Source organism: Bombus pyrosoma, linkage group LG6, assembly GCF_014825855.1.
Source record: "Bombus pyrosoma isolate SC7728 linkage group LG6, ASM1482585v1, whole genome shotgun sequence".
In the NCBI taxonomy this organism is placed as follows: Eukaryota; Metazoa; Arthropoda; class Insecta; order Hymenoptera; family Apidae; genus Bombus; species Bombus pyrosoma.
The window spans coordinates 4,140,807-4,212,895 of NC_057775.1; the positions used below are offsets into that span (position 1 = coordinate 4,140,807).

Genomic DNA, 72,089 nt, shown 5'->3' on the forward strand with positions numbered 1-72,089 from the left:
AATCCGAGAACGGATGGTCCATAAAATACACGCTTGAAACTATAAAAATGGTCGTCTACGGACGTCGTTTCCCCCTGGAATGCGAATTTTTTAAGCGTTCACGTGTTCAGCGTACACAAGCGTTGCATCGCGAAGGAACAAGGTTGCAAACAGCTTGAGAAACAGTAATTCAACGTATTGCAGACACTTTATGCTCCTTCGCGAAGATGAACGAAACACGGGTTCGCCGATGTTAAAGAGAAAGCGTGGATTTCTGATAGTCGCTCGAGAATATTACGTCCCGTTAAACTGGACGATTCATCGGCGCGCAAAGCTCCCAAAAGAGAACGTAAATACGTTTCAGATCGGAAATCGAGTTTGAAGGTAAATGTAAGATCAGATAAATCGAACAACTCCCAGACTAATATCTCCTTTGGTTCGAAAACGCGATTTTCAAAAGTAAATTTTTAGATTTCCGAGGAGTAACCTCCATTTAGGTTCGCTATAGAATCGTTTTTACTTTTACAGATACGAAAAAATAATCGAAAAATAATTGTTATTGGTTCGTTTATCCCTTCCTTTTGTTGCTCGCGTTTTTGTTTCGCGTTCGTATATGTACATAATCGTTTATATTGGACAACATGCGTCGCCAATAACGTTATAACGTTGTCTGGCGTAAAATTACGCGATTTTCTTTCGTTTCGGGTATCCGCGTATATTATTCCCTCATCGGTTTTGAAAAATGTTCCATGCCCTAAATGGACCGTGTCGACCGTTTTCGACCCTCGTTGTTATCTTATACCATTGTGAAATACAACTGGGATCGTAATTCACAAAGATTTAGCGTTGTCCAGGAAGCGTCATACGAGAGAATATCTTAACCCGAAACTGAAACTTCCGATGTAACGTATACAAGTGCAACGCTCGCGTACTAACCACCGTTTCTCTTTGAGAACTTCATCCCTTGATCCTGTTTCGTGGTCAACTCTACTAAGTTTCAACTACGCTCTCATTTAAATATCTACATATATACAGTATGGCCGCGCGTAACAACAGACCACATTGGAATTCCACGATTGAGTAATTACGTCATTTGGTTGGCTGCGTATTAGCTGCGGTTCCGCTGCGCACGTTCCAACGCAATCTCGTTTCTGCTTGTAATTTTGCGAAGAAGATTCAATTCGCGCGGACCCTGCGCTCGTTTTACGCGTTCGTTTCGCCATTAAATATCACGTTAGATTCGCTTGGAAAATATTCTAAAAAGGCGTACCATTGCGTGAAATCAAAAAGCTACGAAAGTGCAGCGAAAGTAATCTGTTATTACGAATGGTGATATCGCGGTGAACGAGACGTTAAAAGATCAAGTTCGAAAACGGAGAGGGAGAGTGTCTGCGCAAAAGTACGACGAAGAAGAAGAGAAAAGCGCGTGGGTGGCTATCCAATTGAATTAAATTCATCGCAATGAAGACATATCTTTCCTTTATAGAAATTGTAGATGAAGGGAGATGAACGAACGAAGGAAGGTGATAAAATCAGGATGGAATAGGGTGTCGATGGTGTGCGATATAATCGTAAATTGGGTTGAACGAAAGGTTAATTGGTAGACCGAAAGACAAGAAAATAGATGTAGCGCGGCGGAAGGACGGATTCGATGAAACTCGGTGTAATTACGTGCGTATGTAGAGCATAATGTTGGTCGGTTTCTAGGCCGACATTAGAGTTTACTTGGTGTCCATAGTAGCGTCGTGTTACCTGTCTAGAGTTAATTAACTTAATTAATGGATCGGCCACACCGTCGGAGTTTACTTAGCGTCGCGTCGACCGGCTACGTAGCGAAACCGGTAACAAACATCAAAGATAAATCGTCCAAGTTCTGAGAGGACCTATTGAGAAACGCTCCTTACGGATAAACAGCAGCCCGCGTCGCTGAAGGAAGTTTCAATTACTGCCTCGCCGATATTCATCCTGAAACGAATGCTATTGTTCGAAAAGAAGGACACGATAACCCCTGGCAGCTGCCTGTAGACCGGCTCGGGCAATTTCCACTTTCTTTTTACTCGAACATTAATACACCAAGAATAATTAACTCTGCCACTGCTGTTTGCATTCCCTCAACTTTTCCGTCAATCTTGAAATTTTAATTATCTTCCGCGAATAATTCTACATAGAATCTTTTCGACCTTATTGCTTGGAAATCCTTTCCAAACTCTCCTCGACTTAATCCCCCTCCCCCCTCCGTCGTTAACCCGTTTCTTGTACCGAATCATATCGCGAACATCGATAGAAATATCCAAGATACAAAAACTTCTATCCCTTTGCGACGTTATTTCTGAAAGCTCGTTCGTACTCTGAAAGTGATTACTTGGAACCGGATAATAGCCAAAGTGCCGGATGTACGTATAAATTTCGTGGCAACAACGCGTTTGCCATTTCGAAACTTTCTGTGCTTATGCACCGAGGAAAAGCTCTGGTTGGCTTCGCTAAACGGGCTAACCTCCGGGTTAGATCTAACACGTAGCGAACCATCTGCCTCTGCTTACGTTAATGCTGTAATTCGCTGAAACGCGCGAGCGTGTTGCCATTGCCGCGGTAAACATTTCTTTTGATTTCTGCCCAACTAATTGGCAACGAACTCATCTCTGCGAGAACCTGTCCGTTCGATCCAACTATTCGAATATATTTTTCATTATCTTCTGCAGCTATGATCGAATGGCAAATATTTATGAAAACATGTACTATAAGAGCAAAGAGATGATTTTATTGTTAATTATCTTTGCTTAAATCGTAGAAGGAAAGGACGAAGAGTAACTGTATCCCGCGAGCATTTTCTTCCGGAGAAAATTGCATTGCTCCTTATGATACCGCGAAGGCACAGGATCCTGAGCATTCTGTCTCAAGCACGCTATAAATCGAAAGTTTTCTGCTTGCCGCAATCGTACGGCAAATCGGATTATGAAATTGAATAGTCTCGAAGCTAGATCATCTCCCCTTCTCTCTCTCTCTCTCTCTATCTCTCTCTCTCTCTTTCTCGAAAGAAGGAAAACGGAGAGACTTATATTCAGGTTCTCTGACTGGAATTATCCACAATTTATTGGTCTCTGAATCTGTGTGTTTTGCCCGATCGGTGGATACACGATATTGCGTTAAACAAACACCGCAACAAATACGAAATGAAATTAAGTCGAATCGGAACGACGCGTCCCTTCGCTTTAATTTCGCTCATAAATGAACTGGAATTGCCAAAGCCTTTACCACGAAAACGTAATGCGTTTAAACTCGACTTCCAGGCGAATCGCGAATCGACGAATTTCTGACAAATATCTCCGGGCGATCGTTAGTCTAGAACGTTCGTCTGTCTCTCTTCTTCGTGCAGATCGGACGATACACGTTTGTTCGTTTATAGTTTATAAGTGAAATAGTATCGTCCACTTTTTACGTCCGACAGATTTCGAACAAACGTCGCGATAAAATTACATTCTTCTTTACTTTCTATTTAGCGAGATTATTCGAAGATCGATCTTTTCTACGTATATCTACGTACAGAATCTCTTACGCAAGAACCATAATTTCAACGTTTTTAACAAAAAAAAAAAAAAAAATTTCTTCAATCACCGATGCTTTCGAACTTTATTACGATAACTTGTCCGCTAAAAATGATCTAAAGTTGCACAGATTTTACAAACGTAGTTCCGTCGATTCAACTAAAATTGAAAGGATTGAAAGGATAGGATGGGAGGTGCTAAGCGATGCTCCTGGTGCTGTTTCATAAGCGTTATAACCATTGTCAGTGGAAATTAGTACTCGTTCAAGGCGCGCTTCGATTCGGGAAGCCTATTACAGTATCCAAGTAAAGTGATGAATGTTCGAATCAGAAGGGAAATCGGAGCGGGTCGATACGGGTCTTGTTTCGGTATTGATTTCCATTTCAAATCGGATGCAGTTGCACTGCTTATCGGATACTGGTGTCTCGGGTCAGGTCAGGTTGTATGGCGATGTATTTGCATAGATACGATCTGATTAAAATAAGGTGAACGCTTGATTCGATATTGCCAAGTAAGTATTTCCTCCTTAAACTCGAGCCAGAGTTTAATCCGACCTACGTTGAAGAGAAACTAACTAGATATCCATATTTTGATCTTGGACGAGCGTAGAGCACCTTCCGCTCCGTAACCGCTGAACGGCTGGCTCATCGTGATAGAAAACGCGGTTCACGAATGCAACACAGTTTATAACGAAACTATGGATCAGATCGATGATGGACGCTTATTCGTGGAAAGTGTAACTTAGATTCTCATCGCGAGATCTTTGTTCGAGAAAATGCGTTCACGCTTTGACGGAGGTATCAAAGTTGGTAGCGAAATTGTACGCGTCGAACGAAAGGCTAGGAAATTCTCCAATCCGTATACCGAGTACGGGGTAATTAGATTTTCCGTCTTTCGACCTTACCGTCTTACGAAGATGCTTTTTACTAATGAAAAACCCGTTCCATGTTTTTACTCGAAGCATACTGCGAAGTAAATTGAACAGGTTTTTCGATATTCGTCAAGAGAGAACAGATATACGCTAAATAAAATTGTACCTTGACGTCTGGATTTGGCTTAACGAGCAAAATTGCGAGAATTTTAACCGATGTGGATTTTTGTCTCGTTGTATCATATCCTTTGCTATTTGCTGTATCGCGCGAAAAAATATCCGGCACCGCGAAAGCAATATTTCTTCGCTGGCAAACTCATAAACAAAGCATAAACCAGTTCGATAATTAGCAGCACCCCCACCAGCCCATGCGCAAAATGTGTTTCACAGCTCTATGTTTCGCGAGAGAAAGTTCCACTGGACGCAACGATATAAAGGCCTCATATAGACGCAGGAAATAATGAAGTTGCGCCGTATGTTTTCGATCGTATGTGCGGCCAAAATGATAAAAAGTGGGCAACGTGTGCGGCGGAGTTGCATTCGATAGTTTATAGCCGGTTTATGTGCCGGCGGAATCATTTAAAACAAGAAGGAGATTGCTGCAAATGAAAACATCCTCGTGGTTACACGCGCGCAAAAAAAAAGGCGATTTATTAACGAGCAAAGTTTCTCATCTAGCATCCCACTAAGCAGATATATGGATGTTAGCTTTAAAATTTCGGATGAAATGTGGCCGTGAGTTTTATCGGCCTCCGAGAGCCATTTCATCCCAGCCTGCTACTCTCGAAACGCTTTTTTTCTCGATACCATTGAAAAGTATGCTTACAGAGTCGGCGATTCACCATTGAAATATAACGAGCGACCAACTTTCTTCGCTACTTTCTCGTTTCACGTAGAAGCGAAGCAATAATTTTCCCTAACGGCGAATCAACATCTGACAAACCTTCCGAATCTGTAACTAACGTCGATCGCAGGTCCGACGATAAAACGAAAACGCTGAATACCAGAGTCACGAATCCAAATTGCAGTCGATTTTTCTTCAAAGTATCTTGTTCGAGCCGAGTATTGGCGTTGGATCGAGCAACGTATCGCGTTTAAATTGCGTGATATCGTGTCGAGGATAAAAGGGAGAAGGAATCGCGTTACGGTGAATTTAAATGTATTTCTAATCGTGGGAAGATAGCGACGCAAAGAAGAATAACCGATCGACTTTGCCGCTGCGTAGCCCAAAATCCCAAGTAATGGATGGTTTCGAGAGTACAAAGGCAAGAACATCGTCGTTTAGTTTAGGCGAAGCCACTGTCTCCCCTTCCAGTGGTTCTGGCGATCCTTATGCGGCCATTACTACGTGCCAGGCATTCCATATTACCCGCGATCGCTTAATTGATCGTTAACTCGAGACTGCTCCAATAATGAATGCGAATACGCGATAAAGTGGTCGAGAAATGTCCACGCTCCAACAACCCTAGTCATCCCTAAACTGAAATATTTCCTAGAAATTATCGATTTGCTCTCGAAGAACTGGCCGAGTATAATATCGAGAGTCTGGTCCAAGAGATCGCCATTCGTTTCTTAGTAGGCGACGGGGCGGTTGCTGGTTTACCGTAATCGCTTAGGTCGAGAATTACGCCCCCCCCCCCCCTAGGATGGCCAACGTGGAGTTCTAGTCGGTAGGAGTCCGACACTACTCTGCTGCTACGGTTAGCGGCAGCGGAGTGTCCATGAGGATTTCTCCACGTGCAAAAAAAAAAAAAAGAAAAGGTCGAGAATTACGCGGTGACATTCACGTGACCAACACGTTCCGTTACAACCTGTTAAGTGCAAAATAAATAAATGGATCGATTCCTTTTCAAGAAATGAAATGAACTATCGTTCGTTCGTATCACTTCAAAGTTAATGGAATTGTTCATCTTCTCGTATCTGATGAAACTACTTTATGCAAAATTTGAGGAAACTACAATTTTTAATATTCGATTAGAGTAATGTTCGAATCGTGGATATACCACGATCGTATCATCTAAGATACATGGCGTTTTACGCTCCTGAAAAGTTGAAGCATCTCTTCGATTCTTGGAAAATCTTTGAATTTTACAGACAAACTCTAAAATTCTGTTCCACGTGATGCGAAAGCATACAGCGTAGAGGTATTGCGCGTACCTCGGGGGAACGATACAGCTGAAACGTATCCGGAAGAGACAGAGAGAGTTGCGTCGAATTCCTTCTTTGATTTTGGAACGCGTAGTGGAGACGTGTGCCCTTGGTCTTGACTATATCCTCGCTGCGTCACGATCTAACTTCGATCAATTTTATTTGCAGAGATGGTAAGCGAACAAAAATCGGGCTTAAGATATGATAAAGTACATACACGTGTATGTACATATTCGAAGAACGTTACACAACAGCGCCGTTGCCAACGATCGCCGCGACGATCGCCCGCGACGTATTAAAAGTGTATATGTATATGTATAATTTTCTGTACTGGACTAGGTTAAACGCGCAGTAAGAATACTTGTATGCGAGTATCAGTGTGTGGGAGTATGCGTGTGCGCGGCGTCTCAAAAACAGATGGATGTTAACTGTTCAGTAGAAGCATCTGGAAGAGTCGGGTATGGAAGAAAGTGCTGAAACGCGTGCAGATATGTATCGATAAATATAACAGAGATCGTCCATTAAATAAATGTATAACTATTTAAACATTAATTAAAAGTGTAAATTTTGTGTTCCCGTAACATTATTTCGACTTCAAAGATCCAAAATTCTCAACAAAAAGAAAGGAAAAAAAGAGAAAAATGGATATAAGCAGAAGCTAGGAAAATCGATAGAACATGACTACATGTAGAACTAAAGCATAAAGTTTAGAAAGAGAGCAATTTTTCGAATAACTCGAGCAATTTCGAGATTCCGGGCAGGGAGTAACGACGCGACGCGAGGTAGCAGGATGAGCGTGCGACCGGTTGCAAGTGACGGGCCGACGTACTTACCGTGCTCCTATCGGATTTCGATCTTTTATTCGCATTACGCACGACTTTTTACGCTCTTATCGATGAACGGCGTGTCCCATTTTTCACGACAGTCGGTTAAATCCAAAGACTTGTAATTTCCATTTCAAGCTAAGATCCTCGATCGTTTCAAAGCCGGTAATCGCGGTCTCCGAAACTTCGGATGATCCATTTGGTCAGTTGAACGGAGAACGATGGCCGGTTCCAACGACGCGTCTTCGACTTTGTTTGCCGCTTTTGGGGAATTTTGATACGGCAATTTTATGAAAACTCTAGTCTGGCGGCATTTATTTTCTTTCTTTTTCGGCAATCATAAACTAAAAGATGAATCGTATTTCACGAACAAACGAGTTACAGAAATTCTGAAAAAAACTGAGCTGTCAACGAAGGGAACACGACATTTCCTTAAGCGCACGCTCGAAAGCGCACAAGCTGGTATGCAGCGACGTGCGAAATATCGCGGACAAACGGACTTTGACTTTCCATTCTGTGCCTTCTTCTTCCCGTTCCTATCCGTTCGATTTCAATATTCAAAACGCGATGCTCCAAGTGGAGAAGCATCTTGCATAGTGCATACGATGTAAATGCTTTTTCAACGGAGTCCGTTATTTTTTGATCGAACTTTCTCGAGAAGCTTGCGTTCGTATTTGACATTGTCTTTGCCCGTAGCATATATCCGGAGAAATCAATAATGTAAAGGAACAAAAATGAATACCGATTTCGATCAAATTAATTATTCGCAATTAAAACCATCGTATCGCAGAAAAACGGGTTGGCCGATAAATTATCTCGCAACAATCGTGTGTAGTATTTGAAATCTCATTTCATTGTTAGCCGACGAACCCGATTCGAGAGACTAACGGATACAATTGAACGTTTGATGGGCATTGAAGTGAACATGCAACGAAACGAGTATTAGTTGTTCCTCGGGGAATCTGTAAACAGCTAACGCGAAACGATCGGTGTAATATTTCCCATCGGAGATATCTGTTGCATTGGCAGTCGCTCGATATAATCATAATCTTTATATTTCCGCCCTTATTTTTTACGTCAATTGTAATTTCCTTGCTTTGTTTCGAAATCAAAGGAAATGTGGCGAAGAGAAACTCATTGAAAAAATCGTTGTCTTTCGTTCGGGTATATAGCGACGCGTAGATAACTGCTAATGCGATAACATTTCCCCGTCAATGTATTTCCGTCCCAAAGGATCGGACGTTTTTAGTTAAACTTCCCTATCGATAGTTGGAATACGAATTTCGAAGAACGCAGAAACAACAATCCTGTAAAGCAGCCGATTTAACAACGACGTAATCAACATTAAGCGCATCCGCAATGAAATTATATATCTGGAACGATTTCACGATACGTATAATCCGTATTTGGGTTTGTCCGCAAGACGAAGTAATTGAGCAAAACTGACGTGTACATATAGTTAAAGATAGCGGCGCGAATAAAAATGCTTGCACAAATGGTTCGATAACTAAACAAGTTTTATATAACGATGTAACGTAGTAATAGATAGCGAGACAGTTAAACATTTGCCGATGGTAAAGTAACATCGCTCGTAAGTACCGCACACGAATACGTTTCTACGTATTTTTAATCTTGTTAACGTTGCACGCACATTGCTTCGTAACGAAACCTGACCATTTATCGTTCGCAAATATACGGAATGTTTAACGTGGTAAACATCGTAACGGAATGGTAATTTGTAAAAGGAGTGTTCGAATTAAAAACGTTTCTGAACTACGAAGAAAGAAATACGAACTTGCAACTTTTCGTTGCGCGAACGTATATTCTGCGAATGTAGGTAGGTCAGAAAGAGGTTTTAGACGCTCCTGCGGGATCGTGTAACAAGACCGGCTCCATAAAACGATCGATGTAATCGGTCCCAGGGGATGGGAAAGCCGAGCTAAGGCGGCTAAGGGCGCGATGCACCCTGCCAAAGACCGAGCTAAGCCAAAAGATTCGCTGCAATGGAGAATAGGCACCATAGCTTTTCATGACTGCACCCACCACTCCCCGGATGCCACTTTCCTTGAAATATCGCCGTGACTAGACGCAAATTCGTCTACCATAAATAACAAGCCTGAAATCTCTACGACGCGACGTCATAGTCCGTTGCGCTAGTTGTCCCCCCGCCCCCGCTCTCCCCTGTCTTTTAACCAAGAGATACGTTCGATGACAGCTTTTGTTGGTAGACGTTCGAGAAAATTTTTAATATCGCGAAATACCTTTAAACGCTATTAACTATGTTCGATACGAAAAAACCTCGCGCTTTTTGGAAATACACGATACGCGATATGGGATAATCGCATAACCGTGTTCCACCAACATCTCCTATTATTTACTGATAGCAATATAGCTACTTTATAAATACAACTCGAGTTCTATGACTTGACTTATACGTTAACGACGAGTCATTCTGCAGGGCTATACGTTTCTGTTCGCTATGTTGCCCCTTCTTTCGGTTCGAGACGAGGAAACTAGCGTTGACGAGCCTCGGAAAATTACCTGAAATCGATTAGCAACGTGAGATGGTACATCAATCATAGAGGCAAGGCAGTTCCCGTGGAATACGCATCACGAAAATGAGAGAATACAGCTTGATGAGAGTAGCATGGGCGATATACTTGATACTGCCTGGCTCGAACAACGTCCTTTTAGCGTTTATTAACGATTATTAACGAGGTCTTTCCATACAGTTGTAAGTCGGTTTTATTCGTTCGTTTACGTAAAATCGCCGTTCTATTTCTATCGCGAAGGTGCACGACATTCATCGAAGATAACGTTTTTTCAAATGTATTATTTGATCGTTGATCGATCCATTTTGTATCTGCGATAAATTTGAAAAAGTAAGAAACGCGTTTAAATTTTCGTAATTCCAATCAAGAATAAATACAGGAAAAATGTTAATACACGTATCCCGTTATATTTCCGCGAAGGAAGCTCTAGCCGATTAATCTTGCGACTTCCACGTACAATCTCCTCCTATCCTGCGTCATTTCTTACTTGCTGGAAGGAAATTCATAAATTCAACTCGTTCGTTTCGCTACTATAAATCCACTAACTACGGATCCCTCACGGTCGGCTGGCCATTGATCGGACGTAAAACAAAAATTTCGGAAATTTACTACAACTCCGTTATCTTGCACGGGCGAAACCTCAAAATTACATTACGAACGTTATTGATGAAAAGTAACCGGAAAAACTCGGAGATCCAAAAGTGGGACATCGTAATTGTACTGTCCACGAGTACTAACATAATTAGAAATATGTATGCAAAATAAAAGCTAAGAGGTACATATGTATGTCCGTTAGGTTTTTTAACGTATGTCAATCTTCCCATATATACATATATTTATCGTTATACGATGAACACACGTTCGATAGTATGAAAACGTAGATTCGGCTATCGAATCCATCATCTCAAAATTTCAATCTGTCAACCCTTCAGCCGTCCGCCGTTCGTCAAATTTTTGCCTGTGCTCTACCGTTTTTGTTTCACTATATTTCCTGTCCAAATGGGCTGCCACCGGTGTTTATCTTTATCTATTTGTTTAACAATCGAAGGCTATACGACGGAAATAAAACACATTCTCTATTCCTATTTTTTCAACAAATTAACAGAGAAAATTCGAAAACCACTCGAAACTTCACCGAAACGAAATATTTCCCTCGTTCTTAATTATACACATATAACCGATTAATGCAAACCAATGCTCTTTCGTCGAGAACGTAACCGTGCATACGAGGAAATACATCAAACGTATACACATATATATATATATTTATAAAATGTGCATAATTATCGTGAATATTTCATCTTCTAAATAATTTATCAAGGAGTTTGCGACCGATCGATTCCAATTAAATAAATCGTTTAACGGTAATTTTTCCATTCATTTTTCCGATCAGATAATCTTCGAAGAAAAATGAATACACGTTCTCCTCGCATCTGGCATCTTCCATTTTTTCTTACGGCGCGATAGCAGGAGTATTATTGTTTTGGCATTTCGTGCCTTCGTTCCACCGTTACTGACGGACGCACTATTCATTTGCATTATTCCCGGTCGTAAATCTACTGTTATGTACGAAGCGCTGTCATTAATTTACGAGAATGGGTTAATTTTTTCTATCGAAATTCCGGGGTATGCCATTTTTTTTTTGCCCAATCAATCAAGACTATATATACTGCGAGATATAGAATGAAAGTTCGATTTAAAAATACGTTTCTAAATACGAAGTTTGAAAATCTTATATATTTTATAAATACCCAGGGCAATAGGTAAAAGTTACAATAATTACGTTATTCGTAATTAATCATTACTTGGAGGGGCTTTATGAAAGTAAAATAGCTGCGCTGTCGAAGGAATTTTAAATTTTATAACTTTCAAAGAGCTTCCAAGATTTATTAATACAATTATGCCACTCAAGATTTATCAATCCTTCGGAAACTCTTTGTAACTTGGATCGTCCTCTTAAAAATTCCGTCGTAGGTCTCTGTGCATCCAGGAATACGCACACAATTGCTTTAATCGATGAAATTAAATACACGAAAAGATTTTTCATGCCTATCTTATATTAAATATGTGACCAATAGTGTAATTATCTTGAAACCGTACGTTTCTAAGTGCGCGCAAATACCAAAGTCATACTTTCCTTGATTTTACGATAATCTTTACGATACGTAGGATCGATAGTTTACGCAGTCTACATTTTGAACTTCCACCCTCGGAGAACGCTCAAAAACTCGCTCGTGAAAGATTCATAAATGTTCTTTCGTCTGGCACTGTCTCTCCCCATCCGCCAACCTGGAACGATACATTCTTCGAAAGCCAAAGCCGTAGCCTTCGAAACGATAAATGAAGCGTACGTGGTAACATATTATAAGTCATATGGGAGACGATATTTCTACAAAATCGAGTTTATGGGGCAACTGGTAAGATCGATGAACGTAAAAAGCAAAAGCAAAAGCAAAGAAAGCACAAAAATGAAAAGGTAAGACGTACATACCGACGAATTTGCCAATTGGCCTGCGTAGAGAGAACAGAGTTATACAGAGTTATAGTATATGGGAAACTGGTCTTTTGTTGATTACACGAAAAGCTGACACGTTGATTGCAAAACGTAGGAACCGTTCTAGCAAACGATCATACTTGGATAACCCTTTTCTCGCAATCCTGTACGATCCTTCGACATTTTGATAATCCTATTTAATGAAACGGCTTCTAAAATTGCTCGGCGTTCGGTTCGGAAACTACAACGTAATAATTTATAGCAAGTGATTTGCTTCGATTGAAAATGAAAATCTTATCGCTGACTTTTCACAAAATTCTCCTGGAATATTGGATTTTTTCGGAACATAATATCCCGATCGGTCGTTCGCTCCTCTGCATTTTCAGCTTCGAGTAAGATGAATGGCAAGTCACCTGATACCATCTTATTGTTAGAAAAAGGAGCATTATGCCGGTGATTACTTAAGAAAAACATTATCTCGAATGACGCGAAAAGATGCTGAAACCTTGAATACTAATAGCGATCTATATTCCCCTTTCATTTCACTTTCCTCCATCTCATCCGACTCATCTGCGTTTCTCATCTTTGGAGAAACGTTTTCTCTTATGAGAAAAATCTGATGTTTCACCGAGATCATGCAATTTCTTCGTCCGCGCTTTTCCGTTCGCCTAATCGGATAATTCGTGTGTAGAGTAATTGCTTCTATCGGTTAAGGGATCCGTTTTACTAAAACCATTGCACCGTTAGCAAGAAAGAATAGAAAATAATATTCTAAACAGGCTACGGTTTTTATTTTACATTTTAGGTCACGCATAAATTGGAAAGCCACTTTTTTCCCCTGTCCTTATCAAAAACCTTTAAAACACACGCATGCTCGAAAACATACAGAGCTCGAAATGTCATTAAAATTCAGCCGGAGATAGAAAGAGCGTTCTATTATGTACGCATGTGCCTCGTTGATTTACAGGAAAACAAATATTTCAAATAAAATTTGTATTTCGCGCAGCAGCTCGGCACAATTGAAAAATGTTCGTACAAAAGGTAAAAGGTCTATGTGCGGTTGAGAAGAAATCTTAAGCATAAAACATTTTGGAGAAAATAAGATTGTAAAAAAAAAAAAAAAAATGGCATAGATAACTTTCTATTCGTCCACTTTTAACAAACCGTTCAAACGAACACGTACATATAAAACAAAACGAATGCAATTTGGGATTTAGTTACATACATTGCCGTCGTCGCATTAATGCACGCGCTGGAAATATGCACAAAAAAGTTTTTCTTTTTTAACGAACAAACGAACGCTAAAAAACATTCATTGATTTTCAACCGTTTGTTCAGTTCCACGTCAAACTATTTTGACGAATAAGTTGATTTCACTAAATGAATTTTTATCTGATACTATGGACACTATGGATAGGTTGACAACGGGTTAACAAAGTATCATCGCGACGGTTAAAAAAATGCTATAAGATGAACTTGCAATTTACGGCTACATCTCTCTTGTCGCTGTAATCGGTTATTTAACAAGCGTGTTTAATTATTCCGTGGAAATACGATTGCTACAAAGCGATGATTTCTTAGTACAAATTAGACGAGTCACTGGTTCGCTCGCAACCACTATCAACCGTACTATATCGATCGTCGATATCGATTTTCCATTTGGTTACGTATCAAAGGTTTTTGTAGAAACCGAGCGTCGCGAACGTAAAATGCGACGCGACACGGATAAGGTCGACGGAAAGAAAAATCCTCTGTTTGCAGTTAATTAAACGCTCGAGCTTCCCAAAAATGAGAAACCCGAAGGGTCCGACCGTGACAACGAAACGCGAGAAATCCCGAGGGCGATAAAACAACGAATGCGACGAGAAATTTCGGGAGACGCGACGTGACACGCATAAAGTGTGGGCGAACGGTTTAGACTTTAGACCGGTGACGGGACAACGGTGTTGACGACTCGGCGATGCGCGGCATCCTCTCGTACGGTCCGTTGTACGTATTTATTTGGAGGGAACGCAGCGAAGCAGCCAGCTAAATTACAAAGTCAACGGGCCACAAGCGAAAATCCGTAGCCCGTGGTCGTAGGTAGCCCATGGAAGATGGTTTTTCCCTCTTTTTTCGGGCCAGTTCACATTCACAGGAATAGCAGCGGCTAGGCGACTACCGAAAGCACATCGAGCAGCCACTGCGTGCTGACGTGGTTGCAAATAAAACCTACCTGTCCACGTACGTAAATACATTGGACCGTAATAGCACCTCTTATCGCGGTTTTACCGCTCTTTCCGACGGTCACCGAGATTTCCCTGTAAAAATAAAATTACGGGGAAACTGTAAAATCGACCACAGCCGAGCTTTCGCTGGTCGAACGTATCTCTGACACTTTATTAACGTCGCTGTCTTGAGAGAATGCCTTTAATTTATGCTTTACGAGCCACGCTCGTACATTCAACGAGCAATCAAACATCCGAATCGAGTATCTGCGCAACTGGATATTGTTTTTATTTTTGCCTACTGTGACGATAGTTCGACGAACAGAACGTTTAAATTGAGATATATGTTTGGGTGTTAGCGCACTTCGATAATGCAAAGTGCAAGCCGTAAGCGAATTTGTCGTACAGTTCGGAGCCCTGGCGCGACGCACCTAAACGTATGTATATCTACTTTGTTTTTGCCTCGACTCAACAAAGCTGTTTGATGATCGACGTCGCACCACGATGTAAATTTTCATCGGAACACGCGCGTGTGTGCCGATGGAAAATAGCGGAGCAATAATTGCTTTTTTTGACACGATTCGATGTTAAATCGAAATTCAGCGTGTAGTGGTGTTCGCGTGAGCCGACGAGTCGGGTTGGAAGGACTACACTTTTTGATTTTACATAGCCTCTCGCAATTACTGATGAGTTGGCGGGAATCCAGTTGGTCGAATGCTTTCTGGAACATCTTTTGTCTATTGTGCGAACCTGGAAGTCGTCTCAACAGTTTTAAATCATTTCTTACGCGATCTCGGGGTTCGCCAGTCTTTGATCCTTCGCCTCGGAAAGTCTTCGAGACTTGTTTAAACTACGCTTCCGCGACACTCGCGATTGAAAAAGGATGGACGCCAAACGGTAAGAGAAAATTCCTAATCGTCGATAGGCGAAGTATAGTCCAGTTTCGTTTATAAAGTAAAAGCAGAACGATATATCGATAATTAGAAAATAGATTCGGAGCAAATGTTTAATTTGCTTTGTCTCGTCCGTTCGTCGATGCGAAGTTACGTGTTTTTATGTTTAAAACTCTGATCATAACTCGTATGGTAAAACTCTGTTGTTCGATATGTCGCTTTGGCGCATTGTTTTAATTCCTCAAACTGTCGTCCGTGTAATTAAAAAAGGTTCCCAAGTGACACCCTCGTTGCAGCGTGAAAAGGTTTTAAAGGAACGAACACGATTTACTTTTCATTCGATGTTTTAACTCTCATTCGATGAAAATTCGGTACGAGTTTAGCGTGTGTGCAACATGATCGGTTTTAAAAATCTTGCATCGTGAACATGTACATAAAAACAAATAGCTACGTATAATTGAGATGAATTCGATCGACCTACGTGTATCTTTTCCGCGCTGTTTGTGAATTATAAGTTTAGAGATATGGTTTCTTCGAGAAGCAAAATTCAAAATCGAGGCACCGAACAAAGGACAAAATTCTCTATTTGTAATCAACTTGCGAACAATCGTAAAATCTCTTCAAACTCGAGATTGTACGTATTACATGGTATAAAATAATTATTTGGAGGGATCCGATTTAACGGAATATATCAGCACGATTAATGTCTGTCACCGATTTATTAGTGTGACGAGGAACTCTTGACGGTATATACCCACACGCGTAGATCATCCTAAACATCGAAATTAAGCTAGTCTCAACCACTTGCCTTATTTGGTCGCATTGAAAATGGAATTTCGAAGATTGGAATTCCTGGCCCAGTTTCAACGCGATTCTCGCTATGCCTTGCATCCTTGATCACGCTTGCATTATACAAACATTGTTAATGCGGTAGCAATTGGAACAAAGCGCGAGTATAGACAAACATGGATAGACAGAAACCAAGAAGCTATACTTATCCTATACTTTTAGAACCGAGACGAACCGAATCGAATATGAATAATGTTTTGCCTACTTTATAAGAATACATTAGGGTAGAAAGCATTTTTCACGTTGCTCACGTTGCTCCCAGCGGTTATTTATACGACACGGGCGCTCGTAAAAGACTGCAACTTTGACCTCAAAGAATTTATTGGATCGCATAAATGCGTACACGAATAGTTATCGTTTTCAGAACCTATCTTGGGGAGAGGGGCGGTTGACGATGATAAACGACGTCCTAATGTTCCACACATGCCACTTAGCATATCTTTCGGACAACTCTACCGGCTCATCTAATTCACTTTAGCGTCGCGTCGATCTTTAAATTCTTTTTTCATCTATACCTTTCGCGAAAATGAACTGTTCACGCTTGCGTAATATTTAATTCGACGTCGGGTAGAAGGGAAGAGAAAAAAAAACGCGAACATATTGCCAAGTTTTCGACAATGATCCTTCGCAGGAAAATTATTCTAAGCGAATTTTGTCTTTGCGATAGTATCGTCGAAAACTTCATGGATGCAAGAAACCTTCTATCCGATATAATAAACACACGCAAGCTATATTCCTGTAATCAACGATACAATCCCAGTTCTAAGGTCTATTATAGCCAGGTTATTACGGAACGATAGCGTTAGCAGTGGAATTCAATTTTAGCCAGTAGTATAATAGATGGATAGTGATCTAGTACGGACTGCAATTTATAGACAAGATTTCGTGCTGTAATTAAAACTGTATTGTTTCGCGGAGATCTCCGTTTTCGAATCACGTACGATGTAGGAATTTGGGAATTCGTCTGTTTTAAACTGCGAGGAAATCAAAAGCAAACGAACGTCTCACGAGACACGAAGACTATAACGTTGCGCCCGTTTAGTATCGTGTCGCGAATTAAAAATAACCAACACCACCTATTGAAAAATTCGTTATACGATAAAAGTATAACGTCTACTTTCGAATTGAAGGTAAAACAAGATGCAAGTGTAGCGGGTTGCGTGAATTCCAAAGTATTACCGGCAAATAGACGAGCTATGCTTTGTCACGTGTCACAGACGATCGGCAATCGTATGAAACGTTGTCAAAATTGGGAATCTCGAGATTAGATCTATCGGTAACTTAATTTTATTAGCGCTCGATCGAATACCAAATGCTGAGGGAATTCGATGCGAAAAGGAAAATTACGAAGGGAAACTGAGGAGAAATGGCGAGAAGTAACACACTGACCCGTCTAGAACGTAACGAGGAAGAATATTCGCGATTATTCTGTAAATCGGAATTGGACAATTTGTAGATTGTAATTTGAAAGGGAGAAAGGCGCCGCCGCGATTCGAGAATCATTGGGATAGCGATGTTTCTCGTTAACGTCGCATCGATATCTCTTGCAGGGTCCTTATCCGATCCCGACGTCGAAATCCGATAACAAAGGACAAGTCAATTCGTGGAGCATCGTCGCTTATAATACGTTCCTCGCGCCATTGTCTCGATGAAATAAAGAGCGGAGGAGACTTTTTCTATCAGGCCAGCGACAAACGTATCTCAGGAGCGTCTCATCAACGAGCATGCTCGGTCTCTCTCTCGTTGCTTCTCCGTTGGTCAGTCGGTTTCTCTTCGTCTTGATGGAATGTTTGCAGAAGCCTGTGGGCTTGTGCTGGTCCCGGCCGCGCCACGGCGTGCGACATACCACGGAGACGAGACGAGTCGAGCCGGGCCGAGAGTCCTCGTCTAGCAGAGTCGCCTTCTTCGCTCCTGGCGTAGTCTACCTCTCTCTATTTCACGGCTACCTTGGAGATAAGAGCGCCACGGAATAACGGCTCTTTATTATATACGGTAATAGGCGAACTTCAAGCCTGGAACTTAACCGTGCCGCCCATTTTCCGCTGGATAAGATGCTTCCTTTTCCTCGACGTTGCGAGCTTCATACTGTCTCCTGTATACCGACTTTCGGCCCCTCTATACTTTGCTTTCACACAGTATCCTCCTCGCCATCGTGCGAGCTATGTAAGCACGTATGTACATACATACTTTGAAAATTCAAACCGCATCATCATTATTTATTACGTGCGTCGCGTGTGTCAACACGTACGTCCGATGGAAATTCTTTCTAATTTCCAACAGATATTTCCGATATTCCAGAAGCCGTCTCGTAATTGGAGCTCATTCGTAAAACGTTCAGAGCGGAGAGACATTTGTCCAGTATAATTCCGTCTATGATTTTTACAACACCATATACATACCAGAGTAACGGAACTGAATAAAATATGTAGATACTTCATGTATATACATAAGCGTATACGAAAGATAAGGTATTCGAAGGATCTACGGCTTTCGTACTAGCCAAGCATCGACTCTGACCGAAGTCGGTTTTCATGTAGATTGGAATCTCCTGACCCTTACGATACCTTAGCGTAAAATGGTCCTCTCGAATCGAACCGCGGGAAATAAATAATAATTCGCTCGTTCTTTTCTACTATCTTTACGTCGCGCCGTTAAAATACCCAACGAGTAATTAAGATCGCACGCTTTCCTATTATTCCACGTCACTTTTCTAATCCATTTTTCCGTGAGTTGCCATCGTTTACCTGATGTCTCTGTTTGCTGGAGAAAGAAACGTACATCCGTGTATCGAGCTTATTAAAATACATAGCAAAGTGAAATTGCTTTTCCGAAATTGATGCAACAGGGAGCATATTCCGTGTAAATGCTACTTTGAAGGCGACTAGGCTGCTACGTACGTATGCTCCCGTGTGATTACGTTTGTTTCTGCATACAGTTCTGTGTTTCAGTGGCAAGACAAAGGTAAGACCGAGTCGTTTGTCGTGACTCGCACTTGCAAAACAAATTGAAGCGTAAAATCAGTAGATACGCTAAATCAAACTAAATTTAGGAATTTATTTCGAAAATGCAATCACGGATGACGAAACGCGTGCGTTATCGTATACGAAACCGAAGCTGCGCGTATAGATTAGATTTTCATTTGAAAATCGATCTCTTCATTCGCTGTCTTATCGATAGTTATCTTTCCATAAAATGGTAGCGAGAAAATTTTTAACTTAGTAGTCTGCGTTTTACTTTCTTTATCAACTTTTGTCGAATCGTTGTCTTTCGATATTTTTCCGAAATTTTATCTCGAACGAGATACGACCAAATTGTTTCATCGTGAATGTTTTCCTTCCTAAATTACGCCTCCAACTAAACTTTTCTATCCAAAGGATCATATCGTTTGTCGCTTATTGGTAAAAAAATATCTGCTAACGAAATATACGACAAAGTTTTAATCGCTTGAACTATAAGTTTGCCAACTTTAATGTGATTATCGATAAGTACAATACGGCATACAGTCCGACTTCGCTATAGTTTTACATGGTACTTCTTGCCTCTTTATCCTCGCACTACTCTTAACCACGTATGCTCCGAATACATATGTCGATATGAAAAGAATTATTTGCACGAAGATAACGTTATTATACGGTGAGCCGTACGTATCACGCTTCCCTAAAAAACAAACGAGAAGAAATAAATTTGCTCTTTATTTTCGTATTCTTATATTTCATTCGATCGCGACGAAAGGAAGAAAGAAAGAAGTGGAAGATCTTTGCACTTTGACTAAAAGTGGTATTCCTACGATACCGTACCGTTCGAACGGAGCAGCTGATTTTTCAAACTGATATTCTGATCGTATCGTACGATGTCGACCACGAACCTCGGATCGACCATTAGGTCAAATGCAGTTACAGTTAAATACGACGCGATGTTGGCGATCCTAAAATCACGGCGGACGAATTTCGAAACACGTACAACTCTGCTATCGTAACGGAGCTGCACGAAGCAGATAATTCCTTCTTTGAAAACATTGCACAGAGATCGAAAACGAAAACAAGGACAGCAGACTGGCGGAAGCATTTGGTGACACGCATGCCGATCCCCCGGAGAGACCTCTTCAACTTCTCAGGTAAATTAGGCTTACTGTCTAGAATGGGACAAGACTCGTGCAATGAATTAATTAACTGATACGAACTTAAGCACACCCGCGAGCTATACAGACAGATATTGTTAACCGACCGGAGAGTGCGAGGAGAGGGATAAGATTAGATGGGGAAGATTAAAACGGAAGGTACACCAATTTCGTCCTGCGCGCTACGACCTTCGTAATTAAAGCGTAGAAAATCCCGTGCATGTTATCGTTAATAATTCAATTTGTTAATATCTCGAGTGCCACATACGTTCGTGATAACTCGAGGAATTTTTAAGCATATCGTTTGACTATAGCGGAGCGTACAATTGTACAGATTCGATTCTACGTTTTACAATGTTCGTTACAAGTAACGTAAGTTATCTTTGCGAAAACTTTCGAGCGAAGTTGAAAATAAGAAAGATTCTTTCGCTCAACGTTAATGGATGTCGTTCTGACGGACATTCGAGCAATCCATCTTTAAGTAAGAATAAGGAACCGGCTACTTTAGCAGACGGAACGAATGAATTCAATTAACTTTGAGAAAAGCCGGAAGAAAATAACGATGTCGTATGACCGTGGAAGAGTAACGCAACGACGAGAAATGAAAATTTTCCAAATGGAAGAGAAAACGAAAGTCCGGACGAAGATAAAACGAAGAAAGGAGGGGAAAAGGATTTTTACACGTTTAGGGGAAAAAATCCATCGCGCGTACAATTGTTTTTAAAGCGCGGATGAAATCTGGCCCATATTTCATTCCTAAAGCGGTTCAGTGTACCAGCTTGGCATAACCCCTGCCCGATATCGAAAATATTCGGTCGATCCTAACCTCGGTGCGTATATACATCGCATACGTTCTCGTTGCTTCGATGCTACTTGGAACACGTTACAAGTTTCTCCTTCAAGAATTAACGTCCAACCATCCCGAGATTGTTCTCGCTTTCATCTCTCCGCAGTTGTTTTAGTTAAAGCATAACCTGCTGTTGAAACACCGGTGTTTGTGGTATCGTTTAGCTGAAAGACTGTAGATTTATTTTCGTTGTGGTTGGTTATCCGATTATTCTAACAGCGGACACGCTTCTTGTTTTCACGAAAACCATCGGATGACATTACGTAACGAATGAACGTTATATAGCTGCTGGAAATTAGATCGAATTAATTTGAATTTCATTCGACCGAAGTGATTTATCAGAGGTTATTTAACGTCGCACCGTTGCGTATCAGAATTTCATACAAAGAGACCGACGGAGATAAAACAAAGCATCGACCGCGAGTGAATGCGCCGTTTGTCAGGTCTTCGCGAGACTGAAACATTGGTGCAAGTAAAATAATGTCTTCGACATTCTGGACTCGAATTTTCACGATTTCTGACAAAGCAGGACTCTCAATCTGTTAAACTTTCCCACCATTCTCTCTTGTGTAATTCGGCGAACGCTGCAAATACTTGATCGGAATCTAGAACGCGAGAATTGTATCTATTGATCTCTCTCTTTCCCTCTTTGGGTCTCTCCGCTCTTCTTTCCTCGCTTTCCTATCTTTCTTTTTTTTTTTTTTATTCGTTCATTCTTCCACGATGCGACGACAAATTATAAAATAGCAAAGTTTCTCATCATCGCAATATCCTATTATCATCGAAGTCTTTTCAATTTCAGAATTAACGATTCGTTTGCGAATTCGTGGGCTTCCCAGGAGGGTATATGATAGAAGAGTGTGCAAACGTAGGTGTGCAGCGCAAAATATGAGTCTCGGATGGTTCTATCTTTCGGCGGGCACGTTTTTCGTGGACTCGACGTTTTACGAGTAACGTGCGAAGTTCTCGAGACTGTTCTCGTAACTTGACGCAAACTCGACGAAAGTGTATCTTTTTTCAATAAGGAATCACCGATCGTTACACGAAGTAGTAGTTACGTATGTTGAGAAAATTGGATTCGCGAGTGACGTGTAAATGTTTTCTCTTACAAATGGACCGCGCTGTACCGGCGAAGCTGACAAGCACCGATAGTCCTCTTAAATCTGGTCGAACGTACAGATTTCATGAAAATCGATGCGTTCGTTCGTACAATTGCATAGAATTGTAAATGCGTGATGAAAACACAATCTTATTTTGAGTTGCACGAGCAACGTCGTCGCGTAAATTAAGGCCAGTTTCACACGGGGATATTCGTATCGTGATACACGTATCGCGAGCCGCGTACCGTGTGAATATCGCCATTTGTTTTAACGTTTCGTCTGTCGTCTTTATACGAAAAATATCGCGTTGCTGCGTCTTGCGAGGATCATCGTGCGAACACTTTCATTCACACGTACACGTACATTCGGTATATATTTCGGATCTTTCGTTGTTTATTTCCAAATTTATTCGGGCAACCGTTAAATTTAATCCTCGCGTTATACTTATAATAACAGATGCTATTATCGTCGATAGTGGTTTTCGGTAAGATAGGTCAGTTAGATATCGCGTGATAAATTCGACTGGCATAAAGGCCAACGAGAAAATGCTCGCCAGTCGACTTCCTCTGTGCTGGCATACAGCCGTGAGTGAAATTCACGAGCGTATCGACTATTCGTCGATGTTTTGTTCCAGCATGAACAAACGTAAAAATTGCGTAGAAACTCGCAGCAACGGTTTTACATCGAATGGAAAATTATGCTCGTCGGTTTCTAGACTCTAGACGAACCGTACTAGACCAAACTCGCCACTGTTGCGGTGAATACATCCGTGTTTCCATGTAAGTATGTACCTACAACACGAATAAATACAGATGACTCGCTTCTATATAGTTCCGTAACAGTTGTCACGCGTTTTGATCCATCGACTGCCATGTAGCACAAGCGCAAGTAATACCGTATGCCAGATACGAAACACGCTTTCGAGTACGAGCAGTTTCCCGCACGAATTTTCCCTTCGACGTAAAAAGCTATTTTTTGAAGTTTCTAAACGCGTACAAGACGTTTACCACTTTCTGGTGCGAAGGAACGATTCGTTGAAGAAAATGAAAAGTTGTAGCGTTTGTCGATAGTACGAGTTAGAAGTCGAAGGAAGTTGGTCGAATTAACAGCCAATGTTTGATAAACGACGAATTTCTTTTGGGGAAGAAAGACGCGGACTATTCGGCACTTTTAAAATATACAGATGGATCTGGCATAGACGGGTGCGCACATTCGCATTTTCTGTTCGGTGAAACTCCGGTGAAACTGCAGTCGTTGAGGGAACATGTAAATAAAAGCGATCTTGCGATAGTTAACTTTACGGATGGAATTTTTAGAACACGCCCGGAAATTCTTTGAAAACTATCCTCGATACTTTCCATATTTTAATCGAATTGAATTGAAATCGGATAATAACGAAAATGCACGCGACGACAAATTTTCTGTTATCGCTTATAAATTGCAGATTATCTGGAAACGAAAATCAAGAACTCGTGGTAACGTTTGCTCGAGCGAGATTTTTCTAGGGGCGACTCGGGGTTTCGCGTTCTCGCGATCTCGTTCAACTATATTCCTTCTAATTTATAAGCGGTTTCATACTTTTTTACGCGTCCATCGAGCCACACCACCGTACTCTCCCCTACAACTGTCGTCGCCATTACAATTGCGAGCCAAAGAATCTAAGTTCGCGAGGAACAGGGCCAAAAGCGTTCCTTAACTGCTGCGAAATGGTGAAGAAGAAAAAGCGGAAGAAGAATAACCGGACGTCGCAGAAACGGGAGAAACGGAGAAAAGGGGAGAAAAGAAAAGAAAAGAGAGAAAAGAGGGAAAAAGGAGAAGGAAAAAAGAGAAGAAGAAAAAAGAAAAGAAGAAGAAGAAGAAGAGGAAGAAGAAGAGGAAGAAGAGGCGGAGTAGGAGGAAGAAGCAAGGTTGAATGCACAATACCGGAGGAAAAGTAAGAGAGATGGCGAGAAAGAGAAGAAGCATGGAGGAAGAAGAGGAAGAAAGGAGCGAAGGAGGAAAAAGGGTGGTGGCTGGGTGGGCAAACGGGGTGATATATAAGCAAGCTATAGACACGCGACACAGGTAAGCGCGCACGCGCGCTCACGCATACTTGGCCAGGAAGAAAACACGTACAGGTATCGTGTAACGGTGTTGGCGGTGGCATAGAGGAGTTCGGAGAGGCTGCACGGGGCGGCTGCGTGCTTGAAGCTCAAGCGGCGCTCGCGCAATGTAGTCCCTCGGCTATCCTTGACGCGGGAGCATCGTCGTTTCGAAACAACCGCGATCTTCTGCCGTCGCGCGCGTTCCGTGAAAACGTCAAACATCCGACACGCTGTTCGTCGCAAGATCTTATCCGGAACGCCGAAATTCCGATAGACAAACGTGCCGAATCGGTGATTTCCGTCGCATCGCTGTGATCGCGATCGTGTCGTCCTTGCTGGTCCGTTACTCGTATCGCAGGACTTTTAACGCGTACCGACATCGCTCGACAGGGATACATCCGCGCGATTCCGGAATACGTTTGCGAACCGCCGATACAAATCGATCCACGAGATGTGTTGTGGTGACGTAACCGGTGACTTGTGATCCCCTTCTTCGCTGTGACCAGTCAATGGGACATGGATGGAGTCCTGACGAGGACACAGTGGTTTATGCGACGCGCGTTTAGCCTTGGATACATTGCGTTCGAAACGCTCGTCTCTGCCGTTTCCATACGCGCCATAATTTTTAAACGCACAAACGTCACCCGTACTGTGACTCTCAATGATGGAACATCGTCGAACCGCTTCGTGCAACACGAGTTGAAATAAAAATGTTCGACTCGTTACAGAGTTTATAAGCGAATGTCACAGGCAACCGGATTAAGGCATTTACCATTAGAGATACTTATAAACCGGTAGAAGATTTCGATACTTTGAACGTGGAAGATGTTTTGAAACGCGCTGAAAATCTATCGTGGCTTGCCGGGGCATACTGCAAGTCGGTCACGAATTTCTGGCCCGGAGGTCGAGACTGAACTTCTGGCGAACAATCGGCTGGTCTGCATAAAAGACTCGTAACACTGCCGGAGCTTCGTGAACGAAACTGGGTGACGTACGGTTATCGTTCGTGGCCCGATCGAACTTGGCACGAACGTCGTTTCGTCACGTTTCACGCTGAGTGGAGCGACCAGGATCTCGACGTGCAGCACGTACGTCTCGGTACGACTAAATTATCTCTACCCCCGCGACAGAAAGATTCCTCGGATCTTTGAATCGAAGCTGCGACGGTACTTCCGACGAAGCGTCTAGCAAGAGCGAACATCGTCGATCTATGAAAGCAATAAATCCTGAGAAGGCTCGACAGCTGTTCCAGCTGAACTTGTCGCCCCAAAGATTCTTCGATTTTTAATCGTTGAAAATTCGTCGCGTCGAAGCGAAGCGAAACGGAGCGGAGCGGTAATTCACGCGCGTATTCTACACAACGAAACGTTCGAGTGATTTTTACGCGTAGTCGATTAAAAAGGGCGTCGTTTTGCCTATCGCGCGAAACCATTTGTTTTTTTTTCTTCTTCTTCTTGCAATCTCATAGCACGTTGAAGTTGAAAAGGTGTTGGTGGATCGGGAACAGTTTTCTCTGCTTGTTTATCCGAGCGTTTCTGTGACACAGTTTCTCGTTCGGTATCTGTTCTCTCGCGCTATGTGACGGCGTGAGAAATCTGTGGTCAGATTTTTCTCCTTCGCGCGTTTCGTGTCGCGCTATTCGCGGAGCCATTCGACGTCTCTGGAAAATGTTCGCGTCGAATAAACAGGATAATTAAATTTCGATTAAGAGGCGAACAAATTGACGGAAAAGAAGCGATAGGCGATTTGGGAGAATGCGGCGGTACGGCGGTGTACTGGGAGAAATCGCGAGAAAGAATGATCGATGGAATGTCTAACGCGTCAGGGAAATTACTTTAACGAGTGCCGCCTAATGCATCGCGAACGACTTTGCGGTGGTGAATGCGGTGAGAGGCATAAAGGCGTCCGATCTGAGACGAGTACAAACTAATGCTACACCAGCCTCGAACGAGACGAAATACTCCAGCCGTTAATTACATTCATTAGCGGTTCGCGCGCTATAACGCTGTAACGTTCGCGTTACGTTACATTTTCCGCCGCAACTCTGCCGCGCAGAATAACTTGCTCGTGAATTCCTACGTATCCGAACCAGCACCGTGGCGCGGAGCTTTTTGTTTTCCAAAAGGGGAGGAGAGGAACACCGAACCAACGAGCCAAGAAAAAAGCGAGTAAATTCGGTCAAGTTGCAGCAGCGCCGAAAACATACAGTTGCAGCACTGCAGAAGGCGACTGTGTGATTTCGTCGAGCCGTGTTCGGCATTGTTCGTAACGAAAAGATAAATCGAACGCGTCAGTGACGTTTGAAAGATCGCAGGGTCATCGACGTTATCGAAGATCATGCCACTGTAGAAGAATAACGCGTGGCCGGAGAAAAAAAGGATCTTGAGAAGCGATCGTGCACGGACAACGATTGATCGGTCCTCGAGGAAAGGCCGCGTAAAATGTCACCGCGATCGAAAAACTGTCAGTGCTAGCAAACTATCGCCTGTAAGGATGCGCTATTCGGTGAAACGATTGAAATGCGTGTGAGATAGTATATCAATATGTGAAAGAACCTCGTCGAGGAAAAGCGATGTCTACTTCTCTTCCCATACTCGTCTGTTTTATCATTTCTTTTGGTAAGTAGAAAGTCGAACGATCCTGTAGTCGCACGATTCTTTCGTAACGCGGTTCTTCTCTCGTAACACAGTTTCCGAACTCTCGCGAAAGACGGGCAACTTCGCGACCGAGCACGCGGCATAATCGGCGAAATTTATTATTGTACGAATCGACGTCCCCGGTAATCAAGATTTTAATAACGTCGCGAGAGCGTTCGTCGCGTAACGAAGTTCCGTTTGTTGGCCGGTATCTTGCTGGAAATATTTGCATTTCAAATTTCAGCCGAATCGAGCGATTTAAAATTGATACGAAACCAGAGGAACGGCTTTATTCCATCCTGCATATCGTTCCTTCCATTCTTCTTACCAAGTGCTAATAATTTGAACGCGTTGGAACGAATAAGCAATTCTTTCCATTTAATGTAAGACGAACGCTTGCCGTTTGAATTGCAAATCGATCGTTTTTCTACCGACTGACCCAGTATCTTGTATTATTCATGATATTCCTTTCCATCCCAGCCACACTTTGACACAACATTTCAGGCCGCGCGAGCTCGCGCGCGTCAGGGTGGAGCTCTCCTATATCTTTCAGTTTGATTGGATTTGATGAACTCCAGCCTGACTGATAGGCAGATGAGATTGTACTTCCGTAGCAGAGCCACGGCTATACCTAACCCTCTATTCAACCATCTATTTAATTTTGAACGTACTTGCCAACGAGTATTTCCATTTCTCGCGTTTCTAAGCGTCTCCGAGTGAACCCCGTCTTCTTCTATATTCGGTTTACGTACTTTCAACGGTAAGTACGCGTTTCGTCGATTACTTTATTCCACCGCGAAGAATATTCCCACGTTGAATATTCTTTTAATCGTCGAATAATATATCTGTTATAGCGAAATTATTCCTCGACTGCCACTTTAAAATCACTTTTGGAATCAATTTTAATCGCCCAATTTGCTACTTTGTATCCGTGATCGTTTAAAATAGCTGCTTCGTTTCGTTGCGTAGAGCGAAGAAGAGAAAGATTCCTCTCTCGGCGTATTTCTTTTTAATTGCTTTAAAAGTTAAAAACGTCGTTTGTAATAAGTAATAAGCTACTTTGTAGTACACTTCGTAGTAAACGTTCATGTTCCTTCTTGGAATTTGTCATCGGGTTAGGTTATACAATCGTCCAAGGCGTTGTGTGGAAGAAAGTTTATACGTATTCCGTGTTAAGAAGAGAAAGAAACGCTTGAGCGATTTAACGCGCAAATAACAACTTCTCGTATATCTTTGACCGCATCCTCTTTTCTTCTCGAACCTCGCGTCGTGATTCTCACTGTAGAGTTAGTTTCGTGAAAAGCTGCAACGGTTTTTCTTCGCGAACTAACATCGCCGTAAACGTGAAAAACCCGCAATAGTCGCTACAACTGTACCAAGAGAACGCTCGATCGTTCCCTGTTAACTTTTCGCTATTCGACACGTAAACCATCCTTTGACGCTTGAAAATTACAAAAATTTTCCACATTCATCCATAGTCGTAACGTAACTTGTCCTACGATAATATCGCACCTTTATCGACACTTTCTCGGTATAAAGATCAGTCCTACTCTCGCAATGTCGACCAACTTTGCACGTACGAAATCTCTTTAATTTCTAAGTTTAATTTCTAAGGACGCAAGTAATTTTCGTCGACGGCGAAAACGAAAAGTTACCGAGTAATACGGCGATATATAGTTTAGAATCGAGAGAAATCGTAGTTAGTTAAGTGCGTAAATCTTCGACAGTTCAACTTTTCCATTATTCACCACGCGGATGTAAAAAAATACCATATCCTGAAAAAATATGCCGGATAAATGGCGGTATACGTAATTGTTGAAACTAAACCAACTCGGCTGACCGAATAAACGACCAATGCGAGATTTCAAGTGCACGAAATGGTTGGCCAAAGCGCGAAACATGCATTTGTTTGACTTTCTGTGTGTCGCAAGCTAACCAAAGAATGCCAAATTAGTTGGCAGCGAGCGATCGGTCGCTCGCAACAATCGCAACGCGTTTCCAGGTAAACGGTTTATATCGTATGAGCTGCGGTGTTGATGGGAATTCGTTAGGATCTGACCGGACACGGTTTGGCTTCCTCGCGGCCATCGAACCGAAAGCCGTGATTCCAACTTTCCTCGATACCGCCCCTGTTTTCCCGATAAAGCGATTCCAATTATTCCAAGTAAAATTCTTGATTCGATGTCTGGCTCGGTGGCGCTACTTAAGCAGAACGATCGCGCAGCTATCCGATCTCGTGTCGCATCGTGATTCAATCGTAATTGAATTCATTCCTAAAAAGACAACCTTCGGGTTTTCGAATGCTGTTTTTCGCCGTTTTATCTGCTCGCTTCCTTCCAATTGAAAATTGACTAGCCGTTACCGCGCTTGTTTTCCTGCTTTCTGTCTTGTTTGTTATCGTTTGTTTATCCGCTACAGCACGACCGCGTGCCGTATCTCGAAAACGAAAAGTTGACCATGGAACTCGTCGCAGTTAAAAATCTCATCTCTCAGTCAGATTCCGTTGCTTTCGCGGACATTATATACATCTGGAAAAAGAATTTGAGTTACTAACGTTTTCCTGATATTCGAGCGAAAGACGATGCGCTAGTGCAACGATAAAACGCGTTGTTGGAAAGATAGATATCGGAAGAAAGAGACGGATACATGAATAAATCGGTCGGTCGACCGATCCACGGACGATAGAGGAAAAAGCCGGAAAGACGAAAGATCGCTTCGAAGCCGAAAGGTCGATTCGGGCGATATCGCGCGATTCGTTCGGAGTCATTTTGTTTAATCTAAGCGGATTATGAGGACGATGAAACCGGCGATGTCGGATTCACTTTGATCGTTCATCCATAGAACGAATCGGAGGCAATGAATCGACGATACAAGCTAGACTACGAGGCGTTTATAGGGCGATCGGTACCGTACAACCGTCCCACTCGCATTTATGACATGACGCTACGAAACGTAAAACGACGCACGTAATTCCGGCCGTACCGTGCCGCCGTGCCGGCTCGATGCAGCCTCGGTTTACCGTCGGATTTTGCCAGCATGGTTCGCCACTTAACCTAACCGGTTCAAGATTCGTCCGGACAAAGTGGCGCGTTAACGAAAATAATGATTCTCCGTATCGTCCCTGCTCGACGCAAACGCTGCTGGATTAAAGTAGCCGGCGAGCCGTACACGATCGATAGAAAATAGCGATTTGTAGAGGATCAAGCCAGATACGAACGTGCTTTCTCCTTCGAATACGCTTCCTCGCTATACGTGTGGTTGTCGTCCGTATGGACGTGTGTTTCGCGTTGATACCGAGCCGGTTAATCGATTCTCTCCAGAAGCTTCGTAAGTTGCTCCATTGGTAAAAGAGAACGCTCGATAATGTTTGATTCGAGCGTGTTCCTCGTTCGATATATCTACATATTGTACATGTGTAATCGCCGTAACGATCGATCGTTTCATCTACGATATTTTATTCGACGGGAAAACGAAACCTTGGATGATTCTCACGCAAGAATCACGCGTCAACAGGCCGATTTCGTCTACTCTGACAGCTCCTACACCGCTCATCTCCGCATTAGTATTTTTCGACGAGAATTCGAGTCGATACGTTCGTTCCTTTGCTTCTCATTAGCCGTCTCGGTGTCGGTCGTTCAACGTCGACGAGCGAAGCGACTTGATCGGCATTTTGGCCAATTTTTACTTTCCCCTAATCCGCTTCAACGGTTACTTTCATAGAAACGAAGTAACAAAATCCAGAACGCGTTATCATAGCTGCGCAAATTGTACGCTCGATCGCCACCTTATCATCGATTAAATTCTATTCCTTATTAGCCCAACTAGAATCAGCCATCGTTGCCGATAATATCGACGCGTAGCATCATGTCTTTCGCTATTATTGACATACTGGAACGCGTATCGATCGTTTGTACGTTCTTCGAACTTGTTACATACTTGTTACGTGTTGCCAAATATTGCACGATCAGTTACAACAGGTAGGATTACAACGTATAACCCGGATAAGTCGAGATTAAAGTAGTTTATTTCGTGAAGATAGTTCATAATGATCGATGCTCGTGTTTGGCGAATAAACGTGAAATACGTAGGACGCTGACTTTCTCTCGGAAAATGTAAAAACCAATTTGCCAAATAATAAAATATCGATAAAGAGTATTACCGCAGCGCGTAGTAAGGTAAAAGCATGGTTGTCTCGCGATGTAAGAAGACACGAGAACCTCTCAGAAAAATGCGATACACATTTTCTTTCGAGGTACAAGAAATTCGATTTATATATGCCTTGACTGAGGTGAAACGAGCTTTGCAAAATGGATCTAAGTCGAGATAGGTGCTTTCCAGTGGTCCTTACACCATGACTTTAAGTAGGCAATTTAAACCACGAACGAGTCAAGTATTTTATCGTGTTTTATCGATTAGAAACGCCAGATCGTTTAAAACTACGCATCCCCTCTTGTCATAAAAAGGTATCGCACTCCGGCCAAATTCATGGAGCGAACCTTCGCTCTTAAATTAATTAAACATCGAAAGGAACGGCGAGATAAATAGACAACGGGGTGTATCGGATAAGATCGAAAGTTGGAAGAGATAGAAGTTGACTGGAACGGTGATAAAACGTACATTCGGATGGAAGGGATAATAGAAACGGTGAGACGGAGTAGGACGGAACGAAATAAGATCCTACGGTGAGCGACCAAACTATCCGATGTCCCTCATCGTCGAGAAAGAACTCCGTGATAGTTAGCCGTGATGGGCCAGCACCGTCCAACGAAATTCAAATAATTTTATTATAAAGCTAGAGCAAAGTAATCCGCTCGGTCTCTTAGTCTTTTAGAACGTTCCCGATGTTTTTCGAAAGTTCCGAAAGCTCGAGAATGACAGGGATGCGACATTTTATGTGGTGGCCGAGAGAAAATTCGCGTCACCGCGTCTCGAAGAGCCTGTTCTCTCGGAAACTTGCCTGGCTCCGTACCAGTCACTTATTCAACCATCTTGCAATTTCAGATTTTTTCGTTTCAGATGATGTTCGAGCGGAAAATCGGTCGTTCTGTTTGTCGTATTCGGTCGTGATTAAAGTTTTACGACCGTCGGTTACGTTCAAGTCGCATCTGTCGATATTTTTCGCTTCTCCCAGACGATATAAATTAGAAGAAGCGAAACTGTAAACAACGCATTGAAATATAACAAATTTGGCTGATCGATGATCAGCGTGTAAATGTCGCGCCACCAACGATGTTAATGAAATACTTTGATTTTATTCTGTATGCTTGCTAATTTAAGAGGGACGGACGGTTATTTTTCGCGTAAGATATTCTTCTTCTTCTTACGAAAGTATTTTCGACAGAGTTGCGGAGGAAAGAAGAAACGTCGGTTGGAAAAAAGGACATGGAACAAAGAGAGGAACAAAGATGGATTAGTAGATTCGAGAGCAAAATTAATTTCCGGGAGAGCCTCTGGGATATAGATTATCCGATACTGGCTGTGAACTTATTTGACCCCTTTTCGGCGGAAAGACCGTAGAATACAACCTACGCTGTTCGAACGTTCGGCTTTTCCGCTCAAGAAAAATCTTTCGAAATGAATGCATTTGCCCGTTACGCGAGAACCCCGTGTAAATGACGCTTTTAACGGGAGAAAAAATGGGGAAAATTTAATGCAACCAAAATGTTCCATGCTAGGTTGGCTGCTTTGACATTTCCGAATTTGGCATTACCGAGAGCGTAGCGGAAATATCGTTTTTCACTTGGAAAATTCGAATTAACGGAATATCGAAATGGGCAGTTTCGAAAACAATTTAATGTTAAAATCGGTTTAAGTAAGCGAAAACGTTTTGTGTTGTGTGGGTAGGCGGAAAGGTGGAAAAGCGAGAAGAGATTGAATCCTCTGAGAGGGTCGGTCAATGTAGCTCATTTTCTGTTTATCGGAACACGACCGAAAATGCAAACGAGCAGAGGAAGGTTCGTTGCAGCGAAGTCCGACGTGAAATAAATTCACGAGGTCGCGGATACCTGGATTTTCGAGTCGCTCGGTGTTTCTACTTTATTCTATTCGCCATTGAGAAGCTGCAAAAATAAAGTTTACCAAGAATCTGGATAAATTGGCCGAAGAAAGAGAAGCGAAGCCAAGCAGTAGCCTAGCAGCTGGCCGAGAATATTTTCGAGACAACGCTCGTACAATTTCGTCACTTGTCTAGAGTCAATGGGAATTTCGAGGAAAGTCGAGACACGTCGTCGAGAAAATTCAACTATGTACATATAACGTTCCGAGACAAAATTAATTTTCGTCGAAATAAGTGGAGTAACGAATCGGTGGTTCGCGTTACACGCTACGCGGCTACTGTAGCGGGCTGCGCATCTTTACTCGTGCATCGTTGGAAACTTTAAACAGACCACGCTACCTGCGACCTTTTAAATTTCCTCTAGAGGAACGAGAACGTTCCGTGAAGGTTTCGTCCCCGGGAGAGAACGACCCGTACCTTCCAAAATGCGGATCAGAAATTCACTGGATGAGCGTTGAATATGCCATATTCGCGACCGACCGATTTTCTCCATCGTAATTACGGCGTGTCTCACAGACGAACGGCTCGGTTTTAATCGAATGACGCTCGATTTTACTACCGGAAAGCTATTCATTTGATGATCGACGAAGCGCTGAACTTTGAAAAGCTGTTAGAGTTACATATATACGTATATATATATATATATATACAAGATTCATTCACCGTGCGTTACAACTTTTCAATGGAATGTGATGGAACAGAATAGAATGGAAGTTAGCTATGCCGAAGGAACTAACTTTCGTCTATCGATTCTCATCGTAACGAGACCGGCGAGCGTTTCAGTAAGCATGTTAAATCGTTCAGTCCTATTATAAAAGCACGGTCGATTCGATTCGACGTTGCCAATACGAACTTTGATAAATCAAACAGCGTTTGCCAATCGGAATAAATAGGAAGCCTGTGAGAAACAGACGAACCTAGAAACCTTGAAGGTAAAATAATATTTTTGAATATCGATAGCCGGAACGTTTTATAGGGAAACGAAGGAAAGGCGAAAGAAATATCACAGGATCGTTGTTTGGAGCTCGATGTCTAGAAACGTGGAAAGTAAGAGTGAACGTGTATCTTGGACGACGCTTAACGTGAACTCGTCTTAACCGCCTCTAGGGTGGAAAGCTCCGAAGCGTAGTCTACGAGCTACACGGTCTAGTAAACTAACGAAAGAGAAGTTCCCACTGCGAAAGTACTGCTCTACACGCGAATCATTCTGAAGAGTGAAGAGCAATCGCAAAGAAAGCTCACCGACGTACTTGTCCACGTTTCAACTTTGCCCGTTGATCCTGGGCTTTCAATACGGCTCTCGATTTCCACTTGGAACCTTTGATCGGATTTTCGGCATCGAATCTACGATTACGCGACCGATTCTTTTCCAGAAAAACAAACGGATCTCGGTGGTATTCGCGTGTTACCAAAATCCCGATGTTTATTTAAATTTCTCTTTATCCCTTTCTATCGATTTAATACTCTCCACGTTCGCCGGTCGATTTTACTGCCTCGCAATTTTGCAAGATCGTAACGCGATTCCAAGCTTCCGGGTGTATCCCGATTTCACTTTGCGATCTGTTTCGAACTTAGTCGAGGACGCTTCGATGATGTTTAACGTTGTTTATTTTGCTGTCGATTAACGAATTTACGATATAAATTGAAAACACGATTTTCTGGAAATTTCATTTGTCGATACAACTTGATAGATGCGAATAAATACAACCACGAACTGGAGATAATAGAATAGGAAATTGAAACAGAAATAATAACGCGTAGAAGAAACGATCGTTGTCATTGTATAATTCAAAGAGAACGATTTAGGCGTGGGAAATGACGCGAAGAGAGCAGGCATGTCGATCATTCGTGAACAGTATCACTCTATGGATGTTATTTCACTCGAATTGGAGCAAAATAGCTGGACGCTGGATGCGATCCGTTGGTCGCGTTACACGCAGTTACCCTCGCAACTACTCGTTCTCCATTCACCGGGAATGTGTATCTCTGGCCAGGCCAGGCCAGTCATGGTTGCCCGTAAACTTTTCCATTGTACTCGTGTTTTCCATGTTTTAAACTACTAAACGATTTATTCGAGACCAATTCCCTTCTTCTAAAACTGATTTTTTATCGTTCGTTTTGTCGCTCTTGTATTCGATTATGTTTCGAGTTCCGAATATTTATAGAAAATAAAGAAACGATACTTACGCAAATCAACCTTTCCTCGTGATACGTATGAAACTATGTTGGAAAGAAACTTGTTTCGAAAGATTCGTTTACGGTGATATCGAATAAAGGCGATCGCAATTCGTGGATATCCTAGAAACAAATTTACAATGCGCGTTCCTGTGGATTCGCGTATATCGTGCACCGTGCTGATGCGTGATTTCGATGAAACGCACGATGAAATAGATTATGCGTGTTCGCATCGGCTGAAAGGCAACAAAAAAAAAAAGTTTTGAACGAGTGTGGTTGATACTCGTTACAGGTGTATTGAGTATTCTGTGCACGGAATTCAAGCCCTTTCATCTCGTCGCAGACTCCATCGAAAGAGAAAATTGTATCCGATGGAAGCCGTTGGTATTGCGAGAACTAACGAAATCAAAAATAAACGAGAAACGCGATTTCGAAATCTCTTGAAAAACAAATAGATTTGACGTTTTCAAAGAAAAAAAAAAATAAAAAAAGATCTACCTTCCCCTGTTATTCAAACAATACGTATCATCGATTTGCTTGTTATTTCCCCATTTTCCGATTCCTCCAAACGTAACCATTTTACGTTTATCGCAAGTAGATACCGTATCGCTCGAGACTTAAGAAACGTTTCCCTCTTAAAACGATCTTTACGCGAAGAAAAGAAAAGAAAGAACGCGTAACTGAAAGACCACGGGGTTTCAAAGTGCCTTCTGTCTCACAGGTACAATCATCTTCGCGTAAACCAGTTAGAGATTATGTATTTAACTTCCAAACTTTCTTCCCGCCTGTTTTCCCTTGTCAATTAGTTTTCTTCGGACTCGTCTCGTCAACAAAATTAACGTACGTCGCGCGAAATTCGAACGCCCGTTTCATTTGGTTCAAACAAATGTAAATATGTTATTAATAAGTGTGTAAATGTTAACTAATTACGAAGTTTGCTAATGTTTGCAATTTATTTCTTCCTCTTGTTGAATGTTTCGATCGTCGTTTGTCCGAAGTATGCTTGAAATTAATCGGCAAATTGTCATATTTCAGGTGGTATAGCGTCATGTGTAAGAAATTTTCGAACCGACTTTCTGGAGGAATGGCCAACTCCTGGTACGGGACCCCATTTCGACACCTCGATGCAGTCAAACTTTACGGGACTGGTGGGCAAAACCGTGCATCTAGTATGCAAAGTGAAAAATCTCGGAAATCGGACTGTGAGTTTGTTATAATTTATGCTTGTTTCGAACAACGAAAAGCCAAATGCCTCGTTGACGGAACCAATCGTTACGGATATTCTGCAAGGAAACAATGATAACGCTGTTTGCGAAACTAGAAATTAGCGATTTACCTCTCAACTAGCTACGACTAACGAGTAACTAGCTTAATCGTATTTTCATTCGATCAGAGATATAAACTTCGTTCAAGTCGGTGAAAAGTGATTTTTTAAGAAATTTTCGTCCGATGGAAATCTTACGAAACGGATAAAAATTGTCCAAAAACGTTTTTCTTTGGAAATAACAAACACGAACATGCGATGAAAAAGCGGAAATGAATCCAGCGTGCCGATCTGCCCATAGATTTCTATCGATTACAGGACACGATTGATCCTCTGATCGAGTGGTGCCGATTATAACAGGAGATATCACGATCGTGAATACTCGTTCGAAAGAGAAACAGTTGCCAGCTTCCAAAGACGGAGGGTTATATTCACGATATGTTTGGCCAAAGCAGCTAAGAACCCGTTGTTGTTAATACGCCGCCAACGATAACGGCGGTGGTCTTCATTAATAGGCATATAGAGACCGCAAGCTAATCAATGGCAGTTTGACTTTGGCTTAGAGCTCCCCGATGGAAGCAATTACAATGGCGTGGACTTGGGTCTTACCTGATTCTGTTCACCGACCGCTCGAACATAGTTTAAGATGCATCGATTGACTTACATTGTATTTATGAACAAAAGCAACCGATGGAAATCCGCTCATTGAAACCCGGCCCTTCTGTCCTCGCTAGTGCATAATCAATCCAATCGCGGATCCAATACGTAAGATTAAAATTAAGAACGAGTTAAGTCGTGATCGATCGTGATTTACTTGAAAGTCACTCGTCGCTTTTTATTATATCGTTGCATAAGTATCTGTAAAGACCTGAACGAAGTAATTTATCTTTATCGATTGCTCGTTACAAGTTTAAGACGTGTTTTCCTTTCGCTGAATAATCTAGTCGAGAGACTCGTAAGATAAAAGTTGCGTATTGAAGGAAAGAGAGAAACGAAGAAATTTGAGATGTCGAACCGTAAGCTGGATTGTTCGTTATTGTTAAAACTGCGCTCGCATTACGACGTTGAGGAACAAAGCGCTCGAGATCATTACATCGGTCCATGTTCCTTCTCGAACAGCAGGATACTGTACGTACATGTGACAGCGCATACGTACACGTGCGGAGTGTATATCTGTGTAGGCGCGTGCTATGTGCACGTGCAGATGTAACGCGAAGGGATAGTCGCCTAGGTACGCGTCCGGTGTAGGCTTCACTCGGTCTCTTTTATCCGGACAAAGATCAGCGAGTCCCTATTTTCTTGAGATCTATTCTCCGTCTCCCTAGCCGATCCCATTTTCTCTGCTGTCTACTTTCACAGTAAGAGCCTGTAATCCCTACGATCGTCAATGGAGGCGGAAGTCGTGAGACGGGCATCTAATAGCGGCATTCTTCGCGCAAACAACGCTGAAAAATACTGAGAATGGTCGTGTTAAAGCTATCCGCGTGCGGCTGTACATGCTTCCTTTTAGCGTATTGGAATAATTGCGCGGTTACGCAGAAACAAGAGCGAAAAAATGTATCAAGCTGTTTCGAAAATTTACAAACGGTAATAATTGCCAATGTTTCCAAATCTAACTTTATTTCGTTTTTTCTTTCTTTTAATTTCTAAACTTCGCTTGTCATAGATCTCCTTGTTCTGTTTAACCAAAGATAAGTCGTCTTCACTCTGATCTCTTACCGAAGCGCATTAAATCGTTGAAACGTGCGTGGAACGACGCGATATCGCGCAGTTGCGACTAGATGGGAAAGAAATTCCGCGCGACTCGATCGACGCCGCACGGAGTTTCATTGGCTTCAGCCCCATCGTTCGGAATGCAACAGTTGCCAATTCCTGATCGAAGTAAGTTTCGGTGGTAAGTTGTAGGGTATTCGATTCGACGACTTGCCGTTGCTCGAAAGCTGGAAACTTTCGCAAATGAATATCGCTTTACGAGGTACATATTTGACGCATCCGCTGTACGTAAGGTTCGATTAAAGGCCAATAAAGTTCCTTCACGGTACGACACGGTAAATGGAGAAGAGTAATTGCGAAGCGCGTCATTCGCTGGCATTTGGTCGCTTGGTTCAGCGATGCGACACGCTACGCATATGCTTGCGACTCGCTAGACTCGGTTTAGTCGATTTGTTCGTTTGATAGCGCGTGTGTGCGTGTGCACGCGCGCAATTACAGTTCACATGGGACGCGCGACGTGCAAGGCACACGATCGCGCGAGCTGCATAGATTTCGGTTGGATCTCAACAAACAATAGCTCGGCTAATGCCGATGACACACCGATGTCACCTCGAGAACTCGTAGGCTCCCACAGCTGCCAGGTTTGCGGCCGACGTAGGACAATACCGAATCTCCATGGTGACGTCATACTCGCTTCGAGTGCCGGTGTCGTTATGGGAAATTGGTTTATGCGCCCGTGACGGAGCACGCCTAGAACGAAATACCCTCGAAAGGATCCTCCACGCTCCACGTCGTGACACGCCACGCCGCGACGAGCCGCCACGCCACCGCCAGCTTCTTCGTACCCCTGTTGCTTTCCTTTAATTCCAATTTACAAGACTCCTCTTGATCCGTCGACGTCCGTTCAAGAGTACACCGAGTTTGTCCAACTCCATTCGTCAGGATCTGCCGAAACTCCACCGCACGATCGAATCAACGACTCTTCCCTGCCCTGCTTCGATACCTCAAAATTGATCAATGTCTAAAAGTTATTGTCACAACTAGAACAGTTTAAAAAATCACATTTATAGTATCTCACACCGTCGATTTCGTTCATCGTTACATTTCCTACTGCGGTTTCAGGCACGTTCGTGCAAAAAACGTTTCTTTGGTCCAGCGTGTTGCTGCAGGCTCCAGGGAATCATCCAGTTAGGGTCATAGACGAGCCGAATGTTCAACGAACGTTTGTTTTCGAGTTCACGATCTTTATTCTCACATTCGGAGAATGGATAAAGTCGTCGCGATATCTTGGTCGATTTTTAACCGACGATTAAGGTCAGACGGACGTAAGTACGTATTACCTAAAGAACGGACTGCGCGAAATTACATCTACGATTCATTGATATCGTTGGTCGTAGTTTTAAACGCGTCGATTGAAATACCTACAAACGTGGAACTGATTTCCGATCTAGCGCGACACACGCGTGACCGCAATCCACATATCAAGTTTTATTTATCGATTCTATCGAGAGATTCATCTGCTCGATCGAGTAATCACAAAAATTTCCACGTTCAACCAACCTGGCATGGTTTATCTTCGATTTTTATGTCTTCTGAAAATCGTTCTCGAGCGATTCATCGCGATTGAACGTCATCGTGACATTTTGTTACAGGTTTCGTGGGTAAGGCATCGGGATATACACCTGCTAACGGTTGGCCGTTATACGTATACGAGCGATCAACGTTTCGAAGCGCTACACCTGCCTCACGCCGAAGAATGGACGTTAAGGATACGATATCCACAGCAGAAAGACTCCGGGATTTATGAGTGCCAAATATCAACGACACCTCCTATCGGTCATCCCGTTTATCTAACCATAGTCGGTAAGCTCGAGAAAACGCGGTATAGCCTCCGTGCAACAGTGAATTTTGATCTTTAGCTCGTGTATTTCTGCTTTTCATACACACGCCGGTCTTGTTGCGTCACGTTGACGCGGGTCAGGTCGGATCAGGTCGAATGATACTCTTACAAACGCAAACACGCGAAAGAAATATTAAGCCGTTTCAAAGCATTTGCAGTATACTCGTTTTGTTATAGGTAGATGGATGGTACACGCTTTAACCAAGGTATACATACCTATGTGTAATTGCCAGGTAATCTCGTTACGTTTGGACGCGAGTTATTCCATTCAAAGATTATTCGATAGATTTCCAAGTTTCGATCGATACGACGCAAAATTGTAGAATAAACTGCAGCAGAATTCGTTTTAATAGGATTAGGATCGTTATTCACTTTGAAAGTTGACGCATGCCTTGGGGGCATCATAAATACGAGAGCATCGCAATATGTATCCGCATTTGCGGTTAACGCCAATATCTCACCAATTTAATGAACTGCGCGATATAGCGATCAGTTATTTCATCAATTGCGATATGTTATTCCGTTATTAAAATAAACCGCTAACGTTACGCGACAGCGAACGACTAGTCACAGCAAAAATCTTCGTAATTCGTACCTTATTCCGAGAAGAATTTCAAATTTACTGTTTTATAACTTACGGTATTATTAGAGTTATATATTTGCCTGAAACTTGAGAAATTTTTAAAACACGCTGGTCTAGAGAAGTTTGAAAAAGATATCGACGCTTGAAAAGATCAGAGATAGCCTTCGCCTGGAAGATCGAAGAGACACCGTTGCCGAAAGAGAAAGAAAATGTGAACGAGGCGTAAGCTGGTGTATATCTATGATCAGTGTGCTTGAAATTGAATTTAACGTAGATGCGGCCGTGTGTAGCGGTGGTGCGAAAGGGGCTAATCGAGGATACGTACGAAATTCATGGAAAGATTTTACACGGGCGTACAAAGCAGGTGAAACCAGGCCGTCTGCGAGCTCGTATATCCTCGCAGGTACACCGTTAATGACTGGCCTGATATCCTAACCGCGCCGTACTATTAAATGAGAGGATCTTATCACACAGACTTGACCCGAAAACGTTACCCAACACTTCCGTTTCTACGTTTCGCGCAACGATAAAAATATCGAACGTTTTATTTTGTCGCGTTAACTTTGATCACCCGTGCTATTGTTTTTTTTTTAATTTCTTTCTACCACGTAGTCGTCCTAATATCTTTTTAATTGTTCGAATTAGAAGAAACTTCGTATAGTTTGCCAGGATTTCTGTTCGTAATTTACTGCGAATGGATGGAAATTTAATAACTCGATCGTCGTTACGATCGTGCAACGTGACGTTTAAGTAACATTCCGAACCGTAATTAATTTAAATTTCGAAAGAAATTTAGCTTCTTTGTTCGAAAGTACGTTTTTCTTGTATAAATTCTGTCTATGAAAATATCGATATTTGCATTTACGTTCGCATCTATCTATGTATCGGCAATAACCGTTCCAAATCGGACGAAAAATTCTAAAGCTAAAAATTTGGTTTCAGAGCCAATTACCATCATCATCGGAGCTCCCGACCTATTCGTGAATAAGGGTAGCACCATCAATCTAACTTGCGTCGTAAAATATGCTCCGGAACCACCACCCATGATGATCTGGAGTCACAACACCGAGGTGGGTATTGCCAGAATAATTATCAATTATCGCAAATTTAACGATTCCAAATTTACCTGCCAGATGCGAACAAGACGTACGCGTGACGCGATAATATTATGTGCGATGTATAGTTAATGTCGGGTTCGGAGTACGGTGAGTCGGGTATTCGCCGTTCATTTTACGTGCTCGCAAAGTTCTTTGTACCGGCTCAAAGGGAATACGTCGAGAGAAACGCAGCTCACATACATACATGTACCTATCTTTTTACCATTCTTCTTGCAAACCTTGAAGCAGAATACCTTTTGTCTTCGTACGAGGCAACGGTATTACACGACAGTGTGAGAATCCACTGGGAGGGGATAGTTTCCACGGGAATATGAGAAAGCAGCTACGGCAGCTTTGAGGAAATGATTGCGAACCAAAAGTCGGATATCCCTTGGGATCCAATATTGTTCCTTTTTAACTGTATGCACGCCACCCACCGATTGTAATCCGAGTCCATAGTTATCACGCAGAGTATCGCGACGACGCGATTTACCTCGAATACGGGATCGCGCAAAGTTACGCGGGTAAATCTTTGCTACACTCTTTTCGTATGTCGCGAAACTTCCTATTGACAGCAATTTGCCAGTTTACCGGTGTTTCGATCGAACTTGACGTAGAAACGAACATCGTCGCTTTGTTTTTAAAGGAACGTTAGTCGACGGTTTGAAGATCTTTCATGCCGTCAAGTTTAAAAAGCTACGTAGGAATATACATAGTTTTCGTTCAATATTGTTCGAGCGTTGCTCCAAAGCTAGCAAAATACGACGATACAATATACTTATGTATATGCTGGAAGAAAAATTCCAATAAATATTCGAAAACGCAAGTGTCTCGATACGATAAAGGCCACTCGATACGTGCTGGCACGCTGCAGCACGTTGAAATATTTACGCAAAACCGACGGTGTTATAATTTTTGTTTTACGCTGTTATTTCTTCGTGGCCGACTGACAGAGCGAATTGATTCTTTGCATAAACGAAGCATGCGTGAATGACCGCATCCAACTCGCAGCTTTACCTTCTGCTCGTCGGATACGGACACAAAGTTTGAAAATCACTTCTACACTAAAGTCTATCGCTGTCCATTGTATCATTGTAGCCGTAAATATCTTCCCTCGCCCTCTCCTATTCTTTTTCATCGTTCAAGATGTTCTGTTCACTGCTACATTCAGTGTCGCACGTCCTACTCATTTCTGCGGTCGCTATGAATCTTTGAAAGCTCTTCTTTTCACCGTGCTGATTTAATTCGTATCTTAATTTAATACGCGAAGATATCGATCCTTGAAAACGAATTCGGTGGATTCTTCGTTGAGACAACTATCTTCTATGCGATTTTTTAAAGAAAACATTCGAATTAAAACACTGAAAATGTTTACTCCTGATTCGATTATCGTTCGGACAACCAAGGGGAGAAAAGCTGCTCCATACACGGAGACCAGGCATGTTATTGGCATGTTCGCAACCAAAAATATCGTCGGGCCGATTTAATAATTTGAGACTGTTTATGATTACACGTGCGTGTAGCACGCAACATGCTAAGTATGAAACCCGTAAGCCGCCACTGGTCTAAGATAATCTAACAATAGGACTCCGCTCTCCCGCTTGATACTGTCGAATCACTGATGACGGTGATGTCGAAATGTGGTCGTAGTCGCGCGTGGCGGCGTCACCCAACCCCTTCGTGTTCTGTTTATTCCGATGGTGGTTTCCTTTTCTTATCTCGAGTACTCATAGCGTAAAAGTCGACACGAGGCAGGAAGTGTGTGTGTGTGTATGTATACAAATTCTCTTTAATAATAATAATAGCATCGAAATAGGTCAAAATTGACGAGTATATCGCGGCCGATTTAGACGTTCAATCTGTAATTCGAATCGCTTGAATAGTTTTCGTTCGATTCGTGCTACTTAATATGCTCTTATTAATTATTTTAATCCAACTTCATTGTAATCGCATTATGCGAAAGTTGCATAATAGAGAAACGTTACACACGGAACTCTATATAGGAGAGATGATATTTTATTAAAAGAGTAATCTAACTTACTACTAGAATGTTTTTCTTTACTTAACGTAACGTGGTATGTTTTAATTAGTAGCATAGCAAATTTTTCGATCGATGAATCTTCTTCGCGCGTAAGCTGTGTAGTACACTGTCGTTTTTTATTCGTCGATAACGTTAACTCTCAAACTCCAAAAGTATCGTAATCGTCGTGGCTTAAGTAAACGGACACATTAACATTTATTCGTTACGTTCTGTAAATAAATTTAACATAGTTGACGCATATTTTTATAAAACTCTCGTATTTCTTTCCCTTTAAACGAATTCTGTTGTGCATTCTATTAAATCTACTGATTGAAGAGTAAATACAATTCAGTGAAACGTTTCCCTCGAATGCAAACCTACGTTCAAACCTTTCCGCGTTAAATAATATTTTTCCAACGTTGGCAAACGCGCACGTCAAACCGGACAAAAAAGAACGATACCTTTCCGTAATGCGCTTCCATTCAGCTTACGCGAATGCATTGCGACTTTATCTTATTTTCGGTTTACAAGTGTCCTTTTACAAAATCCAGTACGCTTTCTATACAGCGAACAAATGCAATTTTTTCTACGTAGGAAAGTAATCCAGACTTAATCCGCAAACGAAACAAGACACCATTCGATTTCACTTGCTTTAGTGATTTAAATTCTTCATTTTTCCAAATAGCTGTGAAGTGGTTCGGGATGGCTGCATTACGGAATGAATAAACTCTCCTTATTTAAGCCGAACATGTTTTTATTTTAACTGATCGTATGACGTGATCTTAAACTGTAATAGTCGTGACTAACTCGTTGACGCGTTGCGAATAACGGGCCTGAAGATCGTGACAGTCGATCGGTGACTGCTCAATCCTCTTCCACCTTCTACTCTGATTTGCGGCTATATTTACGATGAGACGTACGCGAGGCTTTGTCACTGGGCGTGGTGACATCGTTATTTGTCGCGAATGGCCGCGCGCTTAGAGACAGCGCGTGCAGGAACATCCGCCTCGTTGCGAGGCATTCCTAGAAACCATACTTCGTATTGACCCACATATTTTTGCACCTTGCCAAACACGTAGGGCAACGATACGTTTTCGTTTTATAATTTTCTGGAGCGAGGAGCGAACGAATATTCCCTCGCCTGGTGTAAACCCACCATTGTACAAACATTCTCCTTAAAGCGAATAACACGCTGTTGTTAAATTTTACTTTCGAACGTTTCGCTTCGAATAAGATTATGCGCGCACTAGCGACAGTTTTGTCATTTACGGATAAGGTGTTCGTTTAAATAGACATTAGACGACGCGACTGCAAGACTCCTTTTTTGTTACTAGAAGAAGAAGGAATTAGGCTTTTGATCGATACGAGCGAGAGCGAAAAATTGTCACTGCCGAAGAATAAAGGACGGGAAATAAATAAATATGCGTTTATCTTTTGGTCCAGGTAATTAACTTTGACTCACCGCGCGGCGGCATTAGCCTGGTGACGGAGAAGGGTCCTGAAACGACGAGTCGTTTAATGATCCAGAAAGCGGTGCTGAGCGACTCCGGGATCTATACCTGTGAACCGAGCAACGCGAATCCCAGCAGCATTAAGGTGCACGTTGTTAACGGTAAGTTTCACGAAATATTTGAGAATCGTTGGCTCGTTTTAGGACTTATTTCCACTTGCGACTAGTTGCGACGACGCCGTAGTTTCTGGCGGACCATCGGTATCATCGTGGACATGAAAAATGTGCCCCATGCTTAAAACAACATTTCCCGTCTGCTTCAGGAAGTTAGCACCTATATTTATGCCGTTGCTGGTGCACAATGATCGATATACTTTGCTTCGTTTATTTGCATGCGTAAATAAATCATCGAGGAATATATAAACGATGAGTATATTCAGTAAGGTGCAATTACAAAATTATTGGAGGTATGAAAATGTTGAAATCATCGCTACATCACGACCCGAACGTGTAATCATTCATCTGCAAACAATTTTTTGATCACGGGGTATACTTTTGCAGTGGGATTTGTAGTACTGCGTTTCAGGGGCAGCGACACCGCCGCGCGACGCGGTGACGAGATTTATGGCACGTAAAGCGAAAAGCAGAAAATTCGAAAATACACGCTGTATGTTGAAATTACTGCGAAATCGTGTACCATATGAGCGTCGCTACACAGATGGTAGAAAATTAGATCTTTCTCACAAGAACAGCCAATCGTCTCTGACCGTGTTGTAAATCTTGCGTTAATTTGAATCTTCGTGAATGTGTTGCGAAAATTGTTCGAACGTTTCAGACAAAGGTCAACTTTATTCTTTCGCATGGAACCGTACATCTTTTAACGCATTAATCGATCTGTCATGGTATATTTTATAAAAAGTTACTAACCTATTTAATGTGAAAAAGCTATACCCATTAAAAAAGTTTCTTGGGAGATCTGAGCAACATAAATAAAATCGTTAATTTGTCTAGCGTATTACGGTAGGAAATGTTTCATAACTTGTAGTATTGTACATGTTACAGCATTACTGCTGTTATCACTATATCGTATTATATAGCGTTACAAGTTAATAGTATCATATACTAAAACATACTCGGTGACTCCTGGCGCGTTCTAGCAGCAAAATGACATTCAGTAGCGCTCGATTGTTCCAGGTATAGTACGTATTGTATATGTATTCCATATTGTGTGTCTGCCTCTTTGTAGTCGCACGCGTGACACGACTGATCTGTGACGGTGTATCGCACCTTGACTTTGCGGAGGCTCACGTTCCTTAGTCGCGACAGCGTGAATGGAAACTCTGCCATATCCGAGAATGGATTTTATAGTTGCGCGCGACTAATCGCAAGTGAAAATAAGGCCTTACCCTGTGCCATGTTAATTGATCTCTCGTTAAATATGCCGTTGTTCTTGGAAGACGGGGCGCGTGCACATTTGCCCTAGAATCGACGTTGTCGAGATCGATCTGACCGTGCCTAGCGTTTAAATTCGCCGAAAGCTATGCATTTCGCACGATGTCGCGACGTCGCGACGTCGCGATGCATCGAGTGAATTCGAGTCGCGAAGTTGACACGGTTTATTACTTTAACAGCAAGGGAATGAAGCCGCGTTGCTAAGCAAAGCGTGTCCTATACAATACCGATACTAAGCTAAGACTAAGCCTAGTACTGGTAGCGATACCCACGCCAATACTAATAATACTGATACATCGGGTCAGAGCGATACGGTTTCGGACGAAACATACATATCAAATTTCAAATAGTCTCGATGGAAAGTAAATTCTATAGTAGTAGAAAGTAATTTGCTCCGATAAATATACATAACTGCTTCGTTTACGCTTCGATAAATTATTAGGGTGTGCCTTATGATAGGATGAAAACGGACGTGTGGATTTAACGATAATTCGAAATAAGTTAAGCCAAGTTTCCGGTATGTTATTTATCAACTTCAAGCGTTAATTGCTTGGTACAATGGCCTGCATAGCCTTACCTGACGCGAATGCAGATCGATGCGACACGTCGTGCACGACGGTGATTTATCACCGTCATCGTCCCGACTGATCCGCTCGCAAACGTCTGTTTGCGTTCTTTCTCTTGATTGTTCGAATCGTTCGTTGCGTTCGTGCTATTATCGCGACGGTAGCGAGACACTCTTCTGGCGGTCGAACGAGACACGATCGATAAATTTTAAACGAGAAGAAAGGACAAGAAAGAACGCAGGCCGAGTGGATAAGTACGTCAGCCAGTTCGAAACCGAAGGAATTTCATACGATCCGAGTGAAATTTTTGTTACAGAAGAACGACCTGCTGCGATGCATCACGGTGATGGAAGTTCGTCGTACACTGGGACACGGCCAATGTGTTTTATAATTTTAATAGTAGCTAACATAATATTTGTATAAGAGGAAAGAAAGGATAATCGTCGGAAGGGAGAAGAAATACGAAACGCGATGATACAGCGCGGTTTCACTTGCAAATCGCATTGCCTATGATCGGTAACATTCTTTGGGTGAATATTTGCGCAGGGTAAAATCGAATATTACCTACATTTTCATTCATTCAATTTCCGTGACCAAAGAATTTTCGAATATCAGCACGGCACAATAATCGGTAAAAACGTAGTATTTTGTTAAGATATATCATCAAGAACGAATAACTTACGACGTCAAAATTTATTGTATTATTTGTAAATAAATTCATTGTATGTACATATCAATAAAACGATCGTCTTTATCTTCTGACTCTTTCTCTAGACCGGAATCTGTCGAAACGTAGCAAGAGCAACGGTATATTCTTTTCCTTCGTTCGCTGTATACCCAAATCAACAAGTAAGAGCACAGATTGTAATCCGCTTTGCTAGTTTATTTCAATGAAAAATCTGATTGAGTCGTACAACGGAGTTTCTGTGCGGCGGTTCAAAGGTTTGAACTCGTTACTTAACTGTTATTGCTACCTTGTTATATCTGAAAAACAATCCGGGCATTGGTTTCGTTGCATGGCGAACTGCAAAGTATATATTTAAGGTTACAAAAGCGACAGGTTAGATTCTCGCCGGAACGTATAATTGGTACGGATCGTACATTTGGTCGCGTAAAACGAACGAAACCCGAGGAACTATTTCGTTCGTCTATACCACGAGTAGCGATAAAAGACTTTTGACGAGGAAAGTGGATTCGTCCGTTTAGCTTGAGCGAGTACAATGGATTGATAATTCTTACAGGAAGCGACGTAAGAAACGACGATTCGTTAATGGCATAGTTGATTATTTCTTTTATCTTGTGTCCGTTAATTACAGCTCGGTGCGATTGACTTTTCTTGGAAAGCTGCACGTGCACGCGATCTCGAGCGGACCGGATAAACAAGGAAGAATCGTAAAGAATCGTAGCCAGCCCGAATATCCTAGGTTGCGACAAACTCGGTCGAGATACGTGTAACAGAATTTTTATCCATACGCCGGCCCACCAACGTGACGAAATTGCCAAGCTATATGAATATAACGCAACGTTCGTCGCGAGGAACTTCCTGCAAAAAGAGAGCAGACCTTTTTGTTTCTTTTTTTTTCAACTGGTCGCGATGGAGGTCGAACGCGAGCATCTACCAAAATTGTTTCGATGTTCGGCTCTCTATGAAAAAACTGGGTCGTTCCAACTTTAACGATTTTCCCGCGATTCTTCGCATGTACCTGCCGTTTACGAGTTTTATACGTTTAACTGGAAGATACGCTTTGCCTTCTACATTTCGATTTATTAAATATCGTGCAACGATCAACCGAATGTCAACCGAACGCACCGGCCTAATGTCGCGATAGCTACTTAACGGCGGGACATCAGTTGGCGGCTGTACAGCGGGCGGTGTTCAAGTAGTCGATAAAGTCGACTATTTTCGGCTCCCTCAATCGTGGAATCATCGGTGGGGCGGTCCACGCACGGGGCTGCTGTTGCTGCTGATGCTGCTGATGCTGCTGTTGTTGTTTCACCCAACCGGTTCCTCCTTTCTTTCTCTTCTCTCGTTTCCGCGGATGTTCTTGCAACGTTATCGACTTGCCAAACACGAAGAGGCAAGGACCGAGATAAGGTCGGAAGTCGGGTATATTTTGCTTGTATACCAGGCTGAAACCACCCGTGTCTGCAGCCGGATTCACCGGTACATCCATTATCACTAAAACAAGTTGAAAATGAACAACGGATTTACTCCGTTTATTTCATATCTTCGCGTTCCCTTATTTTATTCCACACCTTTCGTTACTTTCTCTCTCTCTCTCTCTCTCTCTCTCTCTCTCTCCCGTTCGAATAGTCCTTTCGAATCGACTATCGTATATTTAGATCGGATATCACATTGTTGCAGTACAGCTCGGTACCTAAGCGCATCTATTTGTTTGTTTTAAATGAATTTGTGCCAACGAAATTCAGCGCGTTCGAAAGCACGTAGAAGTTGCACCAGCTGTACGAGAGTATTAAATTAACCGACCTAAACAGATTTGCGCGTTTCAAGCAATTTCCTTTCATTTTTTACAAATGTATCGCAGTTAGGTGCGCGCGCGCCTCGACACAGAAGATCCAACGAAAGCTAATATTTCTCGTATCGGTGGAAAAAAAAGTTTTATCGGATTACGAACGATCCAGAATACGTATAACGCGGAGCCGGATCGAACGGAAATAAAACTAACGGGCGATAGAAAGAAATCCGATATCCGAAAGTACCTAGAGAATGCCGTTAATTCCTTCTTGGGGCATTTACCTACGATAAAAGACAAAAACCGCTGATTGTTTTTCGACAAATGCGGCTGCAATTGAGCCAGTATTTTGGCAAAAAGATATTTTCAAACGTGCGCAAAGAATTGGAGGTTTTCGCTTTAGCGAAAACAGTAGGGGGGTTGCACTCTCGACCCGTATATCTGACAAGCAGTGTCGTTTAATCGAAATCTGGAAACTTGAACACAGTAGTCGATACTAAACGATTTGAAAAGCTCGTTCGTGCATTCGCGAGGAAACCAGGATACATATACCGTCTCGTTGACTTGTCCCGGCCACTATCCTCGGAAACTTTCACCCGCAGTCTCGGTTTGTGACAACTTGCTTCTCTCTACGTTACCCCCTATAGATAGTAGTTTGCTAACCTTTCACCAAGCTTTCGAGAACATTGGAATAGAGGCGTTTGGTAATTCTCGAGCTAGGAGGATGCATCCGGGGATTCGTGTTGATCTCGATCAACCAAACCGAAAGGTCCTCCATCACGACGAAATCGGCCCCATATAGCTCGAAACTACACCGTCGTCTGTCCATGTGCTCCTGGGAGGCCAGCATCGTCAGAACTATGGCTTCCGACATTTTCGTATAGATCTTGTCGTAATACGGTTCGCCGTCGAGCCCCGTTTGCCTGACAATTATGACCTTTGCGTTAGCCACTGAATATCTCTACCGATGAAAAATTAACAGATATCGTTTCCAAAAGATACAGCTAACATCGAACTTATCGATTACGTTGTACGCTAGATCGCTGCAAATTCGAATATCCTTCGAACAGCGATAGCGAGAAAGTAAAGGACAATGTAAGTAAGCAAAGTGTCATGCTCGTGGAAATAACGACGAAAGGAACGACAGGCGGGCAGAGACGATTACCCGAGAAAAAAATACACAGATTGTAAGCATATTTGAGCGACGTTTGATCGAACCTATCGATCTGGCAGTAATCAAACGCTATCGACCGTAACGAACGGATAACCGAAACTGCTCCTCGCAACGATATAGACCGGTCGAGAGATTACTTTAAATATTCGTTCAGCTTCTCGCAGTCCCATCCTTGATCGCGAATCGATTTTACGACTTCCTCCGAATTTCCACGTTTTCTCCGTCTCCTCCTCTCCTCGTCGTATTTCTCCTGAATGGCGGTATTGCAGATATGAATCGCTTCGTGATAAGTTGAGAAAGTGTAGGGTTTCGAGCTGAATCGTAGGAGTCCTTCCCTGGAAAAGGATGGAAAAGGATGGAGAAAATTCTTTGATGGAATCTCCATCGAGAAGATTCTTTCGGAATAATTTTCAAGGCTCTTTTCTCTAACAAAATCCCTTTCCGAGATTTCTCCGTAGACCTATAACGTACGTATAACGTATCGCGTGCCCTTTTATTTGCGCACACGAGATTCACGGATAGCTATGCGAACATACGTTTCACGAGATAGAAAATTATTTTCCGATGGTTCGATTAAAAAATGTAATACAAAACTTCGCTAGAAATATCGTTTAGACGTTCGAAATACGGCGGAACTGTAAAGTCGGAAATCTAGTTACTTGAACACCCATATTGTCATGGGAAATGTATTTGTAACCAAATACCACTGCCTTATGTCGAATTTCGTATCGTGAATCAACAACGGACGTTCTGAAATTAAGAGGGAAAAGATGAGATCGCGAAAAGGTATAAAATTTAAACGATTAACCGTTTTACGTACCAATGTACTTCTGAACAATGAAGTAGTCTTTCGGTCTGCTCTTTATCTTTCGAAATATATCCTTTAAACTGTGAGATATGCTGATTCCCGTGCCGCAACAAAGTTCGCTCGGTTTTAATATCCATATGTTTCTCATTCCGTTTAATTCGTATTGCGGATCTATCTCTTTCAATCTTGCCAGTATCGGATTCGTCGCCTCTAGATATTTCTAAACGATGTAACGGAAAATTCACGGTAGCGAGATACAAAATTTGTTGCGTCGAATCGAGATTACCAGCGTTTTTAATTCAAAAGTAAGAAATCGCTTGGAAACGGATCGTCCATTCTTTAAGATGGTACTACGCAAGCGAAAGCAAAGAAAAGAAAAGAAAAGTACACGAGTATCGTACTTGTAGCTGATCTCGACTTTTTTCCGAGGTGGTCTCGATTCCAGCTCCCTCGTGTACGGCTGCGGTATAATCGTCCAAAAAGGAATTCCATTCCTCTTCGGAAAACTCGGTCGCAAAGTCTTTGTCTATGTTTTGGTGGATTTCACGGGCGATAAATTCCTCGCAGCGTTTTATGGCAAACTCCAGTCGACTCATTAGAATCGGTCGATGTCCCGACTCCGAGAAACCCTGGCCATCGTGCATTCTTCCGACGAACCATTTCAACAGACCAGCGGCAGCGGTCAAACGAAAATCATCGAGAAACGCTTTCGGCTCTCTGTTCAGGTTGTAACTTCGAGGGAATAATACCGACGACACGTCCTTCTCGTACAGCCAGTGAGCTTCCTCCAACAAACGAGCCATTCCTAGCTACATTATTTCGCGATCGTCAATATTTCGTCGAGTTCGCGGCGAACTAAAGTTCGATCGAGCTTAATTGATATATTTCGCGTCTTGTACGATATGCATGTATCGAAAATTCTCGCCTATCTAATTATCGATGTTAACCTTGGAAGTGTAGACGAAAGGTTTTTGGTATCTGTTGAGAATGATATTGTTACTCAAGCCACGATGCCAATCGACAAAGTCGTTCCGACAGTCCCATATAAAGTCTGGCGATTTGTGACGTAACAAAGCGAAAATTACCGCCTTCTCGTTTAAAGTACCGTCCGGTTGGGTCAAATCGCCCAACGATCTTGCTTCTAAGCTGGCTACGCTGCCTAAAAGTCGAAGAACGGATTTCAGACGAAAATTAACGTTCGTTTAATTTTTAGTAAAAAGTTGGTGACAAGTTCGATTTCGACGATATTGCTCAGACCAGAAAGATGATAGCCAGACACTTATAATATACAGACACTTTGTCAGAGTTTATGTGGTCAATTTTTAATTAAAGGAAGTAGAATGTAAAGAAAAGGATTTGATTAAGAAAGGCAAGGAAACTAACCATAAGGTACAGCTCTTGTTTTTGTAGCTTCGTATTTTTGCACCCAACCCCTTTTCTCCAGAGCTTCTTTCAATTTCGGTAACTCACCGCGTATCAGAAATATTTTGTGCCTCTGAAACACGGTAGCGCGTGCTTCAAAGTATCTTAAAACTACCGTATCACGCGAATTTCTCTGTAACACTATTCGGATCTGGATGATCTATCGAATAGTTACAACGAATAGAGATATATCGGACAATTCGATAACATCCGATCAGAATTTCCAAATTTTGAAACATTTTCCTCGTAAACGGATCTGACGTCTACCTTAATAGCTCTGTCGACTTTCGCTTTAATTTTCTGATAACGCTCTTTCCTCGTCCAGTGAGTCTTACAGCAATCGTCGTCCTTGAGCACGATACTCCTGTAGTTGTTGACGGTGTCGGTATCGTGCTTGTCAAAGATCCCCCGAGGGCAACAGGAACACGTGTCCATGTAGGATTTCGGGAAGGCACCGCAGTCAAGTTGTGGCAGGCTGTTAACGGCATTGATCTCATTGTCGTCCGTGTCCGGAAGTGGCCATTTTGAGTTCATTTTCGTCCAGTCCACCCGATTGTACGGATTCACTGCACTTTCCTTCTTTTCCAGACAGATCAAAGAAGTCAATTTGCAGTAGGAGTGGCTCGCTTTATCCTCGTTCGTGGAATCCGTAGTCGCTAAATCTTTCGCGGTCCTAATGTCCCTTGACCGGTGAAACGTTCTAATTTATTACACGATATCTACTGAATTTTATTCCTTTTTCTATCCAGTGATCGATTTAATCATCGTGTTCGACTTTGATTAACCGGATCACCCAACTTGGTCGTTCGTGTTAAACACAGAGACATGGAAAACCTGTACGCTTTTCGGAACGAGATACGTACCTTAAATCAGGCGGCAGATCCATAGTTTCGTCGTGAATCGAGACAGCTATTTTAGGTCAATTCCTAGATAAATAGCAAAAGTGGCGTTAATCGCGGAAACCAAATAAATTATCTAGTTGAAGTAAACGCTAGAAATATTCGGCGTGTACAGAAAGAAAAATCGACTCGAGAGGAACGTTTAGGAACAATGCAAATATTCGTCGATGGGCGTACACTTTGAACGCTAAAGCGAATGAAACGAGAAAGGCTAAATCGATCAATCTGCTTGTTTAACCCGGCCGCCTTATTGTCTGGCAAGCTTAATCGCCTAAGTAATTAACCTCTCATGCAACGAACTTTGGAGAAACTGGTTTTTGCCCTTATTAAAGGGCCATATTAATTTAACACTAGCATTATGTATCCTTCTTTCGACCGGTGAAGTAAATTCATGACTAAATTATTACGAAGAAGTTGCGTCGTTATCTTTCCAGAATTTTGTGCCACACAATTATATTTATATCACAATGCTCGTTTCAATCGAATTTGAAGATAATAAATAACGAAACCAATCGATATTTAATAACACGCGGTCACCGAAATATATTCTTCGCATACTACACAAATGTCGTTATAATTTTCATACGTGTAACAACTGTTATGAAAATAACGATGTAATTTACGACACAAGGGTAAATTTATAGATTTATGGATTTAATAATACATAATGCTGTTTAGTATTTTATGTTATATCACACTCTGTTTCCCTCCCTTTGTCGCGTATTATCGATAAATTATCGATATCGACTATAATTTTAAATTAACGTACATCATACATCACGTATCATGTACAAGGCTACTAATACAAGTATATCCGATATAAAGGTATCTGATAGTCGAGGCTTGTTTGCGCTGCAAAAGGGAAAGTAAATGAAATATAACGCAACGTTGCGTTTGCATACTATGCGATTAATATACTTCGTCTATTTCTTCGTCTACGACCATTTTCTTTCATTCTTATGTAAACGTTGCAAGTATATGAAACATGTCGACTTTTTTTGGTAACTTTCACCATGTTACATGTACAATGTACACGCGCTATACTTGCCATATTTATTCTCGTTTGCCGTAATTGTGACGAAAAATTTCGAAATTGTAAACTTCATTTCATCGTTTAGAAAACTGACATCTATGTTCTTTCTATGGTAAAAATACTTTGCGATACTTGGTGGAAATTTTCTGCTCGTACACTGCGTGAGTCTGTTGTGTAGTGAACGTTTTGACAAAGTTTTATGGATCCGCGATATTTCATTAAACGTTTCCTCATTGATGCTTTATGTATCGTGATATCTTGACTTCGAACTGGAGAAATGTTTCTGATAGATCAAAACGTAAAGTTAAACTCTAAAATTTATTTCACGGTTCTCCTATTCCGAACGGTTTGGTTTCTGCTGTCTATGGATTTCTGTTGATGTGTCAAATGTCAGACATGTTGCATTTATCCGATCTTCTACTTTTTCTCCATTTTCCCAACGACTATCTACACAATGTTAATTGCCAGCTAACAGCCGTTATATCGTTTGTTTGCAATTTTTTAACCAGTAACTCTATGAATCGCGGCATAAAGACAAAAATCTGAAAAAAAGCAGAAAATTGTATGATGCATAGCGGGCACAAAATTTGCATTAAACGTAAAATATGCTCTTGTGTAAATACGTATGTATGTTTATTTCTAGGGGCGTAAAACATATATGTAGAAAAAAAACGATATCTGTGAATACCAATTTTCTCCATACACTGAAATATTTTGTATATCGATATCGTTCATGACTGCAACGAAATTCAGTGTACTAGTACTGTCAACGCTATGTTCCATATGTTTGGCGAAACTCACACGTACTCTTTCATCGTATCGGCGTATCGACGATTATTTTAAAACAACGTATCCTTTTACAGTGGTAGCGATTAAAATAATCCATTTTTCAACGTAATTTCATGCCGTTCGAATATTTTACTTCATACGCGATACGTCAAAGTATCCGAGAAAAATAATACATATAGTTGGTCGCGTTCGCCCGTATCTAAATTACTATTATTCGATAAAAGATTAATAAAAGTATTTCTGAATTTATTGGTGGAACATGAAAAGTCTTTTTACATGCTATGTATTTATCTTGAACGAGTATCGATACATTCGATTGGTAAGTGCTCGTAAATTCCACACATCTATCTAACATTTCACTGTGGTCCTATTAAAATTCAGTTGAATTCACACTACCGAACAATTTCATCCGCAATATATCGCATCATACGGCTGAACATTCTTGTCATGGGCAATTTGAAACGCTAAAATACTTCCACCTTTGAGCTCATATTTGCCACTAGTATTAAAAATATTATCCACACACACACACACATATAAACATATTATAGAAAATTATAGAATTATGATACAATTATTTGCAAATTTCTGATTAAACGACCGATTTTGATATTATTAATACCGATCATAATATGGTAACCAAAAAATTCTGTTTTTTCTGATACGCTCACGCGTATCTGGTGGACTACGCGAGACATTATTCGCCACAAATATCTGAATTCTGTTCGAACCCTCGCAACGAACTTGTACAGTGAGCAACTAGAAACACTACATGACAAACTTAAGAAAAAAAAAAAAAAACGGTCATTTTTAGTGAATCGTCGAGAAATTTTATTTTTGCAAGATACTGGGATGGGAACTTTTATTACCTCTTTCGATCTTTGGATAATTATATGCTGGGAAAACAATTTATAAACGATACGGCTATAGATGAGAAGGTGTGTCAATTTTTCGAAGATAAAAATTCTGAATTTTAGAAAGGTAATATTTTTTAATTACCTTCCCATTATCCTTGCCATTGTGAAAGAGTAACTCGACCTAAAGGTGAATATTTTAACGAATAAAATTACTTTATTGTACGACAGAACTTTCTTCGTTACCATAAAATCTACAATTTTATTTTATCTTTTTACCTTTCTCCTCAATAAATAAAATCATTATTTCGAATTAATCTATAATTTCAGGATTCACAAATAGATCATTTTCAATATAATTAGCATCCTTTTACATTGTTTTAATATAATTCGTATAATATGCGTCAAGACGAAAGCACGCTTGTTCGAAACACGTAAGTAACCGATTTCCTAGTATATATGTACATATCTGTGATAGAAAATGAAATTTTGTTTATTAGAAGTACACGTTGCCAGGATATACATATACATGAACGTGCATATAATGGGGTATAGACATCCGACAATGATATTTGGAAATCCGTTACGTTTGACTATAAATGACTGTCTGGTAGCCAAGAGGGTGAAAATCGTGCCAGCGAAACGTGCTTTCGATTCGACTTGCTGCACGAGCGAACGAGTTAACTAGCTAAGTAACCGCGCCCACTGCACTCTCTAATCACCAAAGGCACCAGGAATGCTTTTAAACTTTCCATCCACAATTACGTCCTTATTCGCATAGAAACCTCTATTAGACCTTCCATTATTCTAATTATGGAAGACCCGTCAGAAATATATTGATTAAAGTTAAGAAGGTTAAGTGGTCAGGATCAAGAATTGGACCGACTATATCTTGTTCGCTCCTCACGCTACTTCCTCTTGTTATTTCAATGTTTATCGAAAGCATCGCGTTTACTACCGTTGTAAGTAACACATATCATTTTGCTATTTTCTATCGCTTACGTCGTCAATCGAATTATTCCGATTATTCGTTCATTCTCGTTTCACCCTTTTCTTACCCTATTATTACGAACAGTTCAGATTTATCACGCTGGAAGGATGAAAATTTTTCGAAATAATCTAGAAGCTTGCGATTGTTTTCGCGATATAATAGGAACGCTCTTAAGCGATGTAGATACCACAAAACTTCGAAAACGTCAAACCACGTATATGAAAAATCCTTTTGACATAATACGCAACAATGTACGAGAAGTACAACCAGCTTTCTGATCCGATGAAGTTATTTTGCATGACCAATGGTTTTCGATGAAACCGAAAGAACGAATAGAATTCTATTCGAAATAACATCTATGATTTTGAGAAGATAATGCGTCTCTGATCGACAAGCTATCTTCCGAAGTAGAGCGATCTACGAATATTTTCATGTAAATGAAAAGCCTGTTCGTATGTATTCTATCTTTGAGTCAAGTTATACGTATAATTTCGCATTGTATATATTTATTTCATCTGTTATAAAGTTTCTTCGCAATCATGCACTCCCGAGGAACAAACGAGTCACAAAGTTTACTTAAAAGTTTACTTTATAAACTAGTTTTGGTTTTCCATGGTTGGAACTTAAAGCGGTCCAACTACTTATCGTATAGTATAGCGTGTAAACGGTAAACAGCGGCTCATGGAGCGACTCGCGCGAACCACAAGAATTCGTCAAGTCGATGCAATTAACATTTACGAGAAAAAGCAACGCGGCATACCGTACCTCGGAAAATCGCTTGTCTGACGGCGGATTGTCGCGATGCGACGCAACTTGCAAAATAAGAATTTTCTATAGCACATTGCACAGCACGAAAATAGACTCGCTAAACAGTTACGTAAATCTTATTACAGGATTCAATCTTGCTTCAAAAGGCTACAGTACTTTTGTATTTGTATTCTGATGTCTGTAGATCTTACACGATGCATTTTCAACGAAGAAACAAGTTGCGAAGTTTGTCGGTTAAGCTTGTGGCGCTGGTATAGTTGTTGCAGCTTCGTTTCTTTGCGTTTCACCTCAAACTTTCTCTCCTTTCTCTCTCTTCTCTATTCTTCTTTTCTCTCATCTTTTTTTTCCTAATTTCTTTTGTCATCGAAATGTGACTATCATTCTGGGAAAATATTCGCTGAAAAATTATCGCATTACAACTTTCATACGGCATTAGCGGTGTCAGGGGAAGTAACCAAACGTCTGATCGTACATCTTTGAAATTTAGAGATCGTAATCTTCGCTCGATCATTGTATCGAAGCGCGTTATACGGCCGCTATAAAAATCAGACCGAATTCCAAAGACAAACAACCGGTATGTGCTTAGTTCGCGACTAGAAACTCTGCCGCTAGAAAAAATGTTGAAAAGAGAATTAGGGCATTGAACGTTCGAAATACTTCTGCCACGAGAACATCTTTCGAGAAAGTTGTTTTCTATCGTAAACGATTAGTGATGTAAAAAGTTGAGATTCGTATAAATACCGATATTCGAATGACGTGAACGTCCTCGGACGATGACAGTATAAGGTGCAGCTTTATACCGTTACTAGCCTGTGTAATAGAATTATCAGATCGTTCTATAGTCTATTTGAGGGAAATATACCATCGTTCGATAGAGAAGTCCATTAATCGCAATTGAATGGTAGGCTTTTCGTGCGCGTATCGCTGTTTAACAAGCAAACTGGATAGAGGTAATTTACAAACCGATTAATAAGCACAAGCATTTCGAAATTTCTAGCCATATCAATACGAACAATACCGTAATATTCGGTTTTTTGATTTCCAGCTGCAAACATTTTACAGACATATCCAACGATAACTGCCGCTTTTTACACGATCACTTGTATGATTTTCTAAATTTTCCTTTTTTGTATTTATTTTCCACGTATATCGACGTCATATCGAACGACGTGACATATTACATTATCAAATTGCGATCAAATCGGTTATTTACCATGTGCATTACATATATATTTTCTCTATATATACATACATATATTTGTACGTAGAATTTTGCATACGCGAACAACGTGTCATATACGTGTGTACCTTTACCTAGAGACCTACTCTGTACATATTTTTCAAAGGGAAACAGTGTATTACAGATTGCAGCACCGAAGAGTACGCGTATTCGCACCAAATGTTATATCGCTAAAGGGGCCTTTGTACAATTTAAAGCAAAGTCATGTATTACATAGTAGATATTTCTTTGAGAACTATTTCTCTCCGGGAACTGCTCTACTTTGCCTTCCGTTGCTCTACTTCCGCCTAACATGAACGAATTCAAACTCTGCCGGTAAAGTTTCTATCTTCTACTATACTTGTATCGTTTCGGGTACCAATACTTTTCCATCTTTTCACGCGCCTACTTTCAGTCCGTGTAATTTTCACATTCTTTTCAAAAGAGACGACGTTTTCATCTATTTTTTTCTTTTTTTTTTTGCAATTTATCGTAATTTATCGTTAAAAATATATTGCTTCAATATCGTCAAGCGACAACGTTGAGCACGTAACTTACGAAGATGATTTAATCACACGAATACCGGACGGTGACGCTCTAGATGCGATTACATGTAATATCTGATGAAACTGCAACGGTCTACGATTAAAATACTATCTCGAAATCCGGTTATCGATCGGAAACAACCTCAGAGGGTATGAACAGGTGATCAAAGTCGAAGCCTGTAATCTCGTTTCCTTCTACAGTCATGGAGCGATATGTAGTTCTTGGATAAATTTCCCAAAATTTGTCCGACTCGATAAAGTTTCGGCGTTGGGAAGTTTACATTGCAGTCACGTACTTGAAACACGTGATCAGTTCATTGCTGTCGTGATAAAAAGATGGTGATAAATTCCGGCATCAACGTCCATACTTGAAAACTTTGAGAGTTCAGTAAAGTTTTCTGTTGCCTTCTAAAGTTATTCCCATTTCCATCGTTGTTTTAAAACATTTGGTCGAATAAATGTCGAGTAGATTTTTTTAAAAAAAGCGTCAGCGTTGTTTGAAACAACCCAACGCAAAGCGCCTTAATTATTCACCGTTAGGCCGGTTACGCGTTCGATGCTTTTTATATTCTTCATCTTCGCTAAGACCAAGTTTAAACCAACTCCTACGTCGGACTCGATAATTTCTTTGGGAAAACGCTTCGTACATTTTAGTTGCTTGTTTTATATTTACAATTTTTTTCTATCAGCTTAAAAGCGCAGAAGATACCACTTCGTTTCCTCGAGTTGAAATGTTTAAACCCCGGATAGGACTTTAAGAAATAAGAGGTGTTTATACGATGAAAAAAGTACGGTTAATTATTTTCCCGTTTTTTTTTTCAGCAAAAACGTTCCTTTCGTGTTCCCGACAGAACCATTTCCTTTCCTATCCAGAGTCGTTTCTTGCTCGAAGTGGCTAATTACGTGAGAAAAACATACTCTCCGCCTACTTGTCTCTTCGTTTCTCTTTCTCTGCCACGAAAGTAAGCAGTACTTTGTAATGATCCCATTTTAAGAACCGAGAAAACAAACGAGTCGGCAATTATTCTTGCAATTGTACCTTTTGCATTTCGCTTCGGATTGCCGGTGTCACGTGTTTCAGGCACAAATAACTCTCCTCCTCGTTGAAATGGCTTCTCACGAGATTTCCCCCGTTATTCTTGCAGACGACAAAAAGATACAAACAACTCTGACCCGCGTCTGTATTCCGCGTCCTGTACTCTATAAACGAAACGTAATCATTCCTGTTATTAGTACCGTTTTCAGTGAAAGTATTTAAGCAAAGCGTGCTCAGTTTTTTCCAGCTAATACGAAATACGTTGTTCCGACATGGCTAACGATTCATTTCTAAGGCATATTACAATTTTCACGAAATTTTTATTTATTTATTTACGCTCGAAGAAACAAATCGATAAAATTACCGGTAAAATCAAAGATGCATCAGCGATTCTTCTGTATCTAACAGAGACCTTTGATCGATTCGGATTATCCGTCCTAAATGTTTCGGTCATTTTCTTAATATATCAGGCGCGCGTGGAGTTTTCACGAGGTTTTCAAAGACCGACGTTCCACAAACAAAATGTAAAATTTTCCATAAATAATTGGAACGGTCGTAAGCTCGTCCGCATCTGTCCGGACGTTACTCGTATTGAGAGCATTGACGTATCTAATAATAGACATATACACACAAATGTACGTGTGAGTACAGCCTTTCTGTAGATAAACGAGCTCTTGGTAGTCCACTCTACGTAGCGGCGATGCTCCTATCAAGATCGTGTACGATTAACGAACGCGTGAACGAACATCCGACAGAACTAAAATAAATATTTCGATCATTGTGGCGCAACAACTTGGTGAATTATTCAGGAGTAACCGTCTGGCAAGTTAATATTATCGGAGTAATTAGATTTCAAATAATACAACAGCCCGTTAAAACGAACAAACCGATGACTCAATGATGGATGGACAACTAAAATGTTGTTTTAGTCACGTTGTTACTGCGACGTCTAAACTACAATAGAACAAATATAAATTAGATACGATATAAAAGATAAAACATAAATTGAGAATACGGCTCGCTATTGTCACAGACGAAATGCCACAGACGAAATCCGACTAAACAAAGCGATAAGATAGCGAAGTTCCAAGCGCGTTACCATCAGGATAACATCCGGTCATTCTATCCGTTCCCAGAGATGTATGATCAAGGCTCATTCCCACTCCAACGAATAAAAGAATTTAAATACACCCCCTAAAGATCATCCAAGTCAGTCTTGAACAGTCACGCCTAGAGCTCAGAAGTGTATTGCAAACGAAAAAAATAAAGTTTCTTTTTTTCCCTAAATTTATTTTTTATTTTACGTGACACTATCGTGCTTGTGCTCGGATAAGTCCCATCGTACGTATTGTTACTTCATAAAGAAGTCTGGTGCAAAATTAGTCATCGTAAGAAAGAAAGCAAGGTAAGCAATCGTAATATTTCGCTTATTGGGTGGTACTTGCTTGTTTTCTTCTTCTCTTTTTCGTTCTTTTGTTTTTTTTTTTTTTTATATTTCGCATAAAGTTTATCCATTAAGTTGATAAGGAATATCATGATAACCGATATCGCAACGATACTAACGTAAATATGTACACGCTGTCGTAGATTACTATATTTTCATAAATATCTTCTCTATTCTCACGCTAGTAGAGATAGGCTTATTTATAAAAACGAATCTACGTTGTGATAATAGCTCGTGGCTTATTATACAAACGATTCTAGCTTCGAACGAACGTAGTTGATAATTCGAGTTGGAGGATAGACAAAATTTTATTCGGTGGAAGGCTGTTAGCCGGTTATTACCAAAGAAACTTCTGTTCTTAATCGCTAATTGATGATTCCGACTAAATTCGCAAGGATTCGTTTCCGTGGAAACTATAAGGAAGAAAAATACATTTGCAGTAAACGATGTGAAAAATCAGTAGGTATCTATATGTACATAGTGCGTGCAAACGATGACGTCGCGTCTCCGTTTTCAAGTGTGACATATTACATGCCCGCTGGCCATGACATCGGACTTGATAAGTGTATTCCGCGGTAAAAAGAGCATCCGCAGTTCAATAACCTATGAACGAGAAAAAGAGACATTTAGTATACTTAGATGCGTGATCTATCGACCATGAGCCTCGAAGCATCGACGAGCTGAATACTCCATTCTCTTTCATCGCCTTAACCCATTTCCCTTGATCTATTAGCTTTCTTCGAAAATACCTTCTTCGTAATGGACTTCGTGACATGGAACACGCAGCATCGCGCATCGCTTCTCCTTTCTGCATGCAACGTTCTTGGTTTTAACTATTGGATTACGACGATTCAATTCACGAATCAGCGATTTCTTTCCTTTATCGTTTCGTTACCTTCGACGATAATTGTACCAATTGCGATGCATTTCTTATCGACGATAGAACCGTACTCGTTTAAAACTTCCACTTTTGGAAAAAAGCGTTTATCGTCACGTGATTTCAATGTATGAAATACGCTCGTTCGTAACGTTAGCCGATGCTTGAAGCAAATATTATGTAGTCGGGCAATCACTTATATATATATATGTAGTATCGCGGACATAGGGCCTAGGAGTTAGCGGGTGAACCACATACAATATCGCCAGAGCCGAGGCGTTTTTAAACCATAAACAATGTCCCGAAAGCCGAGGTGCCGATGGGCCCGTAAATGTGTCGTCGGTCCTTCAAATGAATAGTTTCATAGAACAGGTCTACGTGGCTTTGGCCACGAGCGGTCGCAGGACACGTGTGTGGTGGGTCTACGGGAAGACAAAAGACATGCGAGAGCAGGGCAGTTTTAGTTGAGAAGTCGAAGACGGTGAATCGAGGAGTCAGAGAGTGCGAGTTGCGTTGTCGAGAGAGTGTGGTCCGCGTGAGAGAGAACGTTGGATCCGTTGTGTCGGGAGTTGTCTAGATTGTAGCGTGTTATTGCGATTAGTTCATATTAAACTACCATCGTTTTTCCGTTTATATTTGTACAATCCATTCATTGTAAATAAATTACAAATACTAGGATATAATAACAGTATATTCCATTGAAGATACTACATATATATTTTTTAAATTTTTATTTATGTTTATATATATATATAAATAGAAAAGTATATAAACAAACATCCAGGGTATTCGAGTAAACACCGGAAAGGTAGATTTACGTCATCTTATAAGCCAGATCTATGAAGAAGGTTTAGAAGAAAATATAGATATCCTATCACGTTGGTTTCTGATAAATCAATCGGCGAAATACTGTAAAAGCATTTGTAAATAGGCATCCGCTTTGAACATTGATCGCTGAGTCGTTATAAAGTACAAAACATTTACAAGTACAAGCCATATCGTTGTTTTTCATTATGATTTCCATCAGATTGTTAAACTTGTTGTCGTAATAATTAGTTAAATAGTTTACAACGATCCCTTCTGTTGTTCTAACTCGGACGTTGAAAATACATCCAAAAATAACAAAATTAAAATGCACGTTACAACAGCGAATAATTTCTCGATTCGATGCAAGTTGTATATCGGCGAACGAAGTTTAAATTTATCGATCGGAGTTTGAAATTGAAAAAGCTGTATGTCAAATGTAAATGTTTGCTTAATAGATTGGCTACAAATTTTTTAGTCCCGTTCTTACCATGCGTTAGTTGTATTATTTTCGGGACCTCGTATCAATGCATTTCGCTTTGCGCAATAAGATAAGTTGAACAAGATAAACGTTGGAAATAAATTTCGACAAACAGTGTAAATTCATTTTGAACTCTTCTGGTTTCCTGTCATGTCACAAAGATAAATTATTTTTCTCATCTAAACTTCGAGTTTTAACATTTACCGTATCACCTGTTACCGTAACTTAACCGTTGAACTACGTATTTGTAACTGTTTGAAGTTCTCTTCCACATCTCTAATACTTCTATACTACAATACAAACGAAGTTTTCCCTTTTCTCCTCACAGGTTCGTTTACAGAACGTTAGGCATCGGAACTTTTCGCAAACGTTATTGAATCGTTTAATTTATATATATATATATATATATCGATATATGTTGTTAACAAATTAAAGCTGACGAGTAAAGCAACTGCGAGTTAAGGCGATGCAACGCCTCGATTACAATTCGAGGTAAACTTCCGATGGAATGGAACAACGTCGTTCGCTTAAATCCATGATAAATTTCATCAAAGGACTTATCGCAGCAGACTAAAGGATTCTCGATAAACACTTTTCTTTGCGACCATTAAGAAACTCATGAAACACGAAAAAGACATAACCAACTTTCTTCTTGATAGCTTTATTCGGATATTTTCCATTATCGCAAACTTACGAACAATCAGTTGCAATTACTTCTTGTTTCCGAGCGCGGATAAGTATAGTAACATACGTTTACGTCTGAGACACAGTAATTTTAATGTACAAAATTAATACGCATATATGAAAAAATATTTAACTTTAATAAAATATCTGTAGTTTGTAATTATTAAAAAACAAAACATTCCCTTGCGGCACTCATAATTTGAGATACACACTGTCCGTCTCCGAAAAATAAGCAAAGTTTTTCAAAATAACAAAGCAGAGAGAATCGTTTTAAGAGAAAAATATTTTGTTTTATTGAAAATCCATTCCTCCTGTGGCGATCGGCGATCTACACCGCTACACAACTAATGCGTCAAACAAGGATGTATTTCAACGTGACACAAATTTCGTATTAACATTGTCGCTGATTTTCTTTACTCTTAAGAAGTTCCGTTATTTTCGGAACAGACTATGTATTATACTTAAGTTCATTATGAAAAATGTATAAAGAATGAACAATCAGAAAAGTGTTAACAGTTGGAGATATATAGAAAGCCTAGGCGACGTTATAAGTCGTTCGGTTATAAGTCTCGATCTATTTTCGACAAAATAGATTTTGAAGTTAAAAATCGAAAGGTAGAATGTAGAAACCCTACTCGTTGTTAGCCAGGTAGAGCTCGTTCCTGCCAGCATTCTGGAATCAGCAGGAGTAAAGATTGGTACTAACGGTCTTGTCTTCTTTGTACGCTTTCCTTCGTCCTCCTCTTTCTCTTCTCTTTCTCCCTCTCTATATCTCTCTCTCTCTCTCTCTCTCTTTCTTCTTTTCTTTCTTCGAAGAAAATCATGTTCAAAGCAACTTGTATAGGCGCTTCCTAAGACAAGAGATAGCAAAAAGTAGACGGTGGTATATATTAAAGACGCTAGCATAACTTTGATGATGGTACACAGAGAATGTGGGGAGAAGATGGCAAGTACGTTTCACAAGACCACGAAAGTCAAACCAAAAGACAGTACTAAGGTACCGAGAGTGAAATAAGTGTAAGAGGATGGAGAACAGAGAAAGGAGAAGAGCAGTTCGTAATGATTGGCACACGGATATACGTGCATGTTCATCGTGAGGGGTGAGAAGTTTGAATAGGTTGCCGAGGGCGTAACAACGTCGTAGGCCTTGTATACCTTGCTTCGCTTCACCCCGCATCGCTATATACGACTAAGTACGATAGAACTCTCTCCTTTCCCTTGTCGCTATCGTCTGACATAGCGGCCCTGAGCAATGGACGAGTTTAGAACTAGCGACCTAAGCTTTATCTACGAACCGTCGTTCGGATTAACGAAACAAAGAGCTTTAGCATGCTGCGAAGTGTGCTCTTTCGTCTGTTAACAACGGTCTTCTCGATGCCATCTTCTCCTTTTCCCTACTGTTTTCGGCGACCTCTTGAAAATTTCAATTTTTCCTATCCTCTTCGCGTGTTTCTGCCCCTACCTCACATTCTCTTCGTATATACTCTCGTTTCTTTGTGATTTTCGCAAGTCAAGCAAGTTATGTTTTTTAAGTTTGAAAATCGCGCGAACGTAGAATCAGACTTATCGTATCAAGTTGCCCGCTTCTATATTCCACGGTCTACAATCCTGACGCGTTGCACGATACTTTATCTTAATGGCAATGGCAATAATATTAACATAATAGCGTGTAATGGAATAGTCACTTTCCTCGCATAGAACGTTTCCTGTACACAATTTTTAAACTATAGCTTTTATCTAAGTGCACTTTTATGACCGGCAACTTATCACTTCCATAAATTCTTTAACCCTCCATTACTTACTTCTAACCGCTTTCTTGCGTTTTATGAGTTTACGACATTTTACGATTAATCGAATTTTTGTCGCGCACTCACCTTCGCCTATGAGGCTCCCAAGAGCGAGACGGATTTAGTCGATAAGAACTTGGGAATTTCACAAAAGTGACATACGACGAACCTGTCCTTTCACTGCGTTTAGTCGTTCGTTAATCAAACTTTTCCAACTATTTTCTATAAGTAAACTTTTCCGCTACATATTCCTCGATCCAATGTTATTATCGTAGAATACAAAATTGCGAATACTTTTACTACACCTTTTATTATAGAAAATAACGCTTTAACCGTTGAACTAAGATATCGGATACCGGAAGTCGCGAAAGTTTGAAAGCGGGTGGAAGACGCGGCTGTCGATTGATTCGGACACTCGAACCAACTCGTCTTTTAATTTAATTTCGACAGCAACGATATGCAGTTCGTAGTTACCGTTGCTGTTGCTGCTGCTGCTGCTGCTACTGCCGGTATATTGGAGTAAACATTACACAGTTCGCATCGTTCGATGTACAGTTAGCCGGACATTGTGCTCGGTAAGTTTGCTCGCATAGTTGTGTCCAGATACGGCATCTCTGCGCATGCATCTTCCTTCGAGTTTGCTGCTCTAATCTTCTACGAAACAGCTGCGCGATATTGGAACGGCGTGCGAGGTGTACACTACGCGAGGGCAAAATTCACGGAGTAATTAACGAGCAAACAATGTCTGAAAAAGCCAGGATCGTGATACAAGAAAAAGATATCGATGAATGTTTGCTCTAGAATTAGTTGAATCTTATTTATCTCTCGACTTCGTTGACAAAGACAGGACCACGGGAAACGGAAAGAGCGTACGAGTGTTCCTGCTGTTACAGCAGAGTAGAAATCCTCAATATCACGCCTCACTTACCGAACAGCAGTAGTTTTCCTATCGTAACTCTATGCATTCAAAGAAGTTTGATGGGAAAGTAATATGCTCTTTCTTTCGAAGTTACTGTTTTTTTTTTTTTTCTTTATTTCTTCGCTAAGTTACTCTGACGTTGTTACGGATCAAAATAATTATATTTCGTTCCATTCGTTTTCTTTTTCGTTTCTCTCAACGATATCGACTATATAATATATTACTTTTTTTTATTTTGTAATCTTTTGCGCATCTTTTGTACTTAAACTATAATCAGATCAGAATGCATCATCGAGTTTCATTTTCATCAACGTTTCTCGTTCGTTCTTCGTTATAAAATATTCCGAAGTGTTGGAATTCCTAATAAATTTGAAGGATTTAAATTTTTCTTCGCCAAGCTACCCCTTAATCCTGCAAGTTATTAACTTTCCAACTGACCTGACGTTCGAGGCATTCCTCCTTCTAGAAGAAAGCTACTTCTAGCTCCATAAATAATCAAGACTGGAGTAGAAGCTACGCAGTTGCGAAGTTTACGACTAATACTACCGTTCGGTTCTCACCTTTGCAACAACGAATAAATTAACTCGCTAGGAGTCTTACTCCCGATCTTATTCGCGTTCATAAATGGCAAATTCCTAAATTCATAAATGAGTCTTGATAAAAAATTGTGATACTTTTCCGAATCGAACTACATTCGGTTTAAAAGTGATATTATCTACATATTGACATATACGTGTGTAGTATCGTGGAAAAAAGGCCTAAGAGATATCGAGTAAACCATAAACAATGTGGCGAGAGCCGAGGCGCCGTCGAGCTCATCAATGTGTCGTCGATCCTTCTTCAATCGAATAGTTTCGAAGGCCCCTGCGTGACCCTGGCCACGAGCGGCTGCGAAACACGTGCGTAGTGGGTCTAAGAAAAGACAAAGGGATGCTAGAACAGGCAGAGTGAGTGGAGAAGCCAGAGGGTGTGAATCGAGAAGTCAGAGAGTGCGAGTCGCGTTGTCGAGATAGTGTTGCTAGCATGAGAGAGAACGTTGGATCCGTTGTGACGAGAGTCGCATATGAACCATTGAGTTGTCTAAATTATAGCGCGTTATTGTGACTAGTTCGTGTTAAACAACCATCGTTATTCTGTCCAATCAACGTCTGTACAGTCCATTCAACGTAAATAAATCAGAATATAATAATAATATATTTCGCGATATTACACGTATTCTTTTTCAAACGACATAAGTTTAAAATGAAATAAACCAAGTATGGAGGAACGTTCAAGCATGAATGACTAGAGTGACAGTCTCTGGAAATACTGCGATCAACTTCGGTTAGAATCGCGATTACCAGCAAAGACGTCGAAAGACTAATTGTAATAGCAGGTTTGCGGAGATCAATGGCAACAGAAATCCCATGTCTAGACAGCTTTATATTTAGCACTGTGTCGAGGCAAGTTCGTCCGCTTTAATTAGCGTGTCTTGAGAATAACTTGAAAGTAGAAAAATAGTTATCCATAGAGCTAGAACGTTCACACTGAAACGACACGATCCGAGTACCTATATTCGCCTAAGTACTTTTACACGTACGTATCGCGCTGGATACGATATCTCTGTAGAATATTGTAAATCGTGCAGAACGTAACAGGATGGTCGAAAGGTGGAAAGGCTGATGAATCCGAAACGAAGTATAAACTTCCAAAGGAAGTAATCTTGAGATCCCATACGGTTCGTGTCAAGGGTGTAATTGGAGCCTGAAGGCAATCACGAGATTATCTCGGACATCGTTCGCTTGTCATGTCTCTCGACACCCCTTACACGCTACTGCCTTCCGGTAGAAACAAAGGTACCCAGAGGAAGCTTCATTAAGCCGTCGCTCTACCAACAAAGCGCCGATAGTTTCGGTTAAATTGTTAAATGAAATGCAGGTCAGCTATAAATACAGCGATCTATCGATGGAAACTTTGACATCGGCCATTTGCGTTTACAGCGCTCGACTTCCTCGGATAAACCCGAACGATATACGCTCAAGTGGTTAATCTTTATCGTTCGAACTTTCTGAACTCTAAACTTTAGAATATTTTGTTGGTATTGATCGTCGTAAGACTAACGGATATACGTTAAACATTTATTAGTCCGTAGATTGCCATAAAGTTATCATAGATCGAGTTATCATTGTCAGAGCAATGGCATTCGAGCAGAATGAAGTTAAAAAAGCAGCGTACGTCATATGTAACGTTTAAAACGAATTTTATAGCGCGTAATCGTTCGGGACGGTTGAATTCTCGCAAGTAAATTTGATTTTCCGCTCGGCGTTACTGACGTGCGGATAATGGCCAATATGGACCTCTAAAGTGACCCGCTCCCTCCAACGTTAACACCCTAATAGCTTTCTCGTAATAATCGACGTAAAGCAACGAATCTGCCTTTCTCGCATTAGTGCCACTAGTGTCGCGTATCTCTATTTAAAGTATTTCCTCTAACCTCTCGCATCTTTCTTTGAAGATCGAGTGAAACGAAATGACTCGTACGTTGGAATACGTAGGGAAAGATTTTCGACTTCGAAAGGTAGGTCAGTTACCGATTATGAGCATGCACATGTATACGACTAAAGAGACATCGAATAAAGCCGAATAGCTCTCGGTTCAAGCGATTTTCAAAGTCCTATTCCGCTTTTTCGCTGTCTGTTCTTTCTATGGAAGGAATACGGAAGAAAGCGACAACGAACAACTCGAAATCCATTTAGCTGTAAATTGCTACTCGTTCGCTTCAACCGCGAGCGAGGCAGGACAAGAAAATGCACGAGCGTTTCTACATGCTCGTATATTTAGAACACGCAAAAAGTCGCTGTTGCTTTAAACGAAAATACGGAGGATAACACACGTACCGTATATATTTGATTAAATTATAACGATTATTATTTAATCTTTATTCGTGATTTAAACAAAGTACATGCACGTATACATACACGTATTATATGTGAAATGGAAAATTTATGAGCCGATGAATAACATTTCGGCATAGCGTGATAAAAGATTTCACAATCGAACTGTACACGTTGATCGTCCAGTTTCTTCGGCGAGTGATCGAGTCACACGGTCGCGTAAAACGAAACGAGCAGTTAATCACTTTAAATGGAATGAAATATAAAATTTCGATGAGCTTACGTGCGTGAATATACGAAGGATTTTCCGACAGCATATTGACATTTTACATACATTTTCACTCGATGGAAAAAGCGTCGTATGTATTCGACACAGCATAAACTACGAAACCCTCTTTTACGACTCGTTTTTATGCGACTACGCGAACAAGACACTCACATACCACATTTTTGACGCAAATTCCGCCGTTAAACGTTGAAAGATGCGATTCGCGTAGAGGTATTTTTATGTAAGTAGGTAATATTTTTAATTTCAGTCTCTGCTAGAACCGAACTTTGGATAAACGCATGGCGTTTGAAATAAAAATCTTCGTTTTACGTTGTCCGGTTCACCGAGATGTACACTGTACGTACATCTATCGTTTATGGATTACAGAAATTACGAAAAGATCCGTAGGTTAAAAGACGGTTTAGATGGCAAACTATAGCGGACACAGCAAAACCGCATCATTTCCGATTTATCGTAGCATCAAAGACCTTCTGTTGTTTCCGTGACTCGGTCAAAGAAGAA

General features: G+C 41.1%; 2 protein-coding genes across 3 annotated transcripts; one reads left to right on the plus strand and one right to left on the minus strand.

Moving 5' to 3' along the window:
* The first annotated feature begins 24,639 nt into the window (after nucleotides 1-24,639).
* LOC122568040 (zwei Ig domain protein zig-8-like) lies at nucleotides 24,640-48,172 on the plus strand. 2 transcript variants are annotated; one of them, XM_043727345.1, is made up of 6 exons: nucleotides 24,640-27,125; nucleotides 36,409-36,575; nucleotides 40,003-40,213; nucleotides 41,776-41,903; nucleotides 45,394-45,562; nucleotides 47,738-48,172. In XM_043727345.1, the coding sequence occupies exons 1-6, from the start codon at nucleotides 27,080-27,082 to the stop codon at nucleotides 47,839-47,841; spliced, it is 825 nt and encodes a 274-aa protein (XP_043583280.1). In that variant the 5' UTR covers nucleotides 24,640-27,079; the 3' UTR covers nucleotides 47,842-48,172. The 2 variants fall into 2 exon arrangements, with proteins under 2 accessions (XP_043583280.1, XP_043583279.1); XM_043727344.1 differs by having other exon boundaries at nucleotides 24,643-27,125; nucleotides 47,735-48,172.
* A 146-nt stretch (nucleotides 48,173-48,318) lies between these two features.
* On the minus strand, nucleotides 48,319-54,182 carry LOC122568030 (tubulin glycylase 3A-like). The gene is made up of 10 exons (XM_043727316.1): nucleotides 54,160-54,182; nucleotides 53,564-53,996; nucleotides 53,258-53,369; nucleotides 52,822-53,033; nucleotides 52,276-52,683; nucleotides 51,887-52,094; nucleotides 51,726-51,816; nucleotides 51,204-51,401; nucleotides 50,556-50,815; nucleotides 48,319-49,597 (listed from the first exon to the last, which is right to left on the minus strand). Exons 1-10 carry the CDS (start codon nucleotides 54,180-54,182, stop codon nucleotides 49,266-49,268), a joined length of 2,277 nt encoding a protein of 758 aa, XP_043583251.1. The 3' UTR covers nucleotides 48,319-49,265.
* Between the last annotated feature and the right edge of the window lie 17,907 nt (nucleotides 54,183-72,089).

Excerpts from the sequence above, each read along its gene's own strand:
- LOC122568040 (XM_043727344.1), top strand. The coding sequence starts at position 27,080 with ATGTCTACTTCTCTTCCCATACTCGTCTGTTTTATCATTTCTTTTG. Across the intron at positions 36,576-40,002 it reads AAAATCTCGGAAATCGGACT|GTTTCGTGGGTAAGGCATCG; the intron begins GTGAGTTTGTTA and ends ATTTTGTTACAG. Across the intron at positions 41,904-45,393 it reads TCTGGAGTCACAACACCGAG|GTAATTAACTTTGACTCACC; the intron begins GTGGGTATTGCC and ends CTTTTGGTCCAG.
- LOC122568030 (XM_043727316.1), bottom strand. The coding sequence starts at position 54,182 with ATGGATCTGCCGCCTGATTTAAG. Across the intron at positions 51,817-51,886 it reads CATTGTTCAGAAGTACATTG|AACGTCCGTTGTTGATTCAC; the intron begins GTACGTAAAACG and ends TCTTAATTTCAG. Across the intron at positions 49,598-50,555 it reads TCTCGAAAGCTTGGTGAAAG|TGATAATGGATGTACCGGTG; the intron begins GTTAGCAAACTA and ends AACTTGTTTTAG.